The sequence below is a fragment of the Vitis riparia genome, chromosome 18 (assembly GCF_004353265.1).
Source record: "Vitis riparia cultivar Riparia Gloire de Montpellier isolate 1030 chromosome 18, EGFV_Vit.rip_1.0, whole genome shotgun sequence".
NCBI lineage: Eukaryota > Viridiplantae > Streptophyta > Magnoliopsida > Vitales > Vitaceae > Vitis > Vitis riparia.
The window spans coordinates 35,452,154-35,524,242 of record NC_048448.1 but is presented as its reverse complement, the minus strand read 5'-3'; the positions used below and the strand labels follow the sequence as shown (position 1 = coordinate 35,524,242).

At 34.9% G+C, this 72,089-nt stretch overlaps 1 protein-coding gene and 3 pseudogenes across 1 annotated transcript; 1 reads left to right on the top strand and 3 right to left on the bottom strand.

Moving 5' to 3' along the window:
- The first annotated feature begins 7,801 nt into the window (after window positions 1-7,801).
- Window positions 7,802-10,299, top strand: LOC117906212 (annotated as a pseudogene).
- A 12,210-nt stretch (window positions 10,300-22,509) lies between these two features.
- On the bottom strand, window positions 22,510-23,010 carry LOC117905791 (proteasome subunit beta type-1-like). The gene has a single exon (XM_034818659.1). The coding sequence runs from the start codon at window positions 23,008-23,010 to the stop codon at window positions 22,510-22,512; it is 501 nt and encodes a 166-aa protein (XP_034674550.1).
- A 6,425-nt stretch (window positions 23,011-29,435) lies between these two features.
- LOC117907773 lies at window positions 29,436-31,737 on the bottom strand (annotated as a pseudogene).
- Window positions 31,738-65,644: 33,907 nt separating this feature from the next.
- Window positions 65,645-67,037, bottom strand: LOC117907644 (annotated as a pseudogene).
- Between the last annotated feature and the right edge of the window lie 5,052 nt (window positions 67,038-72,089).

The window sequence follows — 72,089 nt, the reverse complement described above, 5'->3', positions numbered from 1 at the left end:
TTTTTTTTTTTTCATTTTATTTATTTTTTATTTTGAATCCATCAAAGTAGTAACCCCCTTAGACTACTTTTGTTCTTCGTGTAAACACTAAGAAGAAGGGGGAAAATGAATATTAAGTTTATCGAAATTATGGGTATAGACTAGAAGCATTTTGCCAAAAATCTGAAAATTCAGATGTTGAAAATCATGTCATTTAACTATATTTATCTCATGTATAATTGCTATTCAGGAGAAACATTTGATAGATTTTGGGGTTTATGCAATTTTGAAGGAGGGAAAAGGCTTCCTAATTTACCTCCCTCAATTTTCATTTCTTAGGATTCAAGTGGTAATCTTAAATGGACTTCACCATTTTTTTTTTCACCAACCATTCTTTTACTTCTATACAAATCATGTTATCTCATGTATGGGGCAAATGCAATTTTGTGATTGTCTAACCTCTTAAAAATCAGGAATTGATTTTTTAGGCTCATTTTTACATTTTTAATTCAGCTGATTGACATAAGCTTGATATTTGTTCTTTGAGTGGAAATTCTGATGCTTATAGGAGAGACACTTTACTAATTTTATCTACTAGGTTGAAGGCATTTGCTTTTTCTTCCTGCCAATTTACTAATTATCAAATTCCCTTTCTTTCTGATTGGTTTTTCCCTTTCCTTTCTGTTTTCATTTGAGGCCACCATATCTCAGGCAATTCACATCCTGAGAGAGTTAGCTCTAGCCAAATCGACAAGAGAGTTAGCTACAGATCAAGATATAATAGCCAAGATTGGCTTATAAATTTCTGAGAATGAAAATCTTACCATTCTTTCATTCTCTTTTCTTGAGCACCCATTTTCCTTAATGTAGAATATTTGAAACTCAATGGTACAAAGAGATACAAATTTCAGAAGTAGTTTTATATTTCACATATGTCATAGAGGTCTAATTGAAAGACCAATTGAAAGAATCAAACTTTGGATCTTAGTGTTCGGTTATATGTTATAACATGTCTAACAGGTCTAATCTACGTAATTTGGAAAATCAGATGTTAGTAAGATGAGGGTTAGCTTAGAAGGTCCCATAGCACAAGGCAAGTCACTTGTGAGATTAAGCAGTTTGATTAGGAATACATTGTTTGACTTCACAAGTCAATACAAGGCAAAATTAAAACATTAATAATTTGATTTCAACCAAAATTGATGTCTTAACCACCATGCTTCCTTTCTAAATGAATTAAGATGGTTTAATTTGAATGGAACCTAATTAATTGGGAGATTCAAATAAGGTCACTTGTTGTTAGAAATTGTTGCGAAGAGGGACTAACACAAACTTTTGATCAAACTTTGCCCTGCATCATGTTTGGCCTTAGAACCATATTTCACCTAATTGATTAGGTGGAACAGGCTTCAATGCATCCACACTAACTATTTGGGATTCATCGTTTTTTCTTTTGGTTGATCATTCTCTTTTTTGCTTTCTTTTTTTCTTTGTTCCCTTTTGGTTTTCTAGTTACAAATCATTTAATCAAAGAAACAATAACCAAAAAAAATTGTACTTTTACTTTAATGTACCTTCATTTTTGGGTGCAAGGAGTCTTGTCTAGTTGTTTTTTTTTTTTTTTAATCCCAGGTTTTCATGTTTTTGGGTTTTCTCAAAATATAATGTAACTATTTGAAATAAGTTCCATAAAAAAAAAGAAAAAAAAGAAAATGCAATCCCCATCAAAGAAACGAAGATTCATTTAATGATTTCATTTTACTAGTCCCTTTAGCCATATATCTGAAAGGGGTTTACTATTAAGCTTCTTGTTTAGCTATTTGCTAACATCAGCCATCTTCTTCATCCATTGACTACCCTATGTATCAATAATTTTAAAAACTCTCATTTCAATGCTTCATTGTGTTTCACTAGCATAAAAACAAGTTTATAGCCTAACTCTCTTCATGATAGAATGAGCTATAATGCATTGAATTCCAGTCTCCAAACCTTTTACTTTCTTTTATGTCATGTCCATTTGATTTTTTTTTTCATTCTTTGACTGGGTGGGGGCAATAGGCATCTCTCTCATTTGGCCCCCCTAAAATTTGAAGATAAGGCATTTTCTTTTTCTTTCTTTGTGTGGATGCACCTTCTATGGCATGGTTTCTCTTAAGTTGAATAAAAAGCCAGTCCCTAGTAGGGCCAATATCATCACTCCAATGGCATGTTTGCTTATTGGCAGGGTGAACAAAGTGAGACTTTGGCAAGACAACAATAAAGAGAAAGCAAGAAAAGTTGAAACCTTTGGAGTAGCTCTATTGTTATCTTGAAAAAAGGAGGAAACAACAAGATATTAATGAAAAAAAAAAATATATTTCCTATTTTTCTTAGAAAATGTGATAGAAGTTTGATAAAATTAATAATTAATAGTTTCCTATTTTCTTTCTGTAGAAATGGTAACGACATAAAACTATTATAGAAGTTTTACCATTAAGTCTGGATTTTATCATGCAAGGGATTAACCTTAAGCATGATAGATAACCAGTAAACCCTTGACCAAAATAATAGGATTACAATTGGAGCTGCCATCTCTCCAACCTCATCATACAAAGGTGGACAATTTGATATCAGCTTACTGGTCTGGAAAAAACTTAATTTTTTTTTTCCCTTTTGTTCCTTTTTTTTTTCTTCATGTTTTTTATATTGAATATGCTAAATCTAAATGTGATTGCTATGAAAGTGAATTACTTACAATAAGCATAAGAAAATTTTAAAAATGAATTTGTTTATTAACTTAATATGTTCTATATAGCAATTTTATCATGCAATGATTTTTTCCTTTCTTTTTTTCTTTCTTTTGATCATTGTATGAGTTATTACAATAATAATAGTAATAAATAACAAGTAATAGTTTTTATAATATAAAGTTTTATGTGAAAAGAAATGCTTAAGAAATTAAGTTTTTTCTAAGAAACAAATGAAAAAAGGAGTGAAACATAAAATACTTTTTTTTTCTTGTATTCACATAATTGAAGTATCCTAAAATGATAATTAAGTATATAGAGCATCTTCTTGAGTCAATTTTGGTCTTCAAATATTGAACTTATGAATTTACTTGTTGGCTTTGTATCTAAACTACCTTGAACTCAATGATTAGAATCTAAAATCCTATACAAATTTCCATGTAGGTATTAGTCTTGATCCCCTTCTTTGAGGTTATGATATTTCTAAACTCCCCCCTGATTAGATCATAAGTAGAATGAAAATTTCAGAGTCGTAAGTATGGCCTTTCTAAGGTTCTCTTTTAAAATACAAGTTAATAGGTTCATTATGTTGCATCACTAGTTTGTTATCTCTTAAATTCTATTATTATTATATCTGCATTCCATATTTTGACAAATTGAAAAATACCAATGGATGTTGCTTTATATTTTTATTATAAAGGAACCGGATTTTTTATTATACTAAAAACAATCTTTATATTTTGGTTTTTTAAATTAGGTGTTTATTACATGTTCCAGGCTTAAGCAGTTCAGTAATTTATCCTTTAAAGATGGTTTGTACTTATAAGTAGCTATCCAAGTCAAATAATCAGCAAATTAAGCTTAAGGTGAAAATTTTCAAATTACGAAAATTTTACATTTGTCAAAAGAAATGAAAAAAACCAAGTTTTTATGTGGAATGTTTATTTTTATTGATCTTAAAGGCTAAGTTCTTGGCTTGACTGCTGAAGAAGTTGTTGGATAGGTCTAAGCATGTGAAGTTTGAAGCATTTAAAATAAATTAGAAGACCTACAGAATGATAATTATTTGATAGTGATAATAGTTGTAGCCTCAACCTTCTCTTGTTTCTGATATTAAGACAATCAATTTTTGTTGATCAATAAAAACTTCAAACTTAATTTACAAATTTAATGGTTGGCCAAAATCTTTGGGAAAGTAATAATACACTTGGAGATTTAGTTATCTCCTTACAAGGATACAAATGAACTAATTATCATTCTTAGTCTATTTCATGCTTCATTTTAAATCTGAATTTTTCTTACTTGCTCTATTGTTGCCCAAATTTCTTAATTTACAAATTTAATGGTTGGCCAAAATCTTTGGGAAAGTAATAATACACTTGGAGATTTAGTTATCTCCTTACAAGGATACAAATGAACTAATTATCATTCTTAGTCTATTTCATGCTTCATTTTAGATCTGAATTTTTCTTACTTGCTCTATTGTTGCCCAAATTTCTTAATTTACAAATTTAATGGTTGGCCAAAATCTTTGGGAAAGTAATAATACACTTGGAGATTTAGTTATCTCCTTACAAGGATACAAATGAACTAATTATCATTCTTAGTCTATTTCATGCTTCATTTTAGATCTGAATTTTTCTTACTTGCTCTATTGTTGCCCAAATTTCTTAATCATTTTTCATTCTCTAGTTATTCTGCCCAATAATTTGAATAGAACCTCCAAATAATCAACCAAATTTTCAACTCTTGACAAGCAACCACACTTGGACACTCATAGTTCCACTCTCCTTATAGTATAAGATTCTAAACTTAAGGAATTTTGATTTCTTGTTCAGTTTTACTGTCTACTTTGCATGTTATTGGTAAGATAATGGCAGCTCCACACAAGCGGAATGACATGAGTAAGGTACATGTTGCTACAAGGATGAGATGGAGACCAAAAAAATTCTGTCGTGATTTGAATTGTTGCCCAAAGGAGGTTTTCTCCTTGCTAGGGTATAACTCTCAAATTAAGCTTATTTGTAATGTATGGGAAAATTATATGCTAATAATGTCCGAAAGCTGATGGCTAGTGAGGTTTGTGTTTATATGAATGTGCTTTTGAGTATTGAACCTTAATTTACAATCTAGAGATTAAATATGGAATCTTGTTTTTTCTACAAATGTTGGAGATATTACAATATTAGAACTGTTGATTTTCTATGATGTGTTGATGTCTTTTGATAAACTTAGAATGAATTGTGGACTTGGGAAGGGAGGATTTCATCAATAAGCATGTAAAAAACACCATAAGCACATGTCAGTATGAAAATGACTAAATTAGGGCATAAATACCAAAAAATGTAAACCTTGTACCTGTAGTAAAATAATGGAAGTTCAAACTCTGGAAATCATGTGTTTTTCCTTTTTAAACTGATCCATGCATGAAAACATGAAAAAGATTGTTGAGGTTGTGGCCATTAACAATATATCCCTAGAAGGATAACACCAATCATAAAGAAAAAATTTGTAAAAAGTACACCATTGGGCTAACCTAGAACTACAAGCTAGGACAAGAATTGGTCACAACCATGTACCTACAAAATCTACTTATAATTCATAGGGAACTTTGGAGTGCATATGTATGTGTGTGTGTGTGTATATACATATTTGGATGTATATATATGTTTACAAGATAAAAACAAAACCTTGTACTAGATGTAGGCAAAGGTATTCACTAGATACAAAAATTTCCTTGTGTCACTTGTTGAGACTAGAGAAATACCTATTTGGATGTGGTGATTAGATTTCAACATAGCCTTCTTGATGGTTTTTGAAATATGAGGCGGTGGAGTTTGTTGTACCCTTAAATTTTACTCCGTATCAAGTAATTACTAATTTATGGAGGCAAAAATTCCTTGTATCATGAAAGGAATAGCAGTTTCTTGTTCATACTATTTTGTTTGGAAGTTGGGTTCCTATATTGTTCAAAATGCTATTTTGATTGCTTGATTGTTGCAACTCACATTTCGTCTGTTGTTTGTATTTTGCATGCAGGGTAATATGATACTATCAAATATTGAACTTGTTGAGAAGCGAATATATCATGCTACTCTCAATGGTAATAATAGTCTGTCTAGTGTTTTGCATCAGAAACACAATTGATAATATCATGGCCTCGCCCCCTAGTCCTAATTGGTTTCTTTAGTTTTTGTTCATGAATAACACTTTATTCAAATAAGCATTCGTGTGTTGTTACTAGTGTAATCTTTTTTCTTATTCATAGAAAAACTAATTATTTAAATATGTTGTTCTTTGTCCTCATGGATCTCTGTTAACAAAACATCAAACCTCAGAGTTTCTTGGCCTTTCTTTTCAAGTGTCAAGTCATTTTCTCAATATGTTGATCTAAAAAGTCTTTTATGTTCCTTCAAGTTTGTTTTGTCGATGCTAATTGGAACTCACCATCGGTATATATCCGTTGTATGATTCTATTATTATTATTATTATTATTTTGTTGAAAAAAAAGGTTTATAATAGATATCATGTTCAGGAGAAGCATTTTTGTTGACCTATGAGTTTTGTATTTCTCCAAATTTTGGAATATTACCATGAAGCTTTTGTGCCAATCTTGAAGGGGTTAGCCCTTTTCTTTTTTTGTTTACCCAATCTACACTTGCTATGGCGTTGAAAAGGATAAGGCCAAGCTGTTATTGCAGCATGAAATTGAATGTAATATCAAATTTTCTAGATTCAAATTCTCAGAAGAAAAATGTTTCTGATCCACTCCATTTTTATGGTGTTTTGAAGGATATAATGGGGAATCTCACAAATGAGCCTCACAAAAATTTAATGATAATAACCTATGGCTGTGGCTAACTCCAAAATGCAACTATATGTCATTTAGTGGGGTCAAAAACAAGATGCAGCTGTAGGAACATTTGCTGACCTTTACTGTGGCTGCTACTATTGCTTTGACTTTTGCTGCACTTCACATGTGGTTGACCTATAGCTGGGGCCAATTCCAAAATGCAAACTATATGCCATTTAGTGGGGGTAAAAAACAAGATGCAGCTGTAGGAACCATAAGTTGCACTTTACTGTGGCTGCTTGCACTTTAGTTGTGGTTGCTTCTATTACTTTAACTTGTGCTTACGGTCACCTTCACAACTGCAACTATAAGAAATAGTTGCACCACCTATTGCTACACCATGTGGCGGCCAGCTGGGTGTGCAACCATAATTTGCAGCCACACCATTTCTGACCTTTAGTGAGGATCACTAGCCGCTGCTATAAGACATTATTCCTGTAGTGTTTATTTATATTTGTAATAGAACTTTCGCATGCACATTGTTTCCATGATTAGGAATTAGAGATAGAAGATTTTGTATAGATTTGAAAAGAATCGTGGAAGAAACTCAACTTAATTTTCAATTTTAAAAAGAATTGTGGAAGAAATTCAACTTAATTTCTAATTTTAAAAAAGAATTGTGAAATAAAATCAATTTAATTTCCAAATTTAAAAAGAATCGAGGAAGAAATTCAACTTAATTTCTAATTTACAAAAGAACTGTGGAAGAAATTCAAATTAATTCAAAACTTAAAAAACAATTGTGGAAGAAATTCGAACTTAAAACGCCTTTTTGGCAAGGTAATCTACCGCATTCATTGAACAGACTTAGTCCCATTTCCCAATCAACTTTGCACGTTGTTTGAATTAAATACCTACGGATTGATATTGGTTTGGATATCAATATTTTATAGTCTATTCTGAGTTTCTGAGCACGACTATTTCACACCGTGGGCCCCAAAATTAAAGTAAATCCCTCATACCATTCAACTCAATACAACCGCTGCATGCTACTGACCAATTCTTTCTAATTTTAGAGGTCTTTAATGTCTTAATCAATTAAACTATTCTAATTTTAGTAAATAGTACATAAAAAAAGGACAAGACACTCAAAATTGGGTCCATTAAAAAAAAAGGAAAAAAGAAAAGAAAAAAGGTCCAATTCATACCTTAGCCGCCCCTAACGGTTTGGACTTTTGCGTGAATTTAGGCAAGGGATTTCTCTTTCATGTCATCGATCTCTTTCATACATTATATTCAACAACATACAGCTTCTGGAGGCCATTGCAGCCCTATAAATGCAATGGAGCTTCCCAAGCTTTTGCACTCATACTTTCCAAGTCAGTTTTCAAAGAAGTGTTCTACTACCATTCCAAAAAATTAACATGTCGGGTCAAGTCTTAGCAAGCCCTCTAGGCCAATTTCCGGAACTGGAAAATCGTCCGGTGGTCAAGTATCACCCTAGCATTTGGGGTGACCAGTTCATGTCCTACACTCCTGAAGACGAGGTAATTGAATGAAAACCTGTGTTAAATACCTATATATTCGAAAGTTGTTTTTCTTGATGTGTTGTTTAGTAAAATTACTTGGTTGCCATAGGTAACACGTGCCTGCAAAGAGAAGCAACTTGAAGATCTGAAAGAGGAAATTCGGAGGAAGCTAATGAATACAGCTGGTAACACTTCCCAACAACTAAAATTTATCGATGCTGTGCAACGTCTTGGGGTGGCATACCACTTTGAAAGAGAGATAGAAGAAGTGTTACAACATATTTATGATAGCTATCCTAATGGCGATGATATGGAAGGTGGTATCTATAATGTTGCTCTTCAATTTCGGTTACTAAGACAAGCTGGGTTCAATATTTCATGTGGTAAGAGCCCAAAGAATTATCATGTATAAGCTAAAATGTATCCTTCTCATAAGTCCAATCTTATGTATGTTTAAATTACGGTATTTATGTAGGCTTGTTCAATGAGTTCAAGGATGAAAAGGGTAACTTCAACAAAGCTTTAGTCAGTGATGTAAGAGGAATGCTAGGCTTGTATGAGGCTGCACATCTCAGAGTTCATGGAGAAGACATACTGGATGAAGCACTTGCTTTCACCACCACCCATCTTAGGTCCATGGTAGAACATTTAGAATATCCTTTTGCAGAACAAGTTGGCCATGCCCTGAAGCAGCCCATTAGAAAAGGTTTAGAGAGGCTAGAGGCAAGGTGGTATATATCTATCTACCAGGATGAAACTTCGCATGACAGAACTCTACTAAAGCTGGCCAAGTTAGATTTCAATCTAGTGCAGTCCCTACACAAGGAGGAGCTAAGCAATATTACTAGGTTTGCTGTCAAATCACTAGCAGATATGCGTAGTCACCTTCTCATTTTAACCTGAGCTAATTGTTTCAATGAATTTTAGGTGGTGGAAACAATTAAACTTTGCTACAAAGCTACCTTTTGCGAGAGATAGATTGGTGGAAGGCTACTTCTGGATACTTGGGGTGTTCTTTGAGCCTCAATATGTCTGGGCTAGACGAATTGTAACCAAAACAATTGCCATGACATCCACTATGGATGATATATATGACGCATATGGCACATTTGAAGAACTCGAGCTCTTCACCGAGGCCATTGAGAGGTTTGATACATGCAAATTACGAACCTTCATCATTTGTATTGTATGTGATACTTACATCAGGCCTGGTTTTATTTTCAGGTGGGATATTAACAGCATAGATCACCTTCCAGAATACATGAAACACTTTTATGTGGCACTCTTAGATGTGTACAAAGAAATTGAGGAAGAGATGGAGAAAGAAGGAAACCAATATAGGGTTCAATATGCGATAGAAGCAGTAGGACATTCTGCATTGACTGTGTTTTGTATACTAACATATCGTTGGGATATAGATGTGACTTGATTGAATGTTTGACAGATGAAAAAACAAGTTAGAGCTTATTTTCATGAGGCTAAATGGCTCCATGAAGGACGCATACCAACAATGGAAGAGTATATGAGTATAGCACGGGTATCCTCAGGTTACCCCATGCTTACAGCCACGTCTTTCATTGGTATGGGAAAAATCGTAACAAAGGAGGCATTTGATTGGGTGATCAGTAACCCCAAGATTGTCACAGCATCAGCTGTAATTGCTAGGCTCATGGATGACATCACTTCACATAAGGTATTGTGAATATAGTATTTCTTGTTAAGCTATAATTTGACCTTAACCTTAAATCTCAATCAAATATATTTACTGCACTGTTCTTCTAAACCATATATGCAGTTTGAGCAAAAGAGAGGACATGTTGCCTCAGGCGTTGAATGTTACATGAAGCAATACGGTGCCTCTGAGGAAGAGGTATACGATAAGTTCCAGAAGCAAGTTGTGGATGCATGGAAGGATACTAATGAGGAGTTCCTACGACCTACGGCTGTTCCGATGCCTCTCCTTATGCGTGTGCTTAATCTTTCTCGAGTGATGTATGTGATCTACACGGGGGGAGATGGGTACACTCATGTTGGAAAAGTGATGAAGAATAATGTTGCATCACTGCTCATTCACCCTATCGCATGACCAAATGGATCAAGTTGATGAGCATCTACATATTCTGCCATACCTAAGGAGTACTAAGATGAATAAATATGATTGTAATAATATGGGAGAGACATATAATGTTTGATACTATCACTTGGGCTAAATGTATTAATGCTGTTGCATCCATTTTAATATATATTTAAAACACATGGATCAAGTTTGATACTTTTCTACCATTTAAAGTTCACGTGATCAGGGAGAAACTTCTCCATAGAAAATCACTTGGCGGAGAAGATTCAAACAACACGTGTATTCACTATGGAAGTTACCAGGAAAGAGATGTTTTGGTCAGACCTCTTATATGGCCTTATTAGCAGAAGAGGGTTTAGAACATACAAAGACATAAAAACTAAAAAATTCATCCTAACGGGTAAAATATTTTTATTATTATTATCATAATATTAGACATTCTAAAAGTTTTATTATATACCATGTAAAAAATAAAAGTTATGACGTTACATAAGATTGGAATTCAAAGTTCAAGCACATTAAATTATGCAGAGTTTAAATTTTTGCCAAAAAAGAAAAAAGAAAAAAAATATGGAGAATCAATTCAATCAACTCATTATTTTCCTAAAAAGGATTATGATATTGAAAATTATAGACAAGGTATAGAAAAAAAGACTTACAAGAAGAATTATCATGAGGTTTTATTTTTTTAACAATAAGTTAAAATAAATTTGAAAAAAAAAAAAAGATAATTAAAATTAATATATTTTTTAACATTTTATTTAATATTTAATATTGTGCATAGATATGTCATAAGATTAGGATAAATATAGTACATGTGATTGTAAACAATAATGCCAAGTAGCCTAGGTGGCAAAGTAGCCACCTCCCTTCCTACATGCACTTTCAAGTTTTTTCAGCATGCTAATGTAGCTTAAATTACCATAAATTGCCAAAATTAGTGATAAATTGAAAAAAAAAAATAACAAAAGAACATGATTAATCAAGATAGATTATCAAAATTTAGACAAAAATTCATTGAGTGAAATTCTCCCATAATTTCCTATATTGGTGATATGTCGGAAACATTAATCAGGATTTCCAAGTTCAAAAGTTTACGGTATCTACAAATTAACAAGTCAGAGAAGTTTGAGAATCATTTTTAGAGGATTATAAATGTCTTTTAATAATTAAATTCACTTTACAAATAGCTACATGTTTAATTAATATTATATTCTAATGGTGTTGAAAACAAATTATGATGAGGCTTCAAATCAAATGTACTTTGCAATGAAACAAATTATGCTTAGTAGACATATGTTGTCTTTTAAAGACTTTAGTGAATGCAACTTCAAATGACCAATAATGCTTAGCAGTACATTAATTTTGACTTCAAGGCATTAATTCATATTTTATCCATTACACAACAGAATATATATAAATATCCTTATAAAAAATATATATAACAACTTTCTTCTTAAGCAAAGCAGCCAAGTAAGACTACAAAATCTATACCAAACAGAATATCTACTAGGACAAATTTGGATAATTATTTCCAACACTTAAATTGATTGGGCTTACAATTAATACAATCGTGGTCGGTCCTCATTCCTGTAAATTAAATATGATTCAGAAAGGGTAGAATTCAGACAGCAATTGGGCAGGTACCGTTTGGTAGGACATTCATATGAATACAAAAGGAAACTTTCATTCCTTCACCACGAAACACACATGGTCCATTATTATGACATCTCAGCTGAAACCATGCTGACGTGTTGAAACATTGTTAACATTCAGAATATAAGAATAAAATAAAATAATGTGAATTTACATTATTATTATTATCTCTCTTGTAGTTTTCAATATTAAATCAAAGTCCGGAGGTGAACCAACTTTTAGCTAGTTTGATAGACAAGACTTAATACTAATAAATAGAAGAAAGATTATTATTTTTTTTTTAAATGAGACTTGAATATGAAGAGATACATAAAACTATGGCAACTAGGCAAGATACAAAAATGGGACTTATTTAGGCCACCCAGCTACTTGTGATTGGATGTCAATATTTGATGCAATGAAGTAACTTTTTGGTATCATAAAAAAATCACAAAACTATATTATAACATTTTATGTTAAAAATAAAATAAAATTGTCTACGAAATATTTGGTTATTAGAAATTTAAGGGAAAATACACGGGTCATATTTGATTGATGGGATGTAACATGATATAGTATCTGTAGGGACGACCCCTAAATGAACACGCGACACACCCAACCCCCTGTCTGGATGTGCACAAAGGCTGACACGTGCCACTTCCAACCTTCCATCCGGATGACCATGGGACGGGCATGCTATGCATACCCCCTTGTCTGGATGTCCTGTCCGGACTCAGTGGTTAGCGTCTTAAACAAAAGTCTTGACCGCGTTTCGCGGGCCATCATTATTCATTTTATCAAAAGCATGCTGGACAGGACCGTCCTGGGTCACTTCAGGCGACTTGCCACTAGCTGCCCTGCGTCACCTACAAAGCGAAAAGACAAGGATGGCGGCAAGTTATCCCTCCCACAATCTCTGACAACTGCTTGCAGGATAATGATGGCTCTGCCACTATCATGACAAGCCAAAATGTCTTCCTACCATTAAAGGGGACAAAGCTCCTAGCACTATAAAAGGCCCTCACATAGTAAAAAAAAAGGTAGGCATTTCCTAAGGAGAAGGGCCTAAGAGAGAATATCAAAATGTTAGAGAGTAAAACTAACAAAACTATCGGAAGGTATGTCCAGACCCCCTATCCGAACTCTTTTGCAAGTCAAATGAAGGAAGTATCATCTTCAGTTGAGGAGACGCGTACTTCAGGCAACTGCAGTGATCCCGATAACGCGAGCCCTCAACAGTATCCAAGAGTCGATAACATATCATATTTGTTGGTAAGAAGGTAAGTGATTTCAAGTGATGGTTCCATCCATTTTTTTTATATCCCTTTTACATAAGATATGAAAATTATAAGTTATAATATAGAATATAGAGATTTGATGTATTACAAATTTATTTATTTTTGTTATCAATTTTATTATTTTTTTATTTTACTTATTTTGTAAAACAAATTTTTTTATTAAAAAAATTAAATTTGTCATTAAGTAAAAATATATTATAAAGTAATATTAAAATATGTATCATTTAATATATATATATATATATATATATATATATATATATATATATATATATTATTTTTCCATATTAAATAACATAATGTAAAAAAAATTTATCTATAAAGTTTAAATATTTTAATCATAAATATTTTAAATGTAAGAGTTATTTCATATTTTTTAAAATAAAAAATATCAAAGTACAATATAATTTTTATTTTAAATATTAGAAAAACAATATATATATATATATATATATATATATTATTTATTTTTTTTAATTCATTTTACAAAATAATCATAAGCATAACATAACATATCTTGGTACATAAACTATCTTAAAATATCATATCTATTTGATAGAATATCCAAATATATCATATCTAATTGGAAATAATATTTTAAGATAAAGACTTCCTATCCAATAAGACATGATGTCTCAGTATCCTATGATGTCAATCAAACATAACCAAATGAAATAAAATGACGGGGAAAAAGTATAAGAAAAGAAAAATTAAAAATAAATTTAAAATCAATAAATTATTTTCGCATGTTACTTCAAATCAATTTTACTTATTTTAACTCTTCTATATAAAAATTAAATAATTTAAAAATAAACAAAATTTTAACTAATTTTAATTTTATTTAATTTTCTTTCATGTTTTCCATGACAAAATCAAATAAGAAAAATATCAGTTCCCTGTAATTATCTTTCCTGTCATTGTTAGCATTACACCACACCTTGTACCCTGTCTGCACCTTCAGCAGCATTCATGTCAATGTCCAAAGTGGATGTGAAGAGCTAAGGAATAGAAATACGGAGAAGAAGGAATCAAAAGTCTATAATAATTATTTTTACAGCATAATGAAGATTAATTTGTTTTAAAAGGTCATACAGTATTCTTCTATCCAATAAAAAGACTACAATCACAGTAAAGAAAAACACCAGACTAAAACCATATATCTAAGAGACTTAAACTGAGTTCTGGGTAGAAAGAATTGAGCTTTTACTAGAATTAACAATGAACCTGAAGAAGACCCTCCGCTGCCATATCTAAATCCGTGGGCAACTTTTTCTCGACTTCCTTGACCGCTAAACCATGGCTGGGAGAGAACTAGTAGAGTCTGCAGAATTCATGGAGAAACCAACAACATTTGATGCAGGGGTGCTGCCATTATAGGGCGATGCGCTCATCATCCTGAATCCACAGAAGAGCATGATTTAACGGAGAAAGTCCTCATTAGAAAACCAACTATAAGTACAATTCTATTAGTTTAGTCTGTCTCATAACATCTCAGGGAAATTGATTCTAAATGGGGAAGAGACGGTTGGTTTAAAGGTATGGAAACAAAGGACTAGCCCAAAAGATACAAACAAATAACAGAATGAATAGTAAAAAAAACTTATAGACGATAAGTATTGTCTTTAAAATAGATCCACCCTCCTCAAAGAGGAACTCGATACAATAGGGCAGCTTGGGTTCTGAAAAAATTTCTCCAAATAGATAAATTGTCTGAAAAATTTGTATTCATATTTAGATAGTGAGGGGTGACCTGCTTTTACATGCCACTAACATAGTCCCAAAAGACTCTTTGAAAGATTCTACTTATAAGTGAAATAAGGTCCCTGTGCATGATGTGTGTGCGAACGCGACGCGCATTAAGGAATTCTAACCCAACTAGCCCAAAGCCCCACTCAAATGGGCTTGGCCCCATGGACATGTGAGACTTTCCCACACCTTTTCACAAGCCCATTAGGCTAAGAAAAATGGGCTAGTTAATAAACCCACTAAAGGTGTTCCTCTTTTTCCGATACGAGACAAACAAAAAAACACTTTTCACATTTACACTGTTCCCACAATGACAAAACAAGCTCTCATATGAAAGACTCTATGGATTTGTTCCGACGTGTATACATAAATATTTTATCCATTACACATTATTTTGACTTCAAGGCATAATTCATATTATGCCTTGGGCAGGTACCGTTTGGTAGGACATTCATATGAATACAAAAGGAAACTTTCATTCCTTCACCACGAAACACACATGGTCCATTATTATGACATCTCAGCTGAAACCATGCTGACGTGTTGAAACAGTGTTAACATTCAGAATATAAGAATAAAATAAAATAATGTGAATTTACATTATTATTATTATCTCTCTTGTAGTTTTCAATATTAAATCAAAGTCCGGATGTGAACCAACTTTTAGCTAGTTTGATAGACAAGACTTAATACTAATAAATAGAAGAAAGATTATTTTTTTAAAAAAAAATGAGACTTGAATATGGAGAGATACATAAAACTATGGCATCTAGGCAAGATACAAAAATGGGACTTATTTAGGCCACCCAGCTACTTGTGATTGGATGTCAATATTTGATGCAATGAAGTAACTTTTTGGTATCATAAAAAAATCACAAAACTATATTATAACATTTTATGTTAAAAATAAAATAAAATCATCTACGAAATATTTGGTTATTAGAAATTTAAGGGAAAATATAGGGTCATATTTGATTGATGGGATGTAACATCATATAGTATCTGTAGGGACCACCCCTAAATGAACACGTAGCAGCCTCACAAAACACTCCTCCTTTGAACACGCGGCACGCCCAACCCCCTGTCCGGATGTGCACAAAGGCTGACACGTACCACTCCCAACCTTCCATCCGGATGACCATGGAACGGGCATGCTATGCATACCCCCCTGTCTGGATGTCCTGTCCGAACTCAATGGCTAGCGTCTTAAACAAAAGTCTTGACCGGGTTTCGCGGGCCATCATTATTCATTTTATCAAAAGCATGCTGGACAAGACCGTCCTAGGTCACTTCAGGCGACCTGCCACCAACTACCCTGCGTCGCCTACAAAGCGAAAAGACAAGGATGGTGGCAAGTTATCCCTCCCACAATCTCTGACAGCTGCTTACAGAATAATGATGGCTCTGCCTCTATCATGACAAGTCAAAATGTCTTCCCACCATTAAAGGGGACAAAGCTCCTGGCACTATAAAAGGTCCTCACACAGTAAAAAAAGGTAGGCATTTCCTAAGGAGAAGGGCCTAAGAGAGAATATTAAAATGTTAGAGAGTAAAACTAACAAAACCATCGGAAGGTGTGTCCAGACCCCCTATCCGGACTCTTTTGCAGGTCAAATGAAGGAAGTATCATCTTCAGTTGAGGAGACGTGTACTTCAGGCAACTGCAGTGATCCCGATAATGCGAGCCCTCAACAGTATCCAAGAGTCGATAACATATCATATTTGTTGGTAAGAAGGTAAGTGATTTCAAGTGATGGTTCCATCCATTTTTTTTATATCCCTTTTACATAAGATATGGAAATTATAAGTTATAATATAGAATATAGAGATTTGATGTATTACAAATTTATTTATTTTTGTTATCAATTTTATTATTTTTTTTATTTTACTTATTTTGTAAAACAAATTTTTTTATTAAAAAAATTAAATTTGTCATTAAGTAAAAATATATTATAAAATAATATTAATATATGTATCATTTAATACATATATTATTTTTGCATATTAAATAACATAATGTAAAAAAAAATTATCTATAAAGTTTAAATATTTTAATCATAAATATTTTAAATGTAAGAGTTATTTCATATTTTTTAAAATAAAAAATATCAAAGTACAATATAATTTTTATTTTAAATATTAGAAAAACAATATATATATTTTATTTATTTTTTTAATTCATTTTACAAAATAATCATAAGCATAACATAACATATCTTGGTACATAAACTATCTTAAAATATCATATCTATTTGATAGAATATCCAAATATATCATATCTTATTGGAAATAATATCTTAAGATATAGACTTCCTATCCAATGAGACATGATGTCTCCGTATCCTATGATGTCAATCAAACATAACCAAATTAAATAAAATGATGGGGAAAAAGTATAAGAAAAATAAAAAATAAATTTAAAATTAATAAATTATTTCCACATGTTACTTCAAATCAATTTTACTTATTTTAACTCTTCTATATAAAAATTAAATAATTTAAAAATAAACAAAATTTTAACTAATTTTAATTTTATTTAATTTTCTTTCATCTTTTCCATGACAAAATCAAATAAGAAAAATATCTGTAATTATCTTTCCTGTCATTGTTAGCATCACACCACACCTTGTACCCTGCATGTCTGCACCTTCAGCAGCATTCATGTCAATGTCCAAAGTGGATGTGAAGAGCTAAGGAATAGAAATACGGAGAAGAAGGAATCAAAAGTCTATAATAATTATTTTTACAGCATAATGAAGATTAATTTGTTTTAAAAGGTCATACAGTATTCTTCTATCCAATAAAAAGACTACAATCACACCAGACTAAAACCATATATCTAAGAGACTTAAACTGAGTTCTGGGTAGAAAGAATTGAGCTTTTACTAGAATTAACAATGAACCTGAAGAAGATCCTCCGCTGCCATATCTAAATCCGTGGGCAACTTTTTCTCGACTTCCTTGACCGCTAAACCATGGCTGGGAGAGAACTAGCAGAGTCTGCAGAATTCATGGAGAAACCAACAATATTTGATGCAGGGGTGCTGCCATTATAGGGCGATGCGCTCATCATCCTGAATCCACAGAAGAGCATGATTTAACGGAGAAAGTCCTCATTAGAAAACCAACTATAAGTACAATTCTATTAGTTTAGTCTGTCTCATAACATCTCTGGGAAATTGATTCTAAATGGGGGAAGAGACGGTTGGTTTAAAGGTATGAAAACAAAGTACCAGCTCAAAAGATACAAACAAATAACAGAATGAATAGTAAAAAAAAACTTATAGACGATAAGTATTGTCTTTGAAACAGATCCACCTTCCTCAAAGAGGAACTCGATACATTAGGGCAGCTTGGGTTCTGAAAAAAATTCTCCAAATAGATAAACTATCTGAAAAATTTGTATTCATATTTAGATAGTGAGGGGTGACCTGCTTTTACATGTCATTAACATAGTCCCAAAAGACTCTTTGAAAGATTCTACTTATAAGTGAAAAAGGTCCCTGTGCATGATGCGTGTGTGAACGCGACGTGCATTAACCAAAAGTTGATATAATATTTATATAATAATTATAATTTATATTATTATGGACTCATGCACATTTTTCACAAGTTCCTACTCAATGAGGATACTCATTTATTATGAAAAATGATTATTTGAAAACCCTTCTTAGGTTTTTTAGAGTGATCATTTATTTTATTTATTTTTAAAAAAGGAAAACTAAATAAGAAAAAAAAAAAAAAGAAGAGAAAAACCTTGTATAACTCCTTATTTGAAAAAAAGAAAAGAAAAAAAGACAAGTTCATAAACCAAGATTGAGTTAAAAGTCAAATTACCTATTGGAAAAATACAAAGATAAGTCACACAAAACAACCCTCTAAGCTTATATACCTATAGTCTTTACCATGCAAATGAAATAAATTATGACGATTAAATAATTGATTATGGATACTCGAGAAAAGAAAAACCCAACTATAAAACAGGTCATGGTGTTTGTTATGTTACAAAAATGTAAAAAACAAATGATAAGAGAATTTGTATAAATTGATTTATGAAACTAATTAAAAACATGGGTTTAATTATTTCTAAATTCAAAGGATTAAAAAAGTTATTCCAATTTGATAATTTCAATTGATTTTAAGTACAAAAGAAAGTTTTTATTTCATTTTTTTAAGAAAAAAATGCTTCAAATTATTCTATTTATAAAGAAATGGTTTTTATTTACTTTTTCTTAAAAAAATATATAATTTACACAAATTCTATTTACCTTAACATTCCTTTTTTATTTTTATTCAGAAGAGAATACTTTTATAATTTTTGTTACAACATGATTTTTACAATTTTATTTTAAAAGAAAGTATCCAAATCTAATCTTATGTGCAAGAGAGTCTTTTTACAAATTATTTAGCTAAAGGATTTTAAAAATTTATTTACAATTTTTTTTTTAAATTATTACAAATTAGTTTAAAAAATATTTGTACAAATTTATTAACAAAAAATAAATCATGTTGAAAATAAGACTTTTACAATTTTATTTAATTAGAATGAAAATCCAATTCCATTTTATTAATACTAGAAAAAAAAATTTATTAAGACATGATTTTTACAATGTCATTTACAAAAAAATAAATAAATAAATAAAATAAAAATTTACAATTTTATTTTAAAAAATATTTTGAATTTTTTTTTAAAAAATGGTTTCAATGTTTTATTTTCAAAAAAAAAAAGCTTTTAATATTTTATTTTTAAAAAATGATTTTCACAAGTTAAAAAAAATTATAGTTTTATTTTTTACAAAAAAAAAAAATGAATTTCCAATTGTATTTACAATTTATATAAAAACGGATTTTGTAGTTTTATTTAGAAAAACACTTTAATGTTTGTGGACCCCGCATTTTGGTTCATGCATTTCCCACTCAAAGGCGAGCTCGATTTTGATTTCGAAAAAATGATTTTTATTGATTAAGAAAAATTGACTTGGAGTTGCCACTTATTTTTGTTTTATTTTTAAAGGGTAACAAAATAAGAAAGAAAACTCTAAATGCGACTCCTTATTTTGGAAAATGTGATCTACGAAAAACCAGATCGGGTTCGGGGGTCATGTTGCTTATCAGGAAGGTACGATAGAGACCGTAGCACCCCTCTAAGTCCCTAAAGTCGGGTCTCTACTAATTAAATAAAGCTGACATGGCGATCAATAGGAATACTCAAATCGATTAGGCACATATGGGAATCGAAACATGCAATAGAAAATGACCAGAATAGGAGTGGATGCGTACCTGGGCCACTAGCGAACAGTGCACTATCATAGAAATGGAGTCAGTGCACAATATAGAGCACGAAACATATCACATGCATCACTAAGCAGGGATTAAAATTGTTCGAAGGAAAACTAGATTTTTGAAATTCATTTGAGAATCAGAATCTTAGAAATTATTTGAAAATTGGAATTTTGGAGATTATTTGAAAATTGGATTCTTAGGAATTAAATGTAAGAATGAGAATTTTAGAAATTAAATTTGAAAGAAAATTGGGATTTGGAATAATTATTTAAAAGTTCGGGATTTTTAAGAAAAATTAAGTTACAAAAATTGGGACTTTAGGGGTTAAATTTTGAAAGGGATTAGAGTTGTAAGTTATTTGAGAAGTAGAAATTATAAAAGTTGATTTATAAAAATTGGAAATCTCGAAAATCATTTGAAGGTGGACCTTTTAGAAACAAATGAATAAAATGGTAACAATAATAATAATGACAATAAATGAGTAACGGGATAAATACGATCATTAGAATATTAAGAAGTGAAAATTAAGTTCGGAGATAGGACAATTGGAATTTCAGATAGCTAAATTTAGAAATCGGAATTTTGGAGAATTAGACTTTAATGGTTGAGATCTTTAAGGGAAATAAATAGGTAAGTACGGAATAATGTTACTAATTAATCAAAAACGATATTTGGACGGATGAAAGTGAATAGTGAGATTTGTGAGATTAAAAATTAAATTGGAAAATCGGATTTTGACAAAAATGATGTTTGGAGGATGAAAATGAATAGTGGGATTTTGAAAATTAAGTTTGAAAGTCAGATTTTTGAATAATTGAACTTTAATTATTGGAATTTTTAGAAAAAATAAATAAGTAAACGTGGAAATAGCGATTAACAAAAATGATATTTAAATGAATAACAAATGTGTAGTGGGATTTTTGAGACTGAAAATTAAATTGGGACGTTGGATTTTTGAAGGATTAGAATTTAAATAAATAGATAAGTATGAGATTATAATTCTAATTGATGAAAATAAGATTTAAACGAATTATAGAATTTTTAAGATTGAGAAATTAAATTAAGACAATGAATTTTTGAAGGATTAGTCTTTAAATAACTATATAAATATGGGATAGTAATTCTAATTGATGAAAATAACATTTAGACGAATAGTGGAATTTTTAGGATTGAACATTAAATTAGGATGTTGGATTATGGAAGGATTGGACTTTAAATGAATATATAAACATGGGATGATAACTTTAATTGACGAAAGTAACATTTGGACGAATAATGGAACTTTTAGGATTGAAAATTTAATTAGGATATGGGATTTTTGAAGGAATTGAACTTTAATGAATGAGATTTTTAAAAGAAAATAAATAAATAAATATGAAATAATAATAATAACAACAAGAATAATATTTAAACGAATGAAAGTGAATAGTCGAATATTTGAGATTGAAAATTAATTTAGGAAGTCAGATTTTTGAAGAATTGAATTTTAATGATTGGAATTTTTAGAAGAAATAAATAAATAAATAAATGAAATTATAATAATGATAACAAAAATAATGTTTAAATGAATGAATGTGAATAGTGAAATTTTTTAGATTGAAAATTTGAAGAGTTATTTAGAAATGGGATTTTAAATAAATGGAGTGAATAAATAAATGAATGGAATAATAAAAATAACAATGGTTGGATAGATAATCGCGAAGATAGGAATTTTGTAATTTGGAAATTAAATTTGAAGATAGAAGTTTTGAAAAATGGTTTAAGGATGGAATTTTTAAAAGTAAATAAATAAAATAATCAACAGTAATAAGGATTAAATAAATATATACAAAAATTGGAATTCCGGAAATTATAAATTGAATTTGGAGATCGGGATTTTAAGGAATTATTTAGGGATGAAACTTCAAATAAATGAATGAGTGAATAAATAGACGAATGTAATAATAATAATAATAATAAAGAAAACAATAATTAAATAAATGAGTGTAAGTATTGGAATTTTTGAAGTTGGAAATTCAATTTGGAAGAAATTGGAGCTTCGGGAATTAGATTAAAAATCTTGAATCCGGAATCTTGAAAATTAACTTTGGAAATTGAGAATTTAAAAATAAATAAATAAATAAATAATAAAGAATAAAATAAGATAAAATAATTCCAAAATAGAAACTTTAAAAATTAGATTTAAGAAAAGAATTTTGGGAAATTAAACTTTGAAAATGAAGATTTTGAAAGCTAAAAAAGAAAAGTGGATTAAGCCTTGTTATTGAGAATGAAGAGTTTGCATAAATATATATATATATATATATATATATATATATATATATATATATATATATATATAAGTAATACATTTTGATGTGTGCATGCATGGAGATGAATAAACAAAAGGAGTAAGTGGGCTTTGGAAATGGGCTTAGTGGGTGGCCATGCAAAACGAACTCCATTAACAAGTCTGACTTCTTCGCCGCTTAGCTGCCATGCGGTGCATTATAGAAGACGATGTCGAACCGCCGTCGCTGCCAGTGCCATCGCCACCAAGAACGACATCACTGACATTCGGGTAAGACCCCACCCTTTCCTGCTTGTTGTGCTGATGTTGATAGATCAAGTGTCGGGCTGCCAAGTGCTTCTGTAAAGCCCTTACATCAGCTTGAAATCCAGATGAGGCCATTACACATTTGTCTGCTAATTTGCAGATTTTAGAGTAATCACAAGTGAGGATATTGTAGCCGGTCGACATCCGAGTACCGGCTGTGATGACGCAGTAATCGGCACCTGCAATTGCAACACAAGATCCTCCATTGTTGTCGTAAAGATACCAATTAGCTTGCTGCTTCGTCATTGTGAGATGAAAAGAGACTGCGAGAGAGATTAAGGCACTCGAGGACTTGGTCTGGAGGCTTGCGGGCACCCGTTTTCCAGCTGCCGAAGCCTGGGCTTTCATCTTTGCTGGTCGGCTTTATCGGAATAATATCCGGTGACATCATAAGAGATTTTACGCACGGACTTGAAGAGAAAACCCAAAAGAGAAAAAGAGAAAAAAGGAAAAAAAAAAAAGGTAGAGATGGGGAAGAAAGAGGTGGGTAAAGAATTAGTTGTGGGTGTTTTCCTAGATTGCTTAGTTTCCTTTTGTACAGGCAAAGACACTCAATTCAATGGGTTCATGCATGGGCTTGAGAGATTGAGAGATGTTGATGGGCTCTTGTGACTTTCATCAAAGAGAGATTGAGGTAATCAGAAATATATATATCAACTTGTTACATTCATATGTTTGATATGATGGAATAAAGAAGGCTACGTGAGAAAGAGAGAGAGAGAGAGAGAAAGGTTTAGTGAGCAGATTGGATCAGAGGCAGCAAATGCTATAATTGATCTACATAAGGCAAAAACTGCAGCTTCAACAAATTCATCAATTTAAACTATCGGAGCAATCCCATCCGTTTCCTTTGCCCAGATATCTCCCAAAGACTCTAAGGCTGAGCCTCCTCAGAAACATCCCAAACCAAATTTCCCCCAGCATTTCAAAAGAACTTGACAAACAAATATGAGAAGAAAACAGAGCAAGAACTCAAGAAGTCATCAAGCAAGACCTCGTTCATGAGCAACAAACGAAGTGCCCACTGGTGAGACGAGTAGTAAGCTATTGTGTATTTAATCAATCATCAAACTCAAAGGAAGTAAACTATATCCCAGTCATTTGAGGGAAAACAGAGAAAACAGAGAAAGAAAAGCATAGAATGAATATGATAACAAAAAAAATTCAAACCCTGCCTAAGATCAACGATGTGAAGAGAGGAAAAAAAAGCAAATAATATAAAGTAAGAACGCTCATAATGGTCATACCTGAGTCCTCAAGCGAGGATAAACGGTTTGCTTTCTGCTCAAATTCTTTTTAGACCTCTTTGATTTTCTCCTCCAAGAACCAACCCGTTACCTTTCTTCTTTCTCTTCTGTTTGCTCCCCTCAAAACTCTCAGGTCCCCCCGAAAAGTCCCCCCTTTTTGCTTCCTCTCGGATCCCCCTAATTCTCAGTTTCTTTCCCTTCTCCAGCAAGCCATTACCCTTTCCTGTTCATCACATCAGCAAGCATGGGCTTGCAACTGAAAGTGCTCAGGCACGGATTCAGCAAGAACAAGAAATTTATTCTATTCACCACAGTGATTATACAGTAGATCAATAGCTATATATATTACAGAATCTAACCATCTAACTAATACAACCACTTTCTAACTAATCATAACAGCATCTGTGAGAGAGGAGAAGAATCAGCTACTGACATGGGTGTTTGTCTATCATCCCCCCACAAGCTGACATGTCTTGGGACAACAGAGAGACGAGTACGAGCAGTTGAGAACTGACAGCTTGGAACATGCTTAGTAAAAACATCTGCTAATTGGTCGGTAGAAGGAACATATTGAATCAAAAGCTCTTTGTGGAGGACCTTATCACGAACAAAGTGAAGATCAATCTCGATGTGCTTGGAGCGGGCATGGAAGACAGAGTTAGCTGCAAGAGTAGTAGCACTGATATTATGACACCAGATCAGAGGAGTGTCCTGTTGAGGAATGCATAACTCTTTGAGTAGAAACTGAACCCAAGAGACCTCAGCGGCGAGAAGAGCAAGTGCCCGATACTCTGATTCTGCACTACTACGAGAGACAACACGTTGCTTGGTGGAGGACCATGAGATGAGATTGGTGCCAAAAAAAGACAAAAGCCACTGGTGCTTCTTCTATCATCGGGACATGACGCCCAATCTGCATCGGTATAGCCTTGAAGAGACAAAGATGGTGAGGCATGGATAGAAATACCATGAGTAGCAGTACCTTTGAGATAGCGGAGTATGCGTTTAGCAGCTTGCAAATGAGAAGTGGTGGGATGAGCCATGTATTGACAAGCTCGATTCACTACAAACGAGATTTCTGGTCGTGTGAGAGTGATGTACTGAAGAGCACCCACAAGACTACGGTAGTGAGTAGCATCAAGAGCGGATAAAGGTTCTCCATCTGCTGTTGATAACAATTTTCCCAAGGCACCAGGTGTGCTAGCAGATTTGGCCTCATGAAGATTAGCACGCTCAAGTAGCTGATGTATGTAGCATTGTTGATTGAGATGAAGAGCATGAGAAAGCCGAGTGACTTCAATGCCAAGGAAGTAGCTAATATCCCCAAGGTCTCGAAGAGCAAAATGGGAGCTAAGTTGAGAAATGATTTGATGGACCCGTGATGGATTGCTGCCAGTAATGAGAATATCATCCACATAGATTAATAGGATGATAATATCGTATGCAGAGTGGAAATAAAATAAAGATGCATCAGCCCTTGAGCATTGGAATCCCAACTGTAAGAGAAAGGAGCTGAGCTTGTGGAACCAGGCTCGAGGCGCTTGTTTAAGGCCATAGAGAGCCTTCTGTAGACGACAAACATGAGTGGGGCAAGAGCTATCTTCAAAGCCTGGAGGTTGCATCATAAACACCTGTTCTTGAAGATCCCCATTTAAAAAAGCATTGTGGACATCTAGTTGTTTAATAGGCCAGTTGGAAGAGACCGCAATAGAGAGAACAAGCCTGATAGTGCAAGGCTTCACGACTGGACTGAATGTCTCAAAAAAATCAATGCCATAGGTTTGATGAAAACCTTGGGCAACCAGCCGAGCTTTGTACCTGTCAATGCTGCCATTAGGTTTATGTTTGAGTTTGAAGACCCATTTACACCCAATAATTTTGGCATTAGACGGAGGTGGCACCAGAGACCAAGTTTGATTCTTCAATAAAGCCTGATATTCTTGTTCCATAGCAAGCTTCCAGTTGGGGTCTTGAAGAGCCTGCTTAACAGTACGTGGCTCAATTGTGAGTGAGGTAAGATAGGTCTTCTTTTTGCATATACCAGATTTGGATCTGGTAATCATAGAATGGCCAGGAATTGGAGCTGTTGAACCCTGGAGTGGAGCAGTAGGCATTTCAGCTGCTTCATCCACAAATGGCACCTGAATGAGTAGGGGTAAAGACAAAGAGCTGGCTGGAGGTGATGTAGGGGCAGGTTCGGATGGAGTAGCCAGAGAAGAGCTGGTTGTGGGTGGAAAGAGAATAGGAGATGGAGGAAGAGGAAATGCTGGAGTGACAGGAATGTGATATGATTGTTGGGAAGAAGGACTTAATGCCTGAAATGGAAATGTAGTCTCTGCAAATACTACATGCCTAGAGATATACACTCTGTTAGTTGTAGGATTGAGGCAAAGATAACCCTTGTGAGATGTTGCATAACCAAGAAAGATACATGGTGTGGACCGTGGCTGAAATTTGTTAGAGTTGAGATGTTTGAGGTGTGGATAACAAAGGCAACCAAAAACTTTGAAATGGAAATAATCAGGTGGGTGTTTGTAAAGAAGAGAAAATGGGGAGCTGTAATTGAGTAAAGGAGAAGGCATGCAATTGATAAGGGTAACTGCTGTGGTGAAAGCATAGGGCCAAAATTTGGATGGAAGGGCAGCTGTGTAAAGAAGAGTGAGCCCGGTTTCTACAACATGGCGCATTTTGCGTTCTACTCGGCCATTTTGTTCAGGTGTATAAGGGCAGGAAAATCTATGGAGTATACCATGAAGAGATAAAAACTTGGTAAGGGCAGTGAACTCTCCACCATGGTCTGTTTGAAGGCATTTAATGGTCGTCTGAAACTGGTTTTCAACAAGAGTTTTAAATTGGACAAAAGTTGAGTGAACCTGATCCTTAGTGGGGAGCAAATAGAACCATACAAACCTAGAGTAATCATCCATGAGCAACAGAAAATACCGGGCACCTGTGGAGGAAGGAACAGGTGCTGGTCCCCACAAGTCTGCATGGATGAGTTCAAGAGGAGAGGAGGCCCAAGAAGTGGACAAAGAAAAAGGAACTTTGTGACTTTTGGCACAACAACAAGCATTGCAAACATCAATTGTTTTATTTGAGTTATGTGAAATATTACATGTATGAAAAATTTTCTGAAGTATTACAGCAGAAGGGTGGCCAAATCGTTGATGCCACAGCATAGTAGTGGGCTGAGTTTTTGTGAGAAATACTTGATGTTTAGGACTGGCAGTAGGTGAACTGATAGATGAGGTAGGAAATTTGTAGAGTCCACGTTCAAGTTGGCCTTGGAGGAGAGTCACTTTGGTATCCTTGTCCTTGACAAAAAATGAAGAAGGATGAAATTCCAGAATGGTATTATTGTCAGTACAAAATTTTGACACACTGATGAGATTTGATGTGAGTTATGGAACATGGAGCACATTGTGTAAGACAAAGGGTTTGGCAGAAGTGTGAAGAAAGGAATGACCAATTTGGGTTATGGGTAGAGACTTACCATTGCCAACCATCACAGAGTCAGTACCATTGTAGGGAGTACCATTGTGGATATTAGTAGCCGTGTGGGAGAGATGGTGGGTGGCGCCTGAGTCCAAAAACCAAGAGTCCATTGATGCTGGGGAAGGTGCTGCCATCATAGCTTGAGCAGGAGGAGTGGGACCAATTTGAGAGGTTGATGAGGCTGGTGCACGTGGCCCTTGATAATTCACATCAAATCTGTGATAACAAGAGAGGACCATGTGCCTAAACTTGCCACATAACTGACACTGTGGTCGGTTATTTGTCCGGGATCGATTATTGTTGAATCGGTTAGGGCAATATCCTTGAGGATGTTGCTGCCGTGAATCTGGAAGAGTGTCAGGTCGTATGGTTGGCATGAACGACTGAGGTGGTTTCCCTTGAGAGGGTTTGTTGGACTGTGACCTTCGTGGTCTGTTATGAGTTGCAAAATTGGCAATGAGGAGGTCTTCTTCAGTAGCCGTGGTTTGAAGATGCATCCTCTGTTCATGAGTCAAAAGGATGCTATGTACTGCATGAAGCTGAATGTCATCATCTCTAGCTGTGAGAGAAGCCACGATGAGGTTGTATTCAGCCCCTAATCCACTCAGTAATTGAAGGATTTGATCCTTTTCTGGCACTGGTTCTCCAATAGCTGCCAGACTATCAGAGATGTGTTTGAGTTTTTGGATGTATTCCATCATGGTGAGAGAGCCTTTTTTGGTTGTTTGAAAAGCAAGTCTCAACTGCATTGTTCTTGCTTTGGTGGAAGCAGAAAAGCTTCGTTGAAGGGTTGTCCATGCTTCATGGGATGTTTGTAGCCTAACAATTTGGCCCATAACATCTGGAGTGAGAGAAGAGTAGATCCAACTCAGGATCATACGGTCATATCTCCTCCAAACCAGAAAATCTGGGTTCACTTCACCGGTGGATATTGTTTTTTGAGGACATGGTCTCAGACCTTCAATATGGTCCTCAAATCCATTGGCATATATCACATTTTCCATTTGTGTATGCCAAAGGATATGATTATGTCTATCTAGTTTGATAGGAAGAGGATGATTCAGCATGCTCATGTTCAAGGTAGAGGTTACCTGAGAAGAGACAATCTCCGGCGTGGTCTGTGTTGATGAAGCCATCGGAGTAGGTACAGTATGTTCTTGAAGTGAGTAAGCAAAGATCAGAAGAAAGTTGCAGCAGAAAGTGTTGCTGGAGATTTCTTAATTGTCTTGCTGGGAGAGAAATCAGAAAAAAAAAAAAAAAAAATTCAGGAGCCTATGGCTCTGATACCATGAAAGTGCTCAGGCACAGATTCAGCAAGAACAAGAAATTTATTCTATTCACCACAGTGATTATACAGTAGATCAATAGCTATATATATATATTACAGAATCTAACCATCTAACTAATACAACCACTTTCTCACTAATCATAACAGCATCTGTTAGAGAAGACTTAGCATAACAGCATCTGTTAAAGAGAAGAAGAATCAGCTACTGACATGGGTGTTTGTCTATCAGCAACCACTCTCTCTGCTGCTGCACGTCTCATGCAGACGGCCTCCAACCTCACCTGGGGGTCCCGTACCCCTTCTAACAATATCCTGAAAATTCAAGAAGAAAAGAAAGAAAAACAAACCCCGGGTCCTCTCCACCAAAGGGGGTCTACAATGTTTTATTTCAATCTTATTGTTTTTTTTGTTCTTAAAAAAAAAAAAAAAAGTTCAAATTTATTTTTCTCCTCTCTCTCTCTTACTCCCTCCCTCCCTCTCTTTCTGTCGATACGCCCATTAGTTTTGATGTTAAGGTATCAGCCCAATTGACATGATTTATATTGACTTTTAGTCTTTTGGTCTAATAGGTAACTTGATGTAATATAGAAGGTCATGAAGGTGAACTGTGAACCTTACTGATATTACGCAAACCCTACCATTTATTTATAATATTGTCGTCATAATATTGAAATATGGGAAATTTTAATAGACCAGACAGACCTCAATAGACCAAAGCCACCAAGCAGGAATCGAAGAAACCAGAAAGCGTTTGTTCCAAACATAGTATACTGTAGAACATGAAACAGAAGCTAGAGTATACTATCTTTATTTGTGTCACATATATCTCCACTCTCATATTGGCACAGGGTCTATGAGCAGCATTGAAATATTATTTTTCGTCACTTCTCGAGGATGTGTGAATATATCTTGTGGCTCTTGCACATCACATCTCCTGATCGAGCAAAATTGAGAAGACGACTAAGGAGAAGCATTGGAACTGCAGTAGGTCTGAGGCACTCTTCATTTATATCCTTCCGTGCATTCTCGATTTGCTTGTGAAACTCATCATATGCTTGTTGCTCCGACACACCATGTTGCTTCATGTAACATTCGATGCTTAATGCAATATGCTCTCTCTCTTGCTCAAACTGCAGAAATAGTAATATAAGGTGTTAAAAAGAAATTGATATACAATAGATTTTCTTTATCTTTATGGGATTGATATCCAAGTATCAGTAGGAAGTGTTGTTTCATTGTACCTTGTGGGAAGCCATGTCATCCATGAGCCTAATGATTATGTAGGTAGCTCTAACAATCTTAGGGTTTTGTAGCAGCCAATCAAAGACTTCCTTGGTTGCAGTCTCTCTCATGCCAATAAAAGACATGATTGTTAACACGGGTACACCAACTGTTACCATTGCGATACCATTTGGCTTCAACCAAGTAAGCTTGGACCAAGCTTTTAATCTTGGACAAAAATTCAGCCAAGTAAATATATCTTGCAAGTGTTATATATAGCATTTTATTTACAATACAATATAGGATATCATAAACACAAAAGAGTTCAAAGAATCCTACTGCATCTTTTGTGTGGTGGACACAGTATGATCTTTCTGTGTTTTCCATCTCCTCAATTTCTTTGTAGACATCTAAGACTGCCTGATAGCATGGTTTCATGTATTCAGGAAGCTGATGTACGCTTTCAATATCCCACCTGAAAATCAAGTACCAAATTCCCTTTTAAAGTTCAAATATCAAAATCAATTCATTGGTTGTGGGTAATTTGAATCTAGCATATATCAAACCTCCCGATTGCCTCTGTAAAGAGCTCCAGTTCTTCAAATGTTCCATATGCATCAAATATATCATCCATAGTTGTTATCAGAGCATGTAATTTGGTCTGTATTCTTCTAGCATATGAATACTGGGGCTCAAAACAACATGTTGCTATCCAAAAGTACCCTTCTACCAATCGATCTCTGGCAAAAGGTAGCTTTGAAGAGAAATCTAGGCCTTTCCACCAACTGAGAAAATACATTAATCCACATAAAAGACCTGGTAAACTGTTAATTTGAATTTAAGTGCAAGAATGATTTGAGAACTAACCTCGAGATATTGCTCAGCTCTTTCTTATACAGTGACTGCAGTAGGTTGAAATCTAACTTTGCAAACTTTAGTAAAGCTTTACTATGTGAAGCTTCATCTTGGTACATAGACATGAAAGGCCTTGCCTCTAGCCTCTCCAAGCCTTTCCTAATGGGCCGGTCTAGGGCATGCGTCACTTGTGCTGCAAGAGGGTATTCTAAGTGTTCTGCCATAGACTTGAGGTGAGCGGTGGTGAAAGCAAGTGCTTCATCTAGTATATCTTCTTCCCACACCCTGAGATGTGCAGCTTCATACAAGCCTAGTAGGCCACATGGATCACTGATCAAAGACTCCTTGAACCTTCCCTTTTCATCTTTGCACCTCTTGAATATATCTGCAATCATCACCAAAACATAGAATGTTATATGTGAGCTTTGCTAGATGATATTCAAGCACCTTATACATGATATTCATGAGGCTTACCACATGAAATATTGAAGCCTTGTTGTCTTAGTAGTCGAAATCGAAGTGCAACATCATAGAGATCGTCATTTATGTCATCAATGCCATGATAGTTATCATAGGTATTTTGTAATGCTTCTTCTATATCCTTTTCAAAGTGGTATGCCACCCCAAGCCGTTGAACTGCATCGATAAACTTTATCTGTTCTGAAGGGTTACTAGCTGCAGCTATCAGCTCTCTTCTAACTTCCTCCTTCAGATCTTCCAACTGCTGCTCTTTATGGGCCAGAGTTATCTGCATCAATAAATTGCAAGAACAAAAAGTGAGAAAATCTTTAGGTCTTGTTATGCAAACTACATACATGATCAGAAAATTACCTCATCCTCAGGAGTGTTGCTCACGATGAAGCTATTGCCCCAAATGCTAGGCTGATAATTTGCAATTTGGCGAGTAGTCTCTGGATTAGCAACTGGGGCTGGAGAAGACCCGTTGCTGGTTGCGAGAATTAAGGCCATGTGTAACTCACTCGAGCACTCAATATATGAATCAGATGGCTTGCAATGTTCGGTATTTATAGGATGGGAAATGGTTCATTACAATTCTTGAATATCAATCCCAGATTCCCAGTAGCACGGATTCAATTAATTCAAGGTCATCTATCATATTTAAACCACGTTTATTAAAAATTAAATATTTAAAATATGTTTTTATTTCTCTTGGAAATACGAAAATTGTAGCTTATTCCCTTAATAATTCTCAGTATCCAATCAGCCACCAAACAGTGACTAAGACTTTCACGTGAAGATCGTTGGGAAAAGTTGGTCCTGCTGCACTAATTTAAAAATATATATAACTAAGACTTTCACGTGAAGATTGTTGGGAAGGTTAATTTAAAAATATTTTAAAATACATGTAATTTTTCAAAAATCAAATAATTATTTCTTGAAATAAAATTATAATTAAAAAAATAAAATAATTTATCACTTTAAGTTAATAAAAGCGTCTTACAAATAAGTATATTAAAAAAAATTATAATATAATATGAAGTACAAATCATTGTGAAAAATGTTCTATAATAAATAAAATTCCTTCTAATCTTGTAATTAATAATAATTTTATATTATATATTATATAAATCATTTCATCTTCCTCTCTTTTTTAATAAATTGAATAAAATTTTTGTTGGTTGACATCAATAATAAAATAAAAAAAATTTAGAACTTAAAAGTTAAAAATATAAAAATAAAATATTGACTCTAGTTAAAAATATAGATATCAAGAAAAAAAATATAATATGGGTCAATATTTTATTTTATTTTTTATTTTTTGGTTTTAATTGTATTTAATTTTTAAAATTTCTTATTTTATAGTTGTTCAATATTCTTAAGAATGTTTGTTTATAAAGAGAAAAAAAAGTCATAAATTTGTCTCACAACACCATAACTAAAAGGGAGATTGGTTCTTTACAATTAAACATCTACATGTTTATTTGTTTATTGATATTATTGATGTAATAGATAAAATGGTCATTTTAGGAAATAATTATTTAACTTATGAGAAATGTATGTGTTTTAAAATATATTTAAATGGATGAAGATAAAACTAATTTATAAAATTTTGAATTTTTTTTTTTAAATTAGTGAGTCATAACCTAGTTTTCCCTTAATCTTTCATTGTACAATAAAATTAATATCATGGTAATAAAAGAATTTGGATATAACTAGGGAACTAAGTTCTTTTATATACAACACAAAAATTAGTGTCTAGATGAAAAGAAAATTGCAAATAATTTGTTTTTCAATCACACCTATTGTAAGAATCATATTATTAATTATTTTGATTCTTAATTAACAAAAATTAAGAATAATAGAAATTTTTTTTTTAATTAAAATGTGATTTGAGTTAGGATGACTCTTAAATTTTTGACAAATTTTCAATGCCAATATTTCATTTATATAAAAATTAGGTCCAAATGATGCTTGATATATCAAATGTCCTTTCAAACATTGAAAAAGTAAAAAAAAACATTGAAAGTTACATGATGTAATTCAATTAAACCACAAATTCCTTAGAGGAGAGGTATATAACCAGTGAATCACTTTATCATATGAAAATCATTCCTCCGCCTTATCATAATAATTGATTCTTCACCTATCAATAATTTTAAATTCCCCTAATATGGCAATTTACACCTCCTCTTTCTATCAATTTCTAGACCCAACCTTATATTAATTTTTAAAAATCCCATCCCTTAAATCGGAGTGGTGTGACATTATTTAATAAATTCCAATAAAACTATAAGAGTTCTAAACAATGAATGAATCCAAAATAATCATTTAAGTTTTATTAAATCATTATTGTTATTTATTCAACATCTTTTAAGTCAGACTTATTATATAATAAGGCTTACTTATTTTATAATTTAATTATTTTAATAGTTAAGAAAATTGGAGGATGCATTGAATTGAGCAAAACTAAATCTCAATCATAAATGAGCAAGTCTATTTTATAAAGAGACAATAAAGTTTGGAAGGAAGTACACTCGTGTTGGACCATCCATGGTCGAATTCATACACCAAAATCTCTAGAAAATCCGAGTGGGCACTATCACCATTGAACAACGGCCCTACTTTGTATGTGGGGTGATGTTGTGGGTTTTGGATGTTAATATGAAAAAAAGGGTCGAGTGTTTTGCAAATGACCCTACTTGGTATTACTGAGTGTGGATATGTTGGAGATGTTTTGGGGCTTAAATTTCCTTTTTTTTAGATACATTGTATTGACTCTTCTCATCGTTGTTGTCGCATTCCTCGGTCCTTATTTTAATAATTTATTATATATTTTTTTATATGAAATGCAAAATATTTGAGTACTTTTTGAGTGGTTGCTTATAATATGCGGTGAAATTTGTTCCTACTATTATTTGTTAAAAGGGTAAATATTTGAGTGGTTGCTATTTCAAAAGAAATTAAGATTTGGTTGATCACTTTTTCAAAAATTAATTTTTGCTTCCAATAACAAATATATATATATATATATATATATATGAAAATGAGAACATGTCTATGTGTTAATTGTTCCCAAAATAGATTTTTGAAAATAGGGTATTTTTGAGGAAAAGTTTTAATTGTTGTTATTTGTTTTCATTTTTTTTTTTTTTTGTGAATGTTTAAAAAATAATATATAAATTAAAAAAATGATTAAAAATAAGGTAGTATATATGAAAGTTTTTTCTCTTTTTTTTTTTTTTTTTTTGTAGAGAAATTTGAAAAACACGCTTTTAATGTTAGAAAATGATTTTTACAATAAAAAAACTATTACAAAACAGAGTAGTCAAATAAGCAATTCTATGAAACTTTCCTTTCATCTTTAGATTTTGTCTAACAAGTCAAATAAGCAATTACCAATTATGATTATAATTCCTTTTCTATTTATTAAGTCTATAAATTCATAGTTTTAGTTAGAGTTTAGTAAATTTTTAACTAAAAATTTGAAAAATAAAATAAAATTACTATTCAGATGATTTTTTTTTTTTTTTTTTTTTGAGAATTTTGTTAACTCATCCCTCTTGGTGTTCCTCAATTGGAATCAACAAGAAGAGTTTTTTTTAATACTGCTTTTTTGTCTTTTGAGAATTTGGTTCAATAAAGGGTTTGATTTTAATTTTTTTTTTAGATATGTATACTAATCATTAATTAGGATATTTGATTGAGACATAAATGATCTTGGCTGATTTCTAAACTCTATTTGAAAGTAGTAAAAGATTTGTGTAATCATTATTTCATTATAAAATTATCTAAAGAAAAATTATTAGTGCGTTAGTCTAGTTAAATTAAATTTGTAATTTTTAAGATGTTATATATATATTAATGATTTATACTCCCTTTAAACATTCAAGGTTGTTGCATAATTAATTTGAAATTAAACAGATAAGTATAACTAAATTGATTTAGAATAATGAGCAAAAGGGATAACTATTTATGTGGAAATTGAAAATAAAAATTTGAAAATGAATTTAAATTTAGAATTTAAAATAGAAAAACTTTGAAATATCTTTTAGTTTAAAAAATATTTTTAAAGTTTAAAAAGGAAAATCTTTCCTTTCTAACACTTTTTTTTTTTTTGGTAAAATATCATTTGAGAGTTTTCAAAGATCACCCCCTAAGCTTAAAGTCATTATTCTTTGTGTTTAATAAAAAAATGTTTCAAAACATTTTAAATTTGTTTGTTGAGTTTAAGATAGAAGATCACATCCTCTCAAGGTGTCGAGGAGTCCAGTAAGGAGAATGATACGTTTGCATCGTGGACATGAAATTAGGTACAATCATTAGATAACTTTATGTATTTATCCTTCAAATTTAGTGGATTTTAAATTTATGGTATAAACCTTGTGGTTCTTATATCAAAGTCTTTGGGAGGCTTTGTGAGTGATTTTCTATGTAATTGCTTGTATTTTTAAGTGATTTTTTGTTTTTATTTATTCTTTATATCCTAATAAAAGAATATATAAAAACTAAAGATTGGCATACATTGAGCTAAATTCAAGAAGACTATCTATTCACTCCCTTTGAGGTGAATAGATAAAAAAGAAAGAAGAGAAATAGGAGATTTGTCTTTCTTTAAATCCAAACAAGATGATAGGTCCCAGTCAAAGAATTGTGTACTACAACAATTGATTACAAGTATTCTCTTTGGGTGAGAACAAACCGCACAAAGAAATTGGGTTAAAAAATTGTCATATCCTTTATTGATGTCCATGAGCAATTTCCAACATATGTCGCTGAAACTAAAGGTCTTTAACACCATAATAAAATAACTTCAAATAAAAAAAAATAATAACAATAGCGAAAGCAAAAATCAATGCAATAGCTTTTGTTCTTCTACCACTACTTATGACTCGTTCCAACACATGGTTGTTAATCCTTTCTAATTCAATGCAGCTTGACTACGAAATGATCCCACAACCACTTGAATGCGTATGTGTCTTCATGCATGATATTTTGGATTTCTTTTGATGGCACATTGCGAACATCGTAGCTCATTCAAAGTCTTGTCATTACTCCCCCCTCCAAGTGGATGCTTGTCCTCAGGGTCCCAATTTGGAAACTGCTGCAGAAGCTCTTCGGTACTCTCCCACGTAGCATTCTCCGCAGCCAGCAAATGCCTTGACTAAACTTTCTTCACTAAACTTAGCCCCGTGTTTCACCCAGTGAGTGTCTAGTATGGCTTTGGGTTCAATCACAAGTGAACTCTCATCTGAAAGTGGCAAAAGTTCTGAACTGATCATGGAACCATCTCCAAGCTTCTTCCTTAGCATCAATACATGAAAAACAAGGTGCAAGCACACACTGTCGGGTAGCTTCAGTTTTTATGCTACGGCTCCACTCTCTCCTCGATTAGATATGGTCTACAGTATTTGCTTGCAAGGTTCTGATGAGCGCGTTGAAAGCGGATTGTTGGCGATAAGACTGTAGTTTGAGGAAAACAAGATCGCCTTCTTGAAATGTACAATCCCGTCAGCCATGATATGCTATTTGCTTCATTCGATTCCTTGTTATCGCCAAGTTTTCCTTGAGATGTTTCGATAATGCATCTCGAGTTGCAAAGCTATGAACAACTTCATCAACGGGCGAAGACCCCATCGAATACAATGGAATAACGGGGGAAGGTCGCCCATAAAGAGCCTGGAATGGGGTCATGCTTGTAGAAGAGTGATAAGTAGTATTATACCACAACTCAGCCCAAGGAAGAAATGTACTCCATTGGCATGGTTGTTGATAGAAGAAGCAACACAGATATTGTTCCACACAGTGGTTGACAACTTCAGACTGGCCATCCATTGGAGGATGATAAGCAGAACTCATCCTGAGTTGTGTACCCGACATTTAAAAAAATTCCTACCAGAACTTACTGATGAAAATAGGGTCCCTATCACTAACAATAGACCGCGACATTCCATGTAGTTTCACAATGCCCTCAACAAATTTTTCTGCCACCATATTTGCTGTAAATGGATGAGATAAGGGCAGAAAATGTGTGTATTTGTTGAGACGATCAACAATCACCAAAATGGTCTTTTGATCAGGGAAGAATAATGTTTTAAGCAAAACTAAATCTTAACCATAACATATCTAGTTTGATTTGATATGATTTAGTTTAAGAAATTTGATGTGATTTGATGGACCATTATATTTATGATAGCTAAAAACTGGTAGGCAACGAAAATAAAATAATTTATTCTTGTAGAGAGAAAGGGCAAGAGACAATAAGATAACAATTATAGCACTAGACTTCTTCCTTACTATTTAGTTTTCCTATCTTCTTTTGTTTGTGCTTCCACTTGGGCTTTCCATTCTATTTTATAGAAATCTGAGGAAATTATTCTTATAATTAATGTAGAAAAGTGAGGCATGTTGATGTCGGATAACTGGAAGTAACGTGTCTCCCGGGTGTCGTCGCCCAATCAACTGAGAGTGAGGCTTCCTTCTCCTCTCTTGCAAAAAAATACCCTCCGAAGCTCAAGTTAGATTGACAATTAGAGAGAATACCCCATCTTGGGAACTCAAGAAGTGGACTGTCTTACCCCCTCTCCCCCTCCCCCCTCCCCCATTTCTTTTTTAGCCATGTGAAGACTTTTATAGTGTCCGAAGAGATGCCATTCTTGAAATTGCTACCAGGCAGTGTGTCGCCTTGAGTGAAGCACGGTTGGGCGCCTTGTCGTTTGGGGTTCCTAGGGATTTCATCCCTATAAATAGGAAGCTAATCCTCCCTCTCGACATATTTTTTCCCTTCGATTTCACTTTTTGCCTCCCCTTCGCTTTGTTTTGACAATACCCAAGCAGTGATCTTGGGCTTCGCATAACGATACTTTCATTGGTGATTTGTTGACTGGTTTACTCAAGCTGTCGTGGTTCAGTTCTTTTCCTTGCCGTAAGCACTCTCTAGGTATGTTCCTCTTTCTCCTCTATATTGTCTATTACCGTTTTTCCTTTATTAGAGTGCCTATTTGTGATTGGAGATTGCGGTGATGCTTGGGAGTTTTGGTGGGTCAGGAAATGACTTTACCGGACTTTGTAAAAGAGGGTATGTGACTGCTCTGGGGCGTCATACTCTACTGGTGGTGTGCCTTGATAACCCTTGTTAGGTTTAAGTTTGGTTATTTTTGCATTTTGAGGCTTTGTTGAGCCTACTGGGTGTTTGTCTTCCCTTTGTGTGTCTAAAGGTTGCAGTGAATTAGTCCTTGGCTAGGGTTAGGAATCAATGAGTGGAATCAAGTTTCCTGATTTGGGTGGCCACTAGGTCAGGCATGCTAGCTAGTTGGGCACCTTGGGGCACTGCCATTTTGGCAGTAGGGTCGGGTGGCTGCTTTCTAACTGTCGACACTGGGCCATGCAGGTTCGACTCGGCCCACCGCTCCAATATGCTTGTAAAAAAGGACATTGCCTCATCCAGTGCGACTGGGTAAGGTGGCAAGGGCGGTCGGACAGTCATGAGTAATGGACGCCCTAATTAGGGGAAGCCCATTAAGCTTCTCAATGAGTAGGAATTCCACGAACGCTTCTTCATCCCAAATGGCATCTGTGTTCAGTTAGTAGAGGGAGATCCAATGTCCACATAGAAGGCTGCACACAACGGCATTTTCTTTAGCAAGGAGCAGTTCAATGCAGGGCCCCGTTTCCTCTTCCATCCATTTTCAAGCAATTCTTGCACTTTACCCAGATCCCTCTAGCCCATATCCATCCTAACATCGTCCAAGTGTTAATGGGGTACACCATCCTAAACATGATCTTCCATATGGACCTCTTTCTGTTAGAGGTCCTCTTCGTTTACACCATAAAAAATGGCAAAAGGACATCTTCAGTATGTTCGCCCATATCCCGTCCCTCCAATTGGTGACGAGTCTTCCTGACTAGAACAAATGAGGGGCCAAGAGACATGTGCTGGTCCGAGGACCATGGGTCGGCTTGATAGAGCATCCAGAAAGGGATTTCCACCCTAACTGTTCATTAAAGATTCCAGGTAGGGATGGTTTTGAGTGCCTCTCCCCTTACTATTTTCTGTTGAGTTAATGCCACTTGGCCGCTAATATTTTATGTTTTGGCTGGTGTAAGTAAGGATAAGAGGGGTCATTTGGTCGAGTGGGTGGAGAAGGCTTCGTTCATTTGTCTGAACAAGTTGTTTGAGATCACTACTAGCGAAAGGAACCACCAGACGCTCCTCTCTACCTGGAACCTGCTTGTGGTTATCCGGGAGCCCCAACCATACGTCCTCCTCATCATTCCTAGGCGGCTGCCTATGGTTGTGGTGCCCAGGGAACACTTTGTCTTGAAAGATCTTCCATTTTACAAAGAAGCATGTGAAGCAGACGCCAAGGCTCGTTAGGAGTGTCTTGAGCAGCGATATGAGAAAATGCAAGAGGGGAAATTAAGGAGAGCATTTGGGAAGAAGGGTCGGGCCTCATTATCTGCGACCTGTCCTCCAGCTAAAAAGAAGAAGAAGAAAAAGAAGAAGAGATCCAACGTAAAAGTGACCAAGGCTTCAAATCTAGTTCCTGAATCTTTGTCTACATCTACTTTTTCCTCGTCCAATTCGGCAAACAACTCCGTCCAAGCTTCCGAGGGTGACTCCGATTCCCTGAGGCTCGATCCAAGCAATCCAGGGACTTACCATTCTGAGCCCCAGCCAAAGCCTATAGCCCTCAAAGTTATAGATGAACCAGAAGCAGAAGAAGACATGTCAGCTGATCTGAGGGCCGATTTTAAGGAGAGGCACCGCAAACGTCTCCATGAGGCTATCAATATGGTCCCTCCTCCAGCCAAAAGGGCTTGCCCGGAGAGGGCTCGGGAAGAGCCTGTGAGAGAGGTCCTTCCAATGCCAATGCCCCCGTCAGATACCACGAGGCCTAGCAACATAGTTGTTGCAGAGAAAGAGGTCGGCCCAACTCTTGGTGGGGCCTTTGGTGGTGTTGCTCTTGTTGAGGAGGTTTTGGACCAAAAAGACACTCCTGCGTCTGCTCCTCCTCTAAGCTGGGATGAAATGATGGAGATGCTGAAGTGCGTGTCGTGCTTCACTGATGCTAAGTCGTATTCCACCAAGATGTCAGATTTATTTCCTCTTACCAAGCGGATATCGGTGAATTTAGGCGGTGACCCTCCCATCTTCGTCTTAACCCGACTTCCTTTTGGCACACCCAAGTCTACCATCTCCCGTATTCAGCAACTACAGGATTGCACGGTGCAAGAGACTGCAGAAGTGGTAACTTCTTCTATTTTGCCCCCTTTCTGGATAATGCACACCTCCCTAACTAGCCCTAACCCTATTTCTATTATTTTTTCTAGTTGGTGGTTGGCATCCGCAACATGGTGTGTCAGCGCACACTACTTTCAGATTTGAATTTTTCTTACTTGCTCTATTGTTGCCCAAATTTCTTAATCATCTTTCATTCTCTAGTTATTATGCCCAAGAATTTGAATAGAACCTCCAAATAATCAAGCAAAATTTCAACTCTTGACAAGCAACCACACTTGGACACTCATAGTTCCACTCTCCTTACAGTATAAGATTCTAAACTTAAAGAATTTTGATTTCTTGTTTAGTTTTACTGTCTACTTTGCATGTTATTGGTAAGATAATGGCAGCTCCACACAAGCGGAATGACATGAGTAAGGTACATGTTGCTACAAGGATGAGATGGAGACCAAAAAAATTCTATCATGATTTGAATTGTTGCCCAAAAGAGGTTTTCTCATTGCTAGGGTATAACTCTCAAATTAAGCTTATTTGTAATGTATGGGAAAATTATATGCTAATAATGTTCGAAAGCTAATGGCTAGTGAGGTTTGTGTCTATATGAATGTGTTTTTGAGAATTGAACCTTAATTTACAATCTAGAGATTAAATATGGAATCTTGTTTTTTCTACAAATGTTGGAGATATTACAATATTAGAACTGTTGATTTTCTATGATGCGTTGATGTCTTTTGATAAACTTAGAAAGAATTGTGGACTTGGGAAGGGAGGATTTCATCAATAAGCATGTAAAAAACACCATAAGCACATGTTAGTATGAAAATGACTAAATTGGGGCATAAATACCAAAAAATGTAAACCTTGTACCTATAGTAAAATAATGGAAGTTCAAACTCTGGAAATCATGTATTTTTCCTTTTTAATCCATGCATGAAAACATGAAAAAGATTATTGAGGTTGTGGCCATTAACAATATATCCCTAGAAGGATAACACAAATCATAAAGAGAAAATTTGTAAAAAGTACACAATGGGCTAACCTAGAACTACAAGCTAGGACAAGAATTGGTCACAACCATGTACCTACAAAATCTATTTATAATTTCTAGAGAACTTTGGAGTGCATATGCATGTGTGTGTGTATGTGTGTATACATGTTTGGATGTATATTTATGTTTACAAGATAAAAACAAAACCTTGTACTAGATGAAGCCAAAGGTATTCATTAGATACAAAAATTTCCTTGTGTCACTTGTTGAGACAAAAGAAATACCTATTTGGATGTGGTGATTAGATTTCAACATAGCCTTCTTGATGGTTTTTGAATTATGAGGTGGTGGTGTCTGTTGTACCCTTAAATTTTACTCCGTATCAAGTAATTACTAATTTATGGAGGCAAAAATTGCTTGTATCATGAAAGGAATAGCAGTTTCTTGTTCATACTATTTTGTTTGGAAGTTGGGTTCCTATATTGTTCAAAATGCTATTTTGATTGCCTGATTATTGCAACTCACATTTCGTTTGATGTTTGTATTCTGTGTGCAGGGTAATATGATACTATCATATATTGGATTTGCTGAGAAGCGAATAGATCATGCTACTCTCAATGGTAATAATAATCTACCTAGTGTTTTGCATCAGAAACACAATTGATAATATCATGGCCTCGCCCCCTAGTCCCAATTGGTTTCTTTAGTTTTTTGTCCATGAATGACACTTTATTCAAATAAGCATTGGTGTGTTGTTACTGGTATAATCTTTTTTTCTTATTCATAGAAAAAGTAACTATTTAAATATGTTGTTCTATGTCCTCATGGATTTTTGTTAACAAAACATCAAATCTCAAAGTTTCTTGGCCTTTCTTTTTTAGTGTCAAGTCATTTTCTCAATATGTTGATCTAAAAAATCTCTTTTGTGTTCCAGGTTTGTTTTGTCGATGCTAATTGGGACTCACCATCTGTATGTATCCATTGTATGATTCTATTATTATTATTATTATTATTATTATTATTATTATTATTTGCTGAAAAAAAGGTTTATAATAGATATCATGTTCAAGAGAAGCATTTTTGTTGACTTATGAGTTTTGTATTTCTCCAAATTTTGGAATGTTACCATGAAGCTTTTGTGCGAATCTTGAAGGGGTTAGCCCTTTTCTTTTTTTTCTTACCTAATCTACACTTGCTATTGGCGTTGAAAAGGATCCAAAACAAATTGGCATTCAGTTATGAAGTGGTTGGGATAAGGCCAAGTTGTTATTGCAGCATGAAATTGAATGTAATATCAAAATATCTAGATTCAAATTCTCAGAAGAAAAATGTTTCTGATCCACTCCATTTTTATGGTGCTCTGAAGGACTTAATGGGAAACCTCACAAATGAGCCTCACAAAAATTCAAGAATAATAACCTATAGTTGCGACTAACTCCAAAATGCAACTATATGTCATTTAGTGGGGTAAAAAACAAGATATAGTTGTAGGAACCATTTACTGACCTTTACTGTGGCTGCTACTATTGTTTTGACTTTTGCTGCACTTTACATGTGGTTGACCTATAGCTGAGGCCAACTGTAAAATGCAACTATATGCCATTTAGTGGGGGTAAAAAACATGATGCAGTTGTAGGAACCATTTGCTGACCTTTACTATGGCTGCTACTATTGCTTTGACTTTTGTTGCACTGTACATGTGGTTGACCTATAGTTGGGGCCAACTCTAGAATGCAACTATATGCCATTTAGTGGGGCTAAAAACAAGATGCAGCTGTAGGAACCATTTGCTACACTTTACTATGGCTGCTACTATTGCTTTGACTTTTGTAGCACTTTACCTATGGTTGACCCATAGCTGGGGCCAACTCCAAAATGCAACTATATGCCATTTAGTGGGGGTAAAAAACAAGATGCAGTTGTAGGAGAGTTTGCAGCCAAAGTAGTGTTTACAAAAAAAAAAAAAAAAAAAACCCAAACTAATACATCTTTCAAACTATTTGTCAAACTAGTCTTTTGAATCCACATCAACAATCCATATTAGCAGACTTTTACTCTGAAGACTCATTTTTTCATCTGAAATCATTCAACAAAGAACCCTAACTATTATTTTCTCTTCTCTGCGGCTCCCACCATCTGCGGCTCCCACCATCTGTGACTCCCATTTTTTCTCCTCATCGTCTGCGACTCCCACCATCCGCGGCTTCCACTAGCAGCTCAACTAGCAACGTCTTGTAGTGGCTACGTAAGTTTTGAAGCATTTTAACAAAGTGGTTCATGAGTTTTTTTTCCCTCATTTCCTTAACTTTCTTTCCAACCAAACAGAGGAAAACTAAAAATTAAAAACAACCTTTGAAAATTTTAAAAATCTCAAGTTGTTTTTTGTGGTTTCTACTTGTGAACGGAAGGAAAAAAACACAAAAAAATCATGGAGAAGAAAAAAAAAAGATTGACAGAGAGAGATAAGAGCACTAAAGGAAATTGGTTTTTGCACTTTGGGGGTTTGGGTAGATTTCGAATTTGGGAAATGGTGGGTTATGGTTTGAAGTGGATTGATTCAATTGGATGATTTGATGGAGTAGTTTGGGTTTAGAGTGGATTGATCCAATTTGATGATTTGATAGAACAATGAAAAAGAAAGAGTGGAGTGTAGAACGAGAGAGAGAGATTGTGAGAAGAGAGACGAATGAGAGATTTGAAGAGGAAGAAGAAGTGCAGGTCAATGTGCAAAAATAACAAAAATTTTACCCAAATGCAAATTCTTTGATTTTGCCCAGTTTTCTCAGCAACCAAACACAGGGTCTCAATAAAATTATGAGTTTTGATGATAGAGAGAGGACAAGGAGGGTAGATACCGAAAGGCTGTTGGAAAGGATGGTCGTACGTGGAGAGCACAAAAACCCTACTTGTGTTTAGCTCCCAATAGAGTAGATGCATTTCTCAAGCAAAAACTCTGTTTGGGAATTAAGAATCGGAAAAAAGAAAAGCAATTTTAGAATTTCACAAGTCGGGCTTCAACTTCAACTTTGAGGGATATTTGGTAATCATTTTTCAATTAATTTTTATAATTTTAAAATTTTGAAATTGTATGCATTTTTTAATATAAAAATTATTTTTTTAATCATTTTTTATTTTCCTTTTTTTAATAAAAAATTAAAAATTAATCACAATCCACTTGTTTATTTTCCTTTGTTAAAAAAAAGTTAAAAATTAATCATAATCCACTTGTTTAAAAATTATTGTTAATCCTCATTTTGTATGATATTTACTTGTTTATTATTAAAATATTTTATCTTCTTATTTATTATAATTAAAATATATATATATATATATATATATATATGACCAAAATTTAAAATAAAATAAAAACTAAAAATATAATTTTATTTCCCATTCAAATCCATCACCCTTTATTATTATATTTTATTGAATTTTTTTTATTTATATCTTTTTCTATAAATGGAGAAGAGTTATGAAGAAAACATTTAATTTAATTTTTTTTTTAAAAAAAAGCCATCTTCTAAACATGTTTTTGTTTTAATCGTTATAAAAAAAACATTTTTTATTAACTCAACAAAACATGTTTTAAAAATGACCTTATTGGGTATATTTTAATTTATTTTTTTCAAGTATTTTAAATTTATTAAATTGGTAATAAGTCTTAAAAATGGACTTTGGAATTATATTGTATGAAAATGTTAAATATTTGCAAAAAAAATCTAAAAAACCACTTAGTCCTTCCTTTTAAGAAAATGAAAATTATATTTTAAAAATGTTATTATTAATGTTATTTTTATAAAACTTTCATTAATGACATGTAAAACCATTACTAAAATGTTAAGAACTTTATAAAATTGGACCAAATTATCTTCCAAATATAACCAAATTACTTCTCAAATCCAACAAAATCATTCCAAATATGACAATGTTAACCATAGTACCTCCCAATTCTTACCTCTCAATAGTAATAGCACAGTTGCATTGAAAATCAAATTCTTCAATGCTTGCTCTATCATCATATGATTTGTTTTGAAGCTTTTAATAATGAACTGTGAACCCATTGGATTGTACTAGAGAGGACCCACATGATAAAGGTTTAAATTTGGGCAACACTCCTATAACATTATTATTAATAAGCTGTGAGCCATAATGGGGCCAAGTCATTGCTCTTTGTTAGGAATGTCTTCCAAAGGCAGGCTTGGGCTTTTTGTGGTTCTTGCACAAAAAGCCTTCCTTAGATTTTGACCATTGTTTCTTGTACCAAAAGCCGACTAGATTTACCGAGAAACCATCATTACAAATGCTTAAGTTTCTCAACTTATTTTAAAATTTGTTTTCATAATTTATTAACTTTATAAAATTGGAAGTGATTATTAAATTTATTTTTCTTTCTTTTTCTCCTCTAAAAAAATATATACTTTTTATTATATATTTTAATTTTTTTTTTATTAAGATCAAGGAGATTTGATTGTCATTTTTCAATCATTATTTTTCTAAAGCTAATACTATTGTGCATATAACAATCCCTTCCCCAATACAGGGCTCCTAGAACTCGAATCATGACCAAACTCTAGGGCTCCTAGAACTCGAATCATTTAATGGCATGTGGAACATTTAATATCACCTCTAGAAATGCTGAGAACTTTATAAAATTGTAAAAAGACATGTAGAACCTAGGCTGGATCTCCAAACCATGAAAATTGCTTGTAATTATTGGTTAGCTTTTGAATTGTATCATATATTAGAAAGTGTATCAAATTCTCAATTAGTATAAATTCCTTTTTGTAAAGAATATTGTATAAAGTATTTTCTAAGTTAATTTATTATTGTGATATCATATTTCCTCATAGAATAAGGAAAGTTATTTAGAATATTTTTATAAATATTTTAGGTCATAGAGGGAAAAATCTATAGGATGGAGATAGACTCCTAAAGATTATAAGATATTTCAAGAATTCAATAGTTATATATATATATAAATAACACTAAAAAAAATTTAATATATAGAACATATTAGTTTTTACTTAAAATTTAACTTATTAAATTATAAATTGTAAAAATTTAATTAAATTAAAAAAAATTAAAATTTAACCAAACATAAGCAAAAGTGTATTAATATGTCTATTCCGCTTTCTCTTTTTTAATTATTTTAATGGAAAATATTAAAATATTTATAGTCGTAACTATTAATTATGTTGAATATGTACACATTACATCCATTTTTGAAACTTATATAAAATCAAATTTTGAACAAATTTAAAAAAAAATTCCACTTAATTTGGGTAGATTAAACAACAACATTTTAATTGTTAATGGAAAAATAACAACCTTTTATTCAATTTTAATGGTAATAAATAATAAGAAAATATTATTAATAAAAAACATTGAGTTATTTGGATATTAAGGTGTTATTTGTTATTTGATTATTGTTAATAACATACCCTATTATTGTTATTTGTTATTTCATTACAAATTGATGTTATTACTAATGTTTTCTATTGTGTAATTTTGTGGTTTAAAATGAAATTGATTTGATTTTTTTTGGCTTCTTCTATAGGTAAACTATGTCTAATTTGTCGGTGGCAATAGTTTGCTTTTGTAATGGGAAAATGACAAACTGATGTTGATTATGTTGGAGACAGAGTTGTGGTTGAACCATTTGATGTGCCTCTTGGGACAACATATGAACAACTGTTGGAAATGATATACTTGGTCACTGACATCAATAAAGAACATTTTCGATTAATTCTTAGTTGTAAGTATCTTATGAAAAAAGGGAATAAATTCCAACCTTGCCCAATAAAGAATGATAATGGTGTAGCTAGAATGTTAGAAATGCATAACAGATTTGGGATGGATGAAGTTGAGTTGTTTGTTGAACAAGTACCTATTGACTTACAAATGAATTCACCAATTGGTAATTGCATACCTTTGTTACTTGGCGAAAATGATGGTACTAGTAATGTTCAAAATCCATTTACTTTTGAGCATAGATCAGAAGAGGATGAGGAAGACGAAGAACGAAGACAATGTGATGATGATAGTGTAGGAGCCGAGGATGTTCATAATGATGATAATCAAGAAAGGGAAGGTAGCTCGCTTTTTTTAGCTGTTTGTGAGGCAATTGAAAGAGAACAAATGAAATATGTGGTTGTGGATGGAGAAGGATGTAACTTGTCAAACAATCCAGATATAGAGGATTTAGATGATCCAATTGAACTATCTCCAATGCAATATCATTTGGCACCATCACCACAGTTTGAAAATGTTGAAAACATTGGTCATGTTGTGTCAAGTGAATAGACCCCATGGGGAAACACTCATCCAATTGGAGAGTTCATAGTTGGAAAAATATTTAATTCCAAAGGAGATTTGGAACATGTTGTAAAGATGTACTCTATTAATTCGCACTAAGAGTATATCGTTTTGTCATCCACAAAGAAATTGTTAGTCCTAAGATGCAAGAAAGCTTAACAATCTCAATGTCCTTGGAGACTTCGTTCTACAGTTGTTAAAGGGACATTTTTTTATTTGAGATCAACAAATATAGTGGCCCACACACATGTGTCAATCCTTGAATGAACCAAGATCATCATCAGTTAGACTCAAACCTGATAGTCGCCCATATAGAGGGAATGATTAAGACACAATTCACACTTTCAGTGGTTGCCATTCAAGCAAGTGTTGTAGAAAGATTCGGGTACCATATCTCATAAACTAAGGCTTCAAAAGGCAATCATAAAGCATTAACTAATTTGTTTGGTGATTTCTATAAATCAGACACTAAACTGCCATATTTTTTGGTGCCTTAGAGTAAGCCAATCCAGGATGTGTTGTAATTTCTAAAACATTTCCAGGTAATATGCGAGATGAAGAGGTATTTTAGCGAGTCTTTTGGGCATTTCATCCTTCCATAGAGGGCTTCAAGCATTGTCGTCCTATGCTAACTATTGATGGTACACAGTTGTATGGGAAGTATAAGGGCACTCTAATGATTACCATGGGCTGTGACGAAAATAATCAATTGTTTCCTCTTGTTTTTGCATTAATTGAGGTTGAAAATGTTGATAGTTGGGGATGGGTTTTTGCATATTAGAAATCGAGTAACTCAACGAAAGGGTCTTTGTGTTATCTCTGATCGTCATCCGGGCATTGTGGCTGTGTTTGCTGATGTTTATCTTGGTTGGTCTGAGCCAAATGCATTTCATCGAATTTGTATGTGCCATCTTGCTAGCAACTTTATGACTTGCTTTAAGGACAAATGCTTGAAACAAATTTTATGCAAAGCCGTCTTAGAAACTAAGGTAGAAAAATTCAACATGCATATGGAGACAATTGGGAGAATTAATCAAGACGTACTCAGCTGGTTGGAGGCTATTCTCTTTGAGAAATGGGCACTATCACATGATGGAGGTCGACGATATGGCATAATGACTACGAACATGTCTGAAGTGTTCAATAGTGTGCTTAAAGGGGCACGAAGTTTTCCTATCACCACATTTGTTCAATTGACATTCTATCGAGTTAATAGTTACTTTGCTCTAAGAAGAGAACATGGTGCTAGTCGACTTACTTTAGGTGAACAATACACTCCTTATGTTAATGCTAAGATTAATGCAAATGTTGTTAAGGCAAGTTCTCATGAGGTTGTTTTGTATGACCACTTCCAAGGACCGTTTCATGTGGAGGCCAGTAAGGGTAGTAAAAAGACATCATCTGGTGGGCGAACATATCGTGTTAACCTATGTGAGCATGGATGCACATGTGGCAAAACACTCATCTATGGATTCCCATGTAGTCATATTCTAGCAGCATGTCATTTTCGTTCAATTGATTTTAGATCATTTGTTCAACATTATTATACTATGCAATCGTACTTTAGCACTTGGGGACCATTGTTTAACCCCATACACAATGAGTATGAGTGGGCACCACATGTTGGTCCAGTTATTGTGCCTGCAGATTCAATGAAACGTGTGTCAGATGGACGACCTAAATCTACTCGTTTGCACAATGAAATGAATGTTAGAGAAGGTAAAACCTCGGTTACATGTGGTTTGTGCAAACAAAGTGGTCACAATCATCGTTCTTGTCCAAATAAGAACATGGGTGTTGGGCCTTCATGATGGGTGCTAGGCTTTGGATGTTGATATTATGTTGTTTGTATTTTGGACAATACCTATGTTATAAGAGAGACTTTGCTGTTAATTTCAAAATTGTAATATGAATATTTTGATTAATCAAGTTGTTTGTATTTTGGAGAATACCTTATGTATAGGGGAGACTCTGTCGAAATTTTTAATATTTGGATGCGAACATTATATTATTACATTTTTTTTCATTATTGTACTTGGATATTGATATTAGTTATAGATGAATATTTTGATTAATCAGGTTGTTTGTATTTTGGAGAATACCTTATTTATAAGGGATACTCTGGCGAAATTTTTAAAATTTGGATGTGAACATTAGTGTTTGACAATATTTTTTTTAATTATTGTACTTGGATATTGATATTGGTTGCAAATGAATATTTTGATTAATCAGGTTCTTTGTATTTTGGAGAATACATTTTTTTATAAGGTCTTTGTCGAAATTGTTTAAATTATAATATTAACATTAGTTTATTATGACAGTATAGTAATGGAGCATAAAGAGGGCAGATTCGATCCAAATCCATTAGATCGCTCTATATTAGTGCTATAGGACAGACACAGGTCTCAATTAGTGGATTCTAGTCAGGTATATATATGTATATATAAATATAGATGTATAGAAAAACATAATCACAAACCTTAATTAAGTTCTTATTTAATCGAAATGGTATCTTTTGTAGCTTAATCAGGTATTGACATGTCAACAACGTTTACGGACATTCATGCGAGAGTGGGAGATGGACCCTCGTATTCGGCGATATGTGATGCAGTCTGGATTTTATGGTGTATATCATGTTGAACACATTTCACTAAATTGGCCATTGATCACGAGTCGTGTTGAGCGATGACGGCCCGAGACACACACATTTCATTTACCTATTAGAGAGATGACTGTTACTTTACAGGGATGTAGCCATGATTCTAGGATTACGTATTCATGGGCCTCTTATCACTGGCACATGTGACATAGATTGCTTACTACTATGTTAAGAGCTTTTAGGTATCGTCCCATCTCCAGCTCATATTAGAGGGTCAGCTATATTAGCACGATGGTTGCATGAGCAGTTCTCATATCCACCAACAGGGGTCAATGATATTATTTTTTAATGTTATGCACGTGCTTTCATATTAGCACTATTGGGTAGAGCATTGTTCGCAGACAAGACTAGCACAAATGTATAGTTATGTTACCTTCCACTGTTGAGAGACTTCACTGAGATTTCTTACTATAGTTAGGGCAGTGCAGTGTTGGCATACCTATATAGGGAGCTATGTCGTGTGAGTTTGGATAGTGCCACAGAGATTTCTGAACCTATCACACTATCTATTCTAATTAATTGACTCACATTATTGTTGTAAGTTGTCTAATTTTGATAATGCTATCTGATTTTGTAGTTGTGGTCATGAGAAAGACTTCATGTGGGTCGACTTGATTTCGGTCGTCTTCTAGTGCCTATAGTAGTCCCACATGTACATGATGATGTAGTTGATGGTTTACATGATCATCTATTGCTAGATGACGCACTCCCAGTCGATCCATTGGGCCACAGGTGGAGAGTACCCCTGTCTTGGTCTCATAACCCATCACCACATGTGTTGACATTCTATCGAGATCAATTGGATGCCCAGACACAGGATCTGGTAAAGTGTAGATGCATAAGATTACCTTTGCAATATTTTGCACCAATGTGACTAATTAATATTTTTTAAAAAATTGCAGGTATTATGGGAACCATATACAGTAGATTTGATTGCACATCTTCCGACTATATGTCAGGCTGATGAAGAAATTTGGCGAACTATGTCACCTCTAATTTGCTTTGATATTATCGAGTGGCATAGACCAGAATGAGTTTTACGCTAGTTTCGTATGCAACAAAGGATACCTCCACCTTGTTTGATAGATATGGAGCTACATTTAGTGGATAGGCGAGGATGACATCAGTATGATTGGGTGACATTCCATGGTCAGTATATTTCTCTTTGGGCTACTAGTTCTAAGCGTATTGCGATAGCACCACTTGCTATTACTACCATGGCTTTTTATGATCCATATATGCAGTGGTATCGACATATCATGCAACGCCTGATCACACTTGTTTTGCATAGAGATCATATGAGGTTCCATAGTACAACTTTTGCCACTAAGTTATTAGTGAGACCATTTGAGATACAAAGCCATTTTTTAATGAATGTTAAACTTAAATTATGTGCAAATGCCTCATGTTTTAATTTTCTTATACAGATCACCGTTGTATCATAGATGGTTATTTCAAATGATTTGGAAGAAACTCGCCGAATTGCTATTGATGTTTTAGGTGCTATAGCAAAGGACCATCGCGTACACTCAACACATGAGCCATCCACATCTTCAAGGCCATCCATGAGACCACCATAATTGATTACGCCTGTTAGAGTACAACCCATTAGAGATCGGAGGAGAGGTGGTCGTTGAGCTGGTCACCGACATGTACTTTTGGCATCTACTTTGGTACAACCCTCACATCCAGCAATCACATCTACCTTTCCTCTATTTCAGCCATCTACATCATTAGAGTCACCACTCTCTCCCCCTGATGTATCCATACCAGCCCATTCATCTCAACCCGAGACTACCATACCATCTACCCTTACCCCTGTTCAGCCATCTATATCATTGGATGCACATCCACCTATTACAAAGTCTATTGCACCCCCACCTGTTAGAAAGTCTATTGCACCTCCACCTGTTACAGAGTCCATTGCACCTCTACATTTTCTTCAGGGGATGGCTCATGCCGCACGATTACATGTATGGGTACCTAGAGGACATCGAGCTCCACATGTACGTCGAGTTCTACCTCCATCAGTTTCATCTAACTCGACAGCTCATATAGATGACGTGTCACAGTCTATAGAGATGGAGACTTTTCAGATAGCACAGATGGATACAACAAATATGGTCATCTACCATAAATGTTCACAACGAAAAAGAAAGATTCCATCATGTGGGATACATTGAGATCTTTTTTCATGTTTGTAGAACTATAATACTTTGGTTTATACATTTAAGGTTATATAAAGTGTTAATTCAAATTAGTGATGTTATGTTATTCACTTGTTTCCTTGATAATTTAAACAAATAAAACTCAAATGCATCCTAAAGTCTAAATGAAAGAAATTCTAACTAAACAAATTATTACAACCATTACCTATTTTTCTTTCATATAATTAAAAAATTATACATTTTAACCAAGACATAAGTTCAAATCATACTTAATAAGAAATAACCTAAAATCATAATCATTGGCATTAATTTTCATATGAAAATATAAATTTTTAAAATAATATAAACAATTTCTTTAGTTATTTTAAAATTTAAAAATAATATGAATAAATAATTTTCTTTAGTTCATATGTGAAAATATTCATAAAACAAATAAATATTTTAATTACCATAAATATATAAATTTTTATGGGAATGCATGTGTAGACCCTCAATTTTGTCCCTTGACACTTGCATTTATCCTATGAGTGTCACATGCACCCATGTTTTCATATGGCACCACTAGGGCCTCATTTTGGGCTTAGTCGATTTTTTTTAGCCTTGTTTAGGTTCATATGTGGTTCATTGTGGTGCGATATGGTTCATTTTGGAGTGCCATCGCAGCCATTTTCCTAGTTGTTGGCATCATGCCATAGGAAGGAAGTGGGACCATCCTGAAGTTTTAGCTCAGTTGGAGTTTATCGGAGTGCGTCTGAGCTCAGAGCACTTGGGCCTATTTTGACCATATCTCTCTCATCTGAACTCAGAATTGTGTACCATTTTTTTCATGGACTCCTTATTCTTCAGGTAAAATTCTATCAAAATTTCATAATTTTTTTCAACCAGCTCAACTGGTCCACAGAGTTTCAGTTTAGGCAGAATGCATGGGAGCAAGTCCGAATTCGGAGCACTCGGGCTTGTTTTGGCTATATCTCCCTCATCCAAACTCAGAATTGTGCACCATTTTTTTCATGGACTCCTTATTCTTCAGGAAAAATTCTATCAAAATTTCATAATTGTTCTCAACCGGCTCGATCGGTCCCCAAAGTTTCAGTTTAGGCAGAATGCATGGGAGCAAGTCCGAACTCGGAGCACTTGGGCTTGTTTTGGCCATATCTCCCTCATCTGACCTTGGAATTGCACACCGTTTTTTTTCATGGACTCCTTATTATTCAGGGAAAATTATTTCAAAATTTCATAATTTTTCTCAACTGGATCGACCTGTCCCCAGAGTTTCAGTTTAGGCAGAATTCATGGGAGCAAGTCCGAATTCGAAGCACTCGGGCTTGTTTTGGCCATATCTCCCTCATCCGACCTTGGAATGGTGCACCATTTTTTTTCATGGACTCCTTATTCTTTAGGGAACCTTCTATCGAAATTTCATAATTTTTTTCAACCAGTTCGATTGGTTGGCATCCAGTTCAACCGGTTCATCGAGCTAGCTTGTATGGAGCATTGGTTTTGATGATTTTAAAGCCCAATTCCTACATGGCTTGGGCCCATAAGCTCCAGATCGGCCTTGGGATATATTGTGGATCCATTTTGGGACATGGTTTGGGTTTCTTGCAGCACACCATGAATCTATATGGATCCTTGGTGGTGAAGCAAGCTGAAAACTTAAAGGAGTTAGCTTGCATGGAGAATTGGTGAGGAGAGTTATTGGGGAGTGTGGTTTCGAGGTTGAAGGGCTGTTTTCCAGAGCTGAATGCATGGGAAAATGAATGGAAGCTGGAGAAACAAAGGGGTCTGATATAAAAGCCAAAAAAGGGGAAGAAGAGGGGAGACTTCTCTTTGGATTCTAGGAAGAAACTCTATCAAAACGGTGAAAGCCAAAGGAGAAGAGAGTGAGAGCATAAAAAAAAAAAAAAAAAGAGTGGGGGAAGAGTTTTGGACCTGAGAAAGTTCTGTGTGTTGGGAGAGAAAGGAAAATAAAGAAGAGAGGAAAAAAAAATTAAAAAAAAAAAAGAAACAGAGGAAAGAGTGAAGGAGACGGAGGTTTTGAGAGATTTTCTAGTTGTAGAGGGAGTAGTTTCTTGTTCGTGCTATTGAAGGGGAAGGTCTTGATTTCTAGAAGCGGAACTTGGACGTTTGCTACCCCAATGACTTCATTTCTACCTCGGCATCTTCAACGCATGCATAGGTAAATCTTTGATCTTGCTTTATGCTATTTTATATTCTCATTTTTTTTTAGGTTTGTTGCAATAATCTGTTTAGACAAGAAAATGAGGGCCTTTGCTGATTAGTCTTTGGGTCAAGTTTGTAAGTTGTTTGAGACTATGCATGTCTGATTCAACTAAGAGTGAGTCTGCTATTTTTTTAGCATTTGAAATGGTCATTGAAGGTATATGAAAGATAAGGCTGGGATCCTTGCATTTTTGTTATTGCATGCCTAAGCTCCCATGTATGGTGTGATTTGTTTTGTGAACAAAGCAAGTATTTCTTTCATAAGCAACCAGTTTTGATTTGCTTTGAGTAAGCAAAGGTCTCTGGTGCTCGGATTCAGGTTTGGAATGAGGGTTCTTTAGCCCTCAATTTAGGTTTGTTTTGCTTTCTTCATAAGGCCTTCGTGGTTCCCCTTGTCATTGCATCTAGAGGACCTTTGGGGTTTTGGTGCCCATTTGTGGGTAAAGTTCTGGGTTTTAGAATTAAAGTGATCTCTTGTGTGAATTGGTTGCTACTGGAGATCCTCTATTTTTTCCTTTATTATTTATTTATTTTTTTCTGCTATTATTTTCTTCTGTTGTTACTTGTGTGTGGTTTTCTTGGCTAACTGATCATTGATTAGGTTTCAAAGGCTGTCCCAATTTAGTTTTTTTTTTTTTTTTTTTTTTTTTTTTTTTTTTTTTTTTTATATTGGCCCCTAAGGCCTTGATTTTAGTAGTTTGCAAATAAAAATGGGCCATTGGTTGACTATTTGATGCATTCATTTGTTTTAAGCTTGAATGTGGAAAGAGAATTAATAGTCCTAATGGCTTATAAGGCAATTGTTTAAATCTTTGGTCATATCTGATTGCTTATGAAGGCAAGGATTTTGTGCTCATTAAATGGCATTCTTTGGGATCTTGGTTGCATGTATGTTTGGGGTAAGGACTCCATTGTTTGGTTGCATAGTGAGGGTGGAATTTGCATTCTGCTTGTGGCATTCAAGTAAGGTCCTTGCTGCATTATTGGTTTCAGGTTTGGAAGAGCAGTCAATTTTCTTTTGGGTTTCCATTGAGCTTTCATGCTAGGTTCCAAAATACCAAAAAGAGGCTTGCACCTTTAGTTTAGGGAACCATTCCCTTTAGTTTTGATTTGAGAAAAAGTCTCTTTGTACTGTTTTGTTTGGAATTTGGGGTAGACCATTTCGATTTTTCAATTAGGATTAGAGGTTATGGCATATTGGCTGAGCCACTGTGCTCATCATTCAGCCATTGGGGCCTCGTTGGTCCTAGATTTGGCAATGGAGGGGACATGGTGTTCATTTCCTTTGATTGTAGGAAATACGGTTAATTTGTTTGGGAAGTAGGCCCTTTCATTTGTGTCCTTGCCCTTTTAGGCATGCATGCTAAAGGGTTATGGAAAAATTGCATCTACTAAAGCATTGGCTTAAGTGGCGAATTTTAAAGAAAACAATGCATTTTGGGTGACTCGGGTTTGGCCTTTTATGGAACATATCGCATTGTTTTGGCCGATTCTCCCTCATCCAGGCTTGGAATTGAGTGTTGTTTATTTTGTTGGATTCCTTATTCTCTGAGGAATATTCTGGTAAAGTTTCAGATTTTTTCTCAACCGGTTGAGCCAGTTGGGAACTAGTTCAACCGATTCTGCTAGGTAGTTCCAGTTTTAGCGTGTTTTGACCCCCATTTTTGTTATGGTTTGGGCACTTAGGCTCCAAGGCACTTGTAGGCCACCTTTAGGGTCTGAATCCATATTTGGTTTGAATTAATGTGGGTCCACCTATGAGTTAAGGGTATTATTGGCTAGGAAGGTCGGGGGGGTTTATTGTGAATGTTTGGCTTGGGCACATTTTGATGTTTGTTTAAAAAAATGCTTGCCATGTGTTGACTAACCCCTCATTGCAGCGCTTGGCTAGGGACTCAGGTACGCCATTTGTGGATTTATTGAGTGCTGATGGATGCTAGATATCGAGTAGGTTTATGTGATTCATGTTGTCTATCATTAGCCTAAGAGGCTATTTGATCCTTGACCCATATACTCCCACATGCCCAATTCAATAGTAAAGACCAAGTTCCGGGCTTAGAGGGGTGCTACCTCACATGAGGTACCTTCCCGATAGGTAACCTGATCCCCGGACCCAGACTCAAGTTTCGTAGACCACTTTTTCCATACTAGAGTCATCAGGGGTTTTTATTCTTACTTAATTTTTCCCATTTAAAAAATAAAAAATAAGAAGTAAATGGCGACTCCAAACAAAACCGTTCATCATCAGGGACAGATTTTTCAAAACTCGAAAACCACTTTTCCATTCCATTCCACATTACTTTTTAAAAAAAGAGATAACGAGTTGCGCCATCCGAGTGGATCGAGCGAGGGTCCACAGCATGTAGACCAAATTATTTTCTCAAAATTTCAAGGAAAATATGAAAAAAATAAAGATAATATATATATATATATATATATATATATATATATATATATATATATATATATATATATATATATATATTTATACACACACATATATATAATTTTAAAACAATCGTAACAAAAAAATTTGTGAAAACCAAAGTTCTAAAATCTCATACTTTTTTTAGTTATAGTTACATGAGTTCCCCTTAAAAATATTTGTGAAAATTGTAAAACCACAATCCGTGACTATAGTTTTAAAAAAAATTGTACAACCATAGTCTGTGACTGTGGTTTTTATAATATTTTTAAAACCACAGTTACTAACTGTGGTTTTATGGTTATTTTGATAAAAAATATTTTAAAAATAATATTAAAATCACAACACTATTAAAATAGACGTGGATTAAAAATAATTGTAAAACCATAGTTAGTAACTGTGGTTTTAAGGGAAATTGTAATACCATAGTTTGTAACCGTGGTTTTAATGATATTTATGTAAATTTTAAAACCACAGTTACTAACTGTGGTTTTAAGGGAAATTGTAAAACCACAGTTTGTAATTGTGGTTTTAAGGATATTTCTGTAACTTTTAAAATCAAAGTCACCAACAATGGTTTTTTACACTAAAAAAAACTCATGTGGATGCTTACGTGGATACAAAAGATTAGTTTGATAAATATTTTGAAATGGATACTATTCTTACCATTTTTTTTCAACAAATGGATTATTTTGGACTTAAACTCGTTGTAGGAACCATTCGCTGCACTTTACTGTGGCTGCTATTATCGCTTTGACTTTTGTTGCACTTTACCTGTGGTTCCTTCTATTACTTTAACTTGTGCTTACTGTCACAAGCTTCAAATGAGCCTCCCCATTGGCTTATATAGAGCCAGGAAGCTTCTGGAGACTCCTAGAGTGGGAAGAGTGTGGAAGGTTCTATAGATGCCTAGAGAAATCTACACAACTCTACACTATGGTGGAAGACGTGAGAGAAGTCCACAGCCTTCTAGAGAATTCCAGAGGTCTCTTGTATATCCTTGTATATAGGCTTGTACCTAGAATGATGTAGGACATTCTAGAATATACTTGAGTTGTAAGGAACCCTCCAAGGTTCTAGAGAGTTCCATTGGTGCCTATAAATAGGTGAGGGCCTCATTTGGCCAAGGCACCAAGCAAGTGAGCTTCCAAGCACTTGTAAAAGCTTCCTTGAGTTAATAAGAGCTTCCATTTTTTAAAGAGTTGCCTACTAAGCTTCTTAAGCTTTCAAGTTATGAGCGTCTTAGCCTAGCGAGCTAAGCATTGGGAGCAAGGCTGACTTAGCAAGATCAAGCATCTTGACTTGCCTAAGTGTCGCACGAGCTTAGTGAATGACTAAGTCCATGACAAGTGGTATCAGAGCTAGATTACGAAGCGGGCATAGTGAAGGAAACATGTCGGGCTCTAACGTGGAGGAGACTAGCGAGCAAACCCATGGAAAGGAGATGGAGCATACTGCACGGGGCAGAGGTAGGAAGGATAAGTCTCGTGACGCCTTAGCCAACATAGAGGCAAGGTTAGCCAAGGTGGATCTAGCCATGGCGGACACCCGGGAAGGGGTGGACTTGATTGAGCAAGGCATGGAGAAGGGCTTAAAGGATATAAGGGAGTAGATCCAAGACCTTCGCGAGGGGGTGCTAGGCTCACAAGTTCAGCCGGTGTCACATGAGAAGTTCATGTCCTCCTAAGACAAGGTCATGAGCATGTTCACTAGTGTGGAGTCAAGGATGGAGGCCTTGGTTGTGTGTATGGAGACCCGAGACCAAGAGATTCTTCAAGAGCTGGCCATCTACAAGATTGCGGTATCAGCACGAGTCATGCCACTCATGAGGCGCCAAGGGTGGAGGTGCCCAAGCCACACATGTTCAGTGGCAAGAAGGATGCTAAGGAGCTAGATAACTTCTTATGGCACATGGAGCGTTACTTTGAGGCCATTGCATTGACGGATGAAGCCACTAAGGTACGCACCATGAACCTCTACCTCACCGATAATGCTACTCTATGGTGGCATCGACAGTTTGCCGACATAGAGAAAGGGGCGTGCACCATAGACACATGGGATGCCTTTAAGAGATAAATCAAAAGGTAATTTTATCCCGAAGATGTGGCTTACCTAGCCAGGAAGAGTATGAAGCGTCTCAAGCACACGGGCTTGATCCATGAGTATGTCAAGGAGTTCTCTACGCTTATACTTGAGATACCCAACATGGCCGAAGAGGAGCTACTATTTAACTTCATGGACAACTTGCAAAGCTGGGCCGAGCAAGAGTTGAGGAGATGTGGTGTCCAAGACCTAGCCACGGCCATGGCGATAGCAGAGTCCTTGGTAGATTATAGAAGGGGAGACTCTTCCAAGCCAAAGCCACCATCCAAGGGTAACCAGGCCAAAGGTGGGGGAGACAAGGGATCACGAGGCCACACTTCTAAGGAAGGATCAAGCAAAGGCCCTAGTGGCAAGGATGGCAAAGGTAAGGATAAATGGAAGGAGTTCACGCCCAGGACCAATTGCTTCCTATGTGATGGTCCACACTGGGCACAGGACTGCCCTAAGAGGAAGGCTCTAAATGCTATGATCGAGGAAAAAGAGCAAGAAGGCGATGCTAAAGTGGGATCGTTGCAGCTCCTAAATGCCCTTAAGGCCAAGCCGATGCCTAAGACACCTCAAAGCAAAAGGTTAATGTATGTAAAGGCCCTTGTGAATGGGAAAGCCACCAAGGCCCTGGTGGACACTGATGTCACTTATAACTTTGTATCGGAGGATAAGGCAAGAAGGATGGAGCTCCGAGCATCCAAGGAAGGAGGATGGCTCAAGGCAGTTAATTCAGCTACCAAGCCATCACATGGAGTAGCTCGCGGGGTGACTATGCACATCGACTCATGGGAAGGAAGGGTCGATTTTACAGTGGCACCCATGGACGACTTCAAGATGGTACTAGGGATGGACTTCCTACAAAAGGTCAAGGCCGTGCCACTACCTTTCCTACGCTCAATGGCTATCTTAGAGGAGGAGAAATCATGCATGGTCCCTACGGTCACCGAAGGTATGCTCAAGACCCATATGCTATTAGCTATGCAAGTTAAGAAATAGTTAAAGAGGAAAGAGGTGACCTACCTCGCTACCCTGAAGGAAGAAAGGGATGATGGTTCGAGAGAACCCATGCCTGAGAAAATCGAGGGGGTCCTTGATGAGTTCAGGGACGTGATGCCACTCGAGTTGCCTAAGAGACTTCCTTCTAGGAGAGAGAAAGATCACAAGATTGAGTTGGAGCCGGGAGCCAAGCCCCCTGCTATGGGGCCATATAGGATGGCACCACCTGAGTTGGAGGAGCTAAGGAAACAACTTAAGGAGTTACTAGATGCGGGGTTCATCCAACCATCCAAGGCTTCCTATGGCACGCCGGTCTTGTTTCAGAAGAAGCATGATGGATCCCTACGGATGTGTATCGACTACCGAGCACTCAACAAGATGACGGTAAAGAACAAGTACCCTATCCCGTTCATTGCTGAGTTATTCGATCAACTTGGAAGGGCAAGATACTTCACAAAGCTAGACTTAAGGTCGGGCTACTACCAAGTCAGGATTGCGGAGGGGGACGTGCCAAAGACCACATGTGTGACCAGGTACAGCTCATACGAATTCCTAGTGATGCCTTTCGGACTCACCAATGCCCATACGACGTTCTGCACCCTTATGAACAAGATTTTCCACCCATACTTAGACAAGTTTGTGGTGGTGTACTTGGATGACATAGTCATCCACAATAACACCCTAAAGGAGCACGTAGAGCACTTGAGGAAGGTCTTTAAGATCTTGAGGCAGAACGAGCTATACGTAAAGAAGGAAAAATGCTCATTTGCTAAGGAAGAAATGAGCTTCCTAGGGCATCGCATCAAGGATGGCAAGCTGATGATGGATGATAGCAAGGTGAAAGCCATCTAGGAATGGGATCCACTAACTAAGGTACCACAACTCAGGTCTTTCCTTGGTTTAGTTAATTACTACCGGTGGTTCATAAAGGGTTATTCGGTAAGGGCAGCTCCACTCACGGATCTTCTTAAGAAGAATAAGGCATGGGAATGGGACAAAAGATGCCAACAAGCCTTTGAGGATTTAAAGAAGGTTGTGACTGAGGAGCTGGTGTTGGCACTACCCGACCACACCAAGGGTTTTGAGGTACACACAGATGCCTTAGACTTTGCTAGAGAGGGAGTCCTTATGCAAGATAGGCATCCGATAGCTTTCGAGAGTCACAAGCTGAATGACACAGAGAGGCGCTATATGGTGCAAGAAAAAGAGATGACCACCATAGTCCACTACTTGCGCACCTGGAGGCATTATCTTCTAGGGTCTCACTTCCTAGTGAAGACCGATAACGTTGCCACTAGCTACTTCCAGACACAGAAGAAGCTAAGTCCTAAACAAGTTAGGTGGCAAGACTTCTTGGCCGAGTTCGACTATACACTGGAGTATAAGCCAGGAAGTGCTAATCATGTGGCCAACGCCCTAAGCCACAAAGCGGAGCTAGTGTCCATGACGAGTCAACCCCAAGGAGACATAATGGATCTTCTAAGGGAGGGAATGCAACATGATCCAGTGGCTAAGAGTCTCATCGCCCTGGTTCATGAAGAGAAGACTAAGCGGTTTTGGGTGGAAGACGACCTACTCTACACCAAGGGGAGACGACTCTACATGCCTAAGTGGGGGAACATAAGGCGGAATCTGATAAAGGAGTGCCATGACACCAAGTGGGTTGGGCACCCTAGGCAACGATGCATGAGGGCACTACTCGAGTCGGCTTACTACTAGCCTTAGATACGGGATGAGGTTGAGGCCTATGTGAGGACTTGTCTTATGTGCCAACAAGACAAGGTGGAGCAACGACAACCTAGAGGCCTGTTGGAGCCATTACCTTTAACAGAGTGCCCATGGGACAACGTCACCATGGACTTCATCATCGGACTACCCAAGTCGGAGGACAACGACTCTAACATAGTGGTAGTGGATAGGTTCTCTAAGTATGCAACCTTCATAGCAGCCTCGACTGACTGCACCGCGGAAGAGACGACGAGGCTATTCCTAAAGCACGTAGTCAAGTATTGGGGGTTGCCTAAGTTCATCATCAGTGATCGTGATCCGCACTTCATTGGGAAGTTTTGGACAGAACTCTTCAAGCTTATGGGTTCAGTGCTTCACTTCTCCACAAGCTTTCACCCATAGATGGACGGGCAAATAGAGAGGGTGAACGCCTTACTGGAGCTCTACCTAAGGCACTTCATGAGTGCCAACCAGAAGGATTGGGTTAAGCTGCTAGACATAGCCCAGTTCTCGTACAACCTGTAGAGGAGTGAGGCAACCAATAAGAGCCCGTTCGAGCTAGCCATAGGGCAGCAATAGTTAACTCCTCACACTCTAATGATAGGCTATGAGGGGAGAAGCCTAGCAACTTTCAAGTTCGCGAAAGGGTGGCACGAGCAAGCTAACATAGCATGCTCATACTTGGACAAGGCCGCTAAGAAAATGAAGAAGTGGACTACCAAGAACTGACGTCACACGAAGTACAGGGTCGGAGACATGGTTCTTGTCAAGCTCTTTCCTCAACAATTCAAATCCCTTAGGCCGATACATAAGGGCCTTGTGAGGAGGTATGAAGGACCATTCCCCATACTTGGGAAGGTTGGCAAGGTGTCCTATAGAGTTGAGCTACCACCAAAGTTGAAGATTCATCCCGTCTTCCACGTAAGTTACTTGAAACCCTATCACGAAGACAATGATGATTCGAGCTGAGGGTTGTCTAAGAGGGCACCTACAGCAGTTGTGACCTCCTATGACAAGGAGGTGGAACACATCATTGCAGACCGGGTCATCAGGAGACGAGGAGTACCTCCTACAACGGAATACTTAGTGAAATGGAAGGGACTACCAGAGAGCGAGGCTAGCTGGGAGCCAGCAAATGCCCTATGGCAGTTCTAGGAGCAAATTGAGCTGTTCCGGGCAGAAGGCGCGATGAGAACGTATGCGGCTTAGGTGGGAGAGAGTGTCACAAGTTGATTCAAATGAGCCTCCCCATGGGCTTATATAGAGCCAGGAAGCTTTTGGAGACTCTTAGAGTGGGAAAAGTGTTGAAGGTTTTAAAGATGCCTAAAGAAATCCACACAACTCTACACTATGGTGGAAGACGTGAGAGGAGTCCACAACCTTCTAGAGAATTCCAGAGGTCTCTTGTATATCCTTGTACATAGGCTTGTACCTAGAATGATGTAGGACATTCTAGAATATACTTGAGTTGTAAGGAACCCTCCAAGGTTCCAGAGAGTTTCCATTGGTGCCTATAAATAGGTGAGGGCCTCATTTGGCCAAGGCACCAAGCAAGTGAGCTTCCAAGCACTTGTAAAAGCTTCCTTGAGTTAATAAGAGCTTCCATTCTTTAAAGAGTTGCCTACTAAGCTTCTTAAGCTTTCGAGTCATGAGCGTCTTAGCCTAGCAAGCTAAGCATTGAGAGCAAGGTTGACTTAGTAAGATCAAGCATCTTGACTTGCCTAAGTGCCGCACAAGCTTAGTGAATGACTAAGTCTGTGACATTATGGTCACCTTCACAACTGCAACTATAAGAAATAGTTGCACCACCTTTTGCTACACCATGTGGCGGTCAGTTGGGTGTGCAACCATAATTTGCAGCCACACCATTTCTGACCTTTAGTGAGGATCACTAGCCACTGCTATAAGACATTATTCCTGTAGTGTTTATATATATTTGTAATAGAACTTTCGCATGCACATCGTTTTCATGATTAGGAATTAGAGATAGAAGATTTTTATAGATTTGAAAAGAATCATGGAAGAAACTCAACTTAATTTCCAATTTTAAAAAGAATTGTGGAAGAAATTCAACTTAATTTCTAATATAAAATAGAATTGTGAAATAAAATCAATTTAATTTCCAAATTTAAAAAGAATTGTGGAAGAAATTCAACTCAATTTCTAATTTTAAAAAAGAATTGTGAAATAAAATCAATTTAATTTCCAAATTTAAAAAGAATTGTGGAAGAAATTCAACTTAATTTCTAATTTTAAAAAGAACTGTGGAAGAAATTCAAATTAAGTTCAAAAATTAAAAAGAATTGTGGAAGAAATTCGAACTTAACACACCTTTTTGGCAAGGAAATCTACCGCATTCGTTGAACAGACTTAGTCCATTTTCCCAATCAACTTAGCACGTTGTTTGAATTAAATACCCACGGATTGATATTGGTTTGGATATCCTAAGGACAAGAGACTCAAAATTGGGTCCATTAAAAAAAAGGAAAAAAGAAAAGAAAAAAGGTCCAATTCATACCTTAGCCGCCCCTAACGGTTTGGGCTTTTGCGTGAATTTAAGCAAGGGGTTTCTCTTTCATGTCATCAATCTCTTTCATACATTATATTCAACAACATACAGCTTCTGGAGGCCATTGCAGCCCTATAAATGAAATGGAGCTTCCCAAGCTTATGCACTCATACTTTCCAAGTCAGTTTTCAAAGAAGTGTTCTACTAACATTCCAAAAAATTTAACATGTCGGGTCAAGTCTTAGCAAGCCCTCTAGGCCAATGTCCTGAACTGGAAAATCGTCCAGTGGTCAAGTATCACGCTAACATTTGGAGTGACCAGTTCTTATCCTACACTCCCGAGGACCAGGTAATTGAACGAAAATCTGTGTTAAATACCTGTATATTCGAAAGTTGTTTTTCTTGATGTGTTGTTTAGTAAAATTATTTGGTTGCCATAGGTAACACGTGCTTGCAAAGAGAAGCAGCTAATGAATACAGCTGGTAACACTTCCCAACAACTAAAATTTATCACTGCACAAGGAAGAGCTAAGCAATCTTGCAAGGTTGGTTTTTAGATCACCCCACATGTACTTGGCCATTGTTATCACTTTCCTGTATGCTGATCATATTAATGTCTTTTAGGTGGTGGAAAGAATTAGACTTTGCTACAAAGTTACCTTTTGCACGAAACAGATTGGTTGAATGCTACTTTTGGATGCTTGGGGTGTATTTTGAGCCTCAATACTTACGGGGTAGACGAATTCTAACCAAAGTAATTGCCATGACATCCATTCTAGATGATATCCATGATGCATATGGCACATCTGAAGAACTCGAGCTCTTCATAGAAGCCATTGAGAGGTTTGCTCCTTGCACATTACCAACCTTGATTGTGTATAATAGATGTATTTATATATACTTAAATCAAGGATCATTATTTTATTTTCAGGTGGGATATTAACAGCATAGATCAGCTTCCAGAATACATGAAACTCTGCTATGCGGCACTCTTAGATGTGTACAAAGAAATCACTATGGAAGGAAAGAAGAAAAGAAAAAAGGTCCAATTCATACCTTAGCCGCCCCTAATGGTTTGGGCTTTTGCGTGAATAAAAACTATTGTAATAATATGGGAGAGACATATAATGTTTCCTACTAGTTTCTCTCTCGGTTTGGTAGTGCTTTACATCATATTATCACTTTTAGTTCTTTGTAGACATCTAAGACTGCCTGATAGCATGGTTTCATGTATTCAGGAAGCTGATGTATGCTGTTAATATCCCACCTGAAAATCAAGTACCAAGTTCCCTTTTAAAGTTCAAATATCAAAATCAATTCATTGGTTGTGGTTAATTTGAATCTAGCATATATCAAACCTCCCGATTGCCTCTGTAAAGAGCTCCAGTTCTTCAAATGTTCCATATGCATCAAATATATCATCCATAGTTGTTATCAGAGCATGTAATTTGGTCTGTATTCTTCTAGCATATGAATACTCGGGCTCAAAACAACATGTTGCTATCCAAAAGTACCCTTCTACCAATCGATCTCTGGCAAAAGGTAGCTTTGAAGAGAAATCTAGGTCTTTCCACCACCTGAGAAAATACATTAATCCACATAAAAGACCTGGTAAACTGTTAGTTTGAATTTAAGTGCAAGAATGATTTGAGAACTAATCTCGAGATATTACTCAGCTCTTTCTTATACAGTGACTGCAGTAGGTTGAAATCTAACTTTCCAAACTTCAGTAAAGCTTTACTATGTGAAGCTTCATCTTGGTAGATAGACATGAAAGGCCTTGCCTCTAGCCTCTCCAAGCCTTTCCTAATGGGCCGCTCTAGGGCATGAGTTACTTGTGCTGCAAGAGGGTATTCTAAATGTTCTACAATAGACTTAAGGTGAGTGGTGGTGAAAGCAAGTGCTTCATCTAGTATATCTTCTTCCCACACCCTGAGATGTGCAGCTTCATACAAGCCTAGTAGGCCATATGGATCATTGATCAAAGACTTCCTGAACCTCCCCTTTTCATCTTTGTACCTCTTGAATATATCTGCAATCATCACCAAAACATAGAATGTTATATGTGAGCTTTGCTAGATGATATTCAAGCAACTTATACATGATATTGATGAGGCTTACTACACGAAATATAGTCGAAATCGAAGTGCAACATCATAGAGATCATCATTTATGTCATCAATGCCATGATAGTTATCATAGGTGCTTTGTAATGCTTTGTAATGCTTGTTCTATCTCGTTTTCTGTATCAATAAATTGCAAGAACAAAAAGTGAGAAAATCTTTATATCTTGTTATGTAAACTGCATATATGATCAGAAAATTACCTCATTATCAGGAATGTTGCTCACGATGAAACTATTGGCCCAAATGCTAGGCTGATAATTTGCAGTCCAGCGATTAGTCTCTGGATTAGCAACTGGGGCTGGAGAAGACCCGTTGCTGGTTGCGAGAATTAAGGCCATGTGTAACTCACTCGAGCACTCAATATATGAATCAGATGGCTTGCAATGTTCGGTATTTATAGGATGGGAAATGGTTCATTACAATTATTGAATATCAATCCCAGATTCCCAGTAGCATGGATTCAATTAATTCAAGGTCATCTATCATATTTAAACCACGTTTATTAAAAATTAAATATTTAAAATATGTTTTTATTTCTCTTAGAAATACGAAAATTGTAGCTTATTCCCTTAATAATTCTCAGTATCCAATCAGCCACCAAACAGTGACTAAGGCTTTCACGTGAAGATCGTTGGGAAAAGTTGGTCCTTCTGCACTAATTTAAACATGTATATAACTAAGACTTTCACGTGAAACATTCTTAAGACTTTCACGTGAAGATCGTTGTAATTTTTCAAAAATCAAATAATTATTTCTTGAAATAAAATTATAAAAAATAATAATAATTTATCACTTTGAGTTAATAAAAGCATCTTACAAATAAGTATATTAAAAAAAATTATAATATAATATGGGGTACGAATCATTGTGAAAAATGTTCTACAATAAATAAAATTCCTTCTAATCTTGTAATTAATAATAATTTTATATTATATATTATATAAATCATTTCATCTTCCTATCTTTTTTAATAAATTGAATAAAATTTTTGTAGGTGGACATCAATAATAAAATAAAAAAAAATTAGAACTTAAAAGTTAAAAATAAAAAAATAAAATATTGACTCCGGTTAAAAATATAGATATCAAGAAAGAAAAATATAATATGAGTCAATAATTTATTTATTTGGTTTTAATTGTATTTTTAATTTTTAAAATTTCTTATTTTATAATTGTTCAATATTCTTAAGAATGTTTGTTTATAAAGAGAAAAAAAAAGTCATAAATTCGTCTCACAACACCATAACTAAAAGGGAGATTGGTTCTTTGCAATTAAACATCTACATGTTTATTTGTTTATTGATATTATTGATGTAACAGATAAAATGGTAATTTTAGGAAATAATTATTTAACTTATGAGAAATGTATGTGTTTTAAAATATATTTAAATGGATGAAGATAAAACTAATTTATAAAATTTTTAATTTTTTTTTTCAAATTAGTGAGGCATAACGTAGTTTTTCCTTAATCTTTCATTGTACAATAAAATTAATATCATGGTGATAAAAGAATTTGGATATAACTAGGGAACTGAGTTCTTTTATATACAACACAAAAATTAGTGTCTAGATGAAAAGAAAATTGCAAATAATTTGTTTTTCAATCACACCTATTGTAAGAATCATATTATTAATTATTTTGATTCTTAATTAACAATAATTAAGAATAATAGAAATATATATTTTTAATTAAAATGTGATTTGAGTTAGGATAACTCTTAAATTTTTGACAATTTTTCAATGCCAATATTTCATTTATATAAAACCACAGAATATTTCATTTATATAAAAATTAGGTCCAAATGATGCTTGATATGTCAAATGTCCTTTCGAAGATTGAAAAAGTAAATAAAAAAAAAAAAAAAACATTGATAGTTATATGATGTGATTCAACTAAACTTAAACCACAAATTCCTTAGACGAGAGGTATATAACCAGCTAATCACTTTATCATATGAAAATCATTCCTCCGCCTTATCATAATACTTGATTCTTCACTTATCAATAATTTTAAATTCCCCTAATATGGCAATTTACATCTTCTCTTTCTATCGATTTCTAGACCCAACCTTATATTAATTTCTAAAAATTTCATCCCTTAAATCGGAGTGGCGTGACATTATTTAGTAAATTCCAATAAAACTATAAGAGCTCTAAACAATCAATGAATCCAAAATAATCATTATATTTATTTATTAAACATCTTTTAAGTCAGACTTATTATATAATAAGGCTTACTTATTTTATAATTTAATTATTTTAATAGTTAAGAAAATTGGAGGATGCATTGAATTGAGCAAAACTAAATCTCAATCATAAATGAGCAAGTCTATTTTATAAAGAGACAATAAAATTTGGAAGGAAGTAAACTTGTGTTGGACCATCCATGGTCGAATTCATTCACCAAAATCTCTAGAAAATCCGAGTGGGCACCATCACCATTGAATAACGGATCTACTTGGTATGTGGGGTGATGTTGTGGGTTTTGGATGTTAATATGAAAAAAAGGGTCCGGTGTTTTGCAAATGGCCCTACTTGGTAATACTGAGTGTGGATATGTTGGAGTTGTTTTGGGGCTTAAAGTTTTAGTTTGACTTTTTTAAATTTCCTTTTTTTCACGTACATTGTATTGACTCTTCTCATCGTTGTTGTTGCATTCCTCGGTCCTTATTTTAATAATTTATTATATTTTTTTATATGAAATGCAAAATATTTGAGTACTTTTTTGAGTGGTTGCTTATAATATGTGGTGAAATTTGTTCCTACTATTATTTGTTAAAAGGCTAAATATTTGAGTGGTTGCTATTTCTAAAGAAATTAAGATTTGGTTCACTTTTTCAAAAATTAATTTTTGCTTCCAATAACAAAAAAAAAAATGAAAATGAAAACATGTCTGTGTTAATTGTTTCAAAAATAGATTTTTGAAAATAGGGTATTTTTGAGGAAAAGTTTTAATTGTTGTTATTTTTTTTCATTTGTTTTTTTTTTGTGAATGTTTAAAAAAATAATATATAAATAAAAAAAAATTGATTAAAAATAAGGTAGTATATATAAAAGGTTTTTTTTTATTGTAGAGAAATTTGAAAAACACGCTTTTAATGTTAGAAAATGATTTTTTTCAATAAAAAAAAATTATTACAGAACAGAGTAGTCAAATAAGCAATTATATGACACTTTCCTATTACCAATTATGATTAGAATTCCTTTTCTATTTATTAAGTCTATAAATTCATTATTTTAGTTAGAGTTCAGTAAATTTTTACCTAAAAATTTTAAAAATAAATAAAATAAAATTACTATTTAGAATTTTTTTTTTTTTTTTTTAGAATTTTGTTAACTCATCCCTCTTTGTGTTCCTCAATTGGAATCAACAAGAAGGGTTTTTTTTAATACTGTTTTTTTGTCTTTTGAGAATTTGTCTTTTGTCATGGTAATCAAATTACCAATTATGATTAGAATTCCTTTTCTATTTATTAAGTCTATAAATTGAATTTGTCTTTCAAATATCTTTTAGTTTAAAAAGGAAAATCTTTCCATCCTAACTCTTTTTTTTTTTTTGGTAAAATATCATTTGAGAGTTTTCAAAGATCACCCCCCTAAGCTTAAAGTCATTATTCTTTGTGTTTAGTAAAAAAAAATGTTTCAAAACATTTTAAATTTGTTTGTTGAGTTTGAGATAGAAGATCACATCCTCTCAAGGTGTCGAGGAGTCCAATAAGGAAAATGATACGTTTGCATCGTGGACATGAAATTAGGTACAATCATTAGATAACTTTATGTACTTATCCTTCAAATTTAGTGGATTTTAAATTTATGGTAGTTGACCTTGTGGTTCTTATATCAAAGTCTTTGGGAGTCTTTGGGAGGCTTTGTAAGTGATTTTCTATGTAATTGCTTGTATTTTTAAGTGATTTTTTTTGTTTTTATTTATTCTATATATCCTAATAAAAGAATATATAGAAACTAAAGATTGGCATACATTGAGCTAAATTCAAGAAGACTATCTATTCACTCCCTTTGAGGTGAATAGATAAAAAAGAAAGAAGAGAAATAGGAAATTTGTCTTTCTTTAAATCCAAACAAGATGATAGGTCCCAGTCAAAGAATCGTGTACTACAACAATTGATTACAAGTATTCTCTTTGGGTGAGAACAAACCACACAAAGAAATTGAGTTAAAAAATTGTCATATCCTTTATTGATGTCCATGAGCAATTTTTAGCAGATGTTGCTGAAACTAAAGGTCTTTAACACCATAATAAAATAACTTCAAATAAAAAAAAAAATAACAATAGCGAAAGCAAAAATCAATGCAATAGCTTTTGTTCTTCTACCACTACTTATGACTCGTTCCAGCACATGGTTGTTAATCCCTTCTAATTCCTTGACCAGAAGAGAATAGCAGCTTGACTACGAAATGATCCCACAACCACTTGAATGCGTACGTGTCTTCACGCATGATATTTTGGATTTCTTTTGATGGCACATTGCGAACGTCTTAGCCCATTCAAAGTCTTGTCATTACTCCTCCCTCCAAGTGGATGCTTGTCCTCAGGGTCTCAATTTGGAAACCGCTGCAGAAGCTCTTCGATACTCTCCCACGTAGCATCCTCCGTAGCCAGCATATGCCACTTAACTAAACTTTCTTCACTAAACTTAACCCCGTGTTTCACCTAGCGAGTTTCTAATATGGCTTTGGGCTCAATCACAAGTGTACCCTCATTTGAAAGTGGTAGAAGTTCTGAACTGATCACGGAACCATCTCCAAGCTTCTTCCTTAGTAGCGATACATGAAAAACAAGGTGCAAGCGCACACTGTCGAGTAGCTTTAGTTTTTATGCGACAACTCCCACTCTCTCCTCGATTAGATATGGTCTATAGTATTTGCTTGCAAGGTTCCGATGAGCGTGTTGAAAGCAGATTGTTGGCGATAAGGCTATAGTTTGAGGAAAACAAGATCGCCTTCTTGAAATGTAGCATCCCGTCAGCCACGATATGCTATTTGCTTCATTCAATTCCTTGTTATCGTCAAGTTTTCCTTGAGATGTTACAATAATGCATCTCGAGTTGCAAGGCTATGATCAACTTCATCAATGGGCGAAGACCCCATCGAATACAATGGTATAACAGGGAAAGGTCGCCCATAAAAAGCCTGGAATGGGGTCATGCCTGTAGAAGAGTGATAAGCAGTATTATACCACAACTCAGCCTAAGGAAGAAATGTATTCCATTGGTGTGGTTGTTGATAGATGAAGCAACGCAGATATTTTTCCACACAGCGGTTGATAACTTCAGACTGGCCATCCGTTTGAGGATGGCAGGCAGAACTCATCTTAAGTTGTGTACCCGACATTTTAAAAAATTCCTACCAGAACTTACTGATGAAAATGGG

Coding starts and splice junctions, on each gene's coding strand:
- LOC117905791 (XM_034818659.1), bottom strand. CDS start 23,010: ATGAAAGCCCAGGCTTCGGCAGCTGGAAAACGGGTGCCCGCAAGCCTC.